Raw genomic sequence first — 72,089 nt, forward strand, 5'->3', positions numbered from 1 at the left:
ATGTATTTTTTGTCTTTTTGAACTAAAAAATTGAGGAAAAAAATATGGATGTTTGAGTTAACTTTTTGACTTTTTATGAAAAAATGTGTATTAAAAAATTATATAAATAAGTGTATAGAGGAAGTTATAGATGGAATAGCATGAGAGGTAGCGCGACAGAGGGTATAGTACAAGAGATTGATTCTCTGCTTTTCGGGCATAAATTAGATGGTGCTGTTCGGCCCATGGGGGCCACCACGGGTCCCGTTTTACTAATCGGAACCGTTCAATGTGTAATACTTGTCGAGTACTACATGCTTGTAAAAAATCACGTTGATTAGATATCAATAGTTATTTGATCGTGTTAGTTTTTCTTGCCAACTGTTAACTATAACACCATCCATTTTTTATACAAAACTGATTTGATCATGTAGTTACCGATTTTCGATCAATGTGATTTTTTACAAGCATATAGTTCTGGACGAGTTCTACATATTAACGGTTTGGATTATCAAAACGGGACCCGTGATGGGCCCTCATGGACCTAATATTTCTGTCAAACTTAGTGATTTTATATATGTAATTCTATTTTTTTTTCCTCTCACGGCAGTACAGGGTCATTTCAGCTGTGTAAATTATGTAAATCTTGTTTGATTAAAATAGTATGTATTTTAATTTTTTAATTTATGAATAGTGATAATTTTTTTACTCTTTTTTTTGTAACTTTTTAATTTTTTTAATAGCAATGGTTGAGGGCCATAATTTTTGTGGCTCAAATAGCTCAAAATTGTCAAAGACGCCACAAAAATTATGACCGTCAAACATTTTTCTTTTTTTAATATACCCCAAATCAGGCCTTAAAGATAAACAAATTTTATAATATATTTTATGATATTTTTTTTCATAATTTTTAATATTATTCATTTTCTAATCCAACGAAGCCATGTAATCATCTCTTTTGAGTAGTGAATTAAAAATTACTTTTTAATCCTTAATTCATTCTATATTATTATTTCTCACATTTTCTATATATATTTTTAAAAAAATTAAAAAATTAATTTTTAATCATCTTCTAAAAAAAATATTAGCACTGTTAATGAGCCGTCGCAGTAGAATCATTTTGGATGTTAGCGGATCGAGCGAGCGACGCAGCCAAGAAGATTCCCAGACGTTTCCTCTGAACTTTCCCGGAAACTCTCTTCCCCCTTTCAATTTTCCCGCTTTCTCTCTTTCCTCTTTCTCTTTTCCCTTTTATTTATTTTTTCACTTTTCCCTTTCTCTTTTCCCATTGGAATCTACGACTAAAAAAAAAAAAAAAAAAAAAACTTTGTTTGAGTAGCTGAACTCTGAAGGTCATTGTTTTTTCCCAGATCAGATCTGATTTGGGACTGTTTGGGAGCTGAGAAAATGCAGAGCAGGTATATGGAGAGATCGAAGAGCATGGGGAGGGAAAAGCGACCTCTGGATCCAGGTTCCAGTGAGGAAGGTCAGCGGGACCAGAAACGACCTGCTCTTGCCAGGTACTACAACATTTTTTTATTTTTATTTTATTTTCTTTATGATTTATGTTAACCAAGGCTGTAGCGCACTTGGCAAAGCCTGAGAGTTAAGACCCCAACTCTCAAGTTCAAAACTAAGTTGTTGCAGTTGGTATGAGTTTGATGTTTCCCGCAGTACGAGTTCTGATTTAAGCAGAATTTATCTCGGGAGTCGGGACAAATTCGCATGTTATAGTCTCTTATTTAGAACAGACAGCTGGACACCTCGTTTATCTTTGCGAGGGGCACTCTTCAAACTAGACGTGCAGGAGAGTGAGAGTTCCTGTAACCAAAAAAATAAAATATGATTTATGTTCTACAAAGTTTGCTTCTTTGTTAGTTGATATTTATTCATGTGTGTTTATGTATGTATATTGGTGATTTGATTAGTGAAGAAGATAAGTTGACTTTGAAAACTGTTTGAAGTTTATTAATATGTGTGTACTTGAAAAAAAAAAAAAAAAACTTGATAGAACTTCAAAATTATTATCAGTTGTGTGCTTCAAAACTGTGTGCAGTTGATGGATGGTGAGAGTGGAGAGAGAGAGAGGTAGAGAGAGTTTGTGTGTAGTGGTGGGCAACCGTTTTTGATTTGTTCATTTGACTTTTTGGTTAGTTAGGCAAAGGTAAATATTGGGGAAAAATCTTGTTTGGTTTTAATTGATATTTTGAAAATTGAGTTTTTTTTTTTGTTTTTGTTTTCATGTTTTTTATTTTGTTTTTTGGTTATTAGTGAATTGTTTAATATTTTAATTATTTTTTTACTTTTTAATACATCTAACTTAACTAAATACACTAAAAAGTAAAATATTTATAAAAAATTATTAAAAAAGAAAATAGATACACAAAAATACGAAAATATATTAAAATTTTATATTTTTTTTTGTATGTAGTAAATTTTTAAAGATTTTTTTTTACAAATATTATAGTTTTTAAGTGTATCTAGATTAGGTTTACCTAAAAATTACGTAAAATATTAAAAAAATTTACTAAAAATAAAAAAAAAAACACGGAAATAAAAAGCTCAATTTTCTGAAAACCACTCTAAACCCAACAATAATTTTTTTGGGAATCAAAATTGTGATATAGCTTCATCGAAGTGAGTTGTGTGCTTTATAACGTAAAATAGATATCTGTTAAACTGATGGAGTTATTTTCTAGAAATATAACCTTTAGTCAACTTTCAAGTATATACAGTGGCGGAGCCAAGATTTCAATTTAGGAGGGGTAACATTGAGTCAAGATCATAGTGATCTACCACAATGCAAATAATTTTGATTTTTAATTGAGGGTAAAACAACTATAAATGTAACATAGTTTCAAATTTAAAATTTTAAAGTTATGCTCAAGTAAGTTAGTTAGTTTTTTGCTTTATGTTTTTGATTTTTGATTGTTTATTTATTATTAATATGATTTGCTATTTTAGTTTTGTGAACAAGATGATCATTATAATTTAAAATGCGATCACATGCTATTATTAAAAATGAGAATGACAAAATTACACTAAAATACACCCAAAGAAAAAAGAGAGTTGAAGAGAAAGACATGAGAGAAAAGAGAGAAATAGTATAGAATTTAAAATAAAATATTTTAGTAAAATTAAATATTTAGAGTGACAAATTACAAGAATTTGTATTTTATTTTTAATTAATGAATCATGTTATAATGAAACTAATGAATTATAATCATAATGAAAATCAATACACCATATAACTAACATAAATAAATATCTTCAAAACTAAGAAAGAGAAATCATAAATAAATAACAAGGAAAATACAATCAATAACTAGATGGAGATATTTGACTAATAGATTAACCTTGTTGGTTTTGCAAAGATTTTGTCAAAAACAAAAATAGAAGATGAGATATGAAAAATTATGACATACTTTTAATTTTAAAAATTAATTATTTTTCAAATAGAGGTAAAAGTGCAATTTCTAAAATGGGGGGGGGGGGGAGGCACGTGACCCTCTTGGTCCCAACGTGCCCCCGTCCCTGAGTATATATATATATATTTCTTTAATTTGTGAATTGTAATATATATATAAAATTGGTTGAGACGGAGCCAGGAATTTGGTTCAGGGCAAGTCATGGTCAATAAGTAGTTTCGCCAAGTACAACATAAATGAAAAAGCATATTGCTTGGGAACCCTTCCCAGATTTATGGTTGGTTTGGGGTGTCCTAAAAAAGTGCACTTTTTGTCTTTTTACGAAAAGATGTGCAGAAAAATAGAGAGGTGATGTGATGGAAAAAAGATAAAAAGATAAAAAGATGGATTATATAGTCTATGTCAAACCAGCCCTTAGTGTGCAACCCTGCCATTGTGCCCTCCTACTACCTATAAAGCATATGCTCACCTCTGAAGTAGATGGTTACAAGTGTGGAAGATTTCTGTGAGAATGGTTTCCAAGATGGCTTGCTCCTCTGGATCTCTTGAAATGTTGAGTACTCAACCCAGCTATTAATGCTGGCATAGGTTGGCAATATATGGCTTGGGAAGCTCTCTAGCATCTCTAGCATGAGTTGTTTTTTTATCATATTTGGTGTGTCAGGTGGGACCATTTTTGTCCTGCTATTCATTATGTGATATTTTTCATTTTGGCTTCATTTACTACTCTTTTGGCTTAGGCATCTTTCTACCTAATGCTGCAATGATACTCTTAAAACCCCACTTCAGTTTTGATTGATATTTTGAAATCGTCAATAATGTTTTGGTCTCTTTCCTGACCTTAATTGAAGAAGGGGCTCTGGAAAAATCGTGGGGCTGTCTCATCCCTTGGAACTTCTTGTTCCTAATCTTAGCTTCGAAAATTCCAGTTCACTATGTTGTGCTATACGACTTACCTCAGTCTTTACCAAAATTAGTACTTGCCAACTGAATTACATGACTTGTTAGAATTTCCCATCTTTACCTTCACCTACTCCACTACACACTCCACTTCACCTAACCCACTATCACCTCCACTACACCTACTACCACATTTTCTTCTATATATAGATTGTATAGGAATTGTAATATATCAATCAGAAACCAATCAATCAATAATACTTGAATTTTAACATGGTATCAGAGCAAGGTTAAAGATCTTGGTGTTCTCGGTGTTCTCCGCCTTCCGGCGGGCGGCAACCTTGCCTTGACCGTCCGCCGGATCTCAACCATTTGAGACCTCCATCAACTCGCAAGACCTCTCTCACACCAATTTGATGTTAGCTTCAACCACCTCCAGTTTTTCGCTATACAACCCCCGTATTCCTTCCTCGTGTGAAATCCTTCTTAACGCAGAAAAAATGCCTTTGTAAGGAACCACACCTGGTCTCATTCCCTGTGTTTGGAGTCTGGTCTTAACAACCCACAGTGGATTTGGTGCCAATATGATAGCTGCTTCAGGCGCTGGGATCTGCTTCACCGCCGCAAGATCGCCCCGCTGCGCCGCCAAATGCAGCTCGGTGTCGTTGTGCAGACCAGTCACTTGCTTCACGTACTTCTTCTTCTTCTTCCCAGCTCGCGCTTCCACTTCCGCTTCCGCTACCGCTTCCACTTCCGGTGCCGCTGCTGCTCTCTCCTCCGCCACTCCGATTCGACGATGAAGCAGAGGAAGAAGACGCCGCAGAAGATGAGGACGAAGCTGAAGAAGATCGGTGTTGTTCTTCCTCTTCGTTGTTATTGGCCTCGTCCCTGACTTGATGTTGTTCTTGTTGATCGTCGTCGTCGTTGTCTTCATCGTCTCCGAACAAGTCTATGTCATGCTCTGAGAAGTCCATTCCAATCTCTCTCTCTTCGATTGATTTCGATCCTTTCTTTTAATATATTACTCACATGGACGTGTTCCCTCTCCTAAAAAAAAAAAAAATAAAATAAAAAAAATTGGGCACTTAAACATATAAAATCTACACACCCAGCTGCGATTTTTTTCTTTAAAAAATTGGGCACTTAATGGACTACACACCTCGTCCTGTTCCCCACTCACCATTCTTTTCCTTTTATTATTATTATTATTATTATTTTTCGGACCACATTCAGAACCCATTTTACTTTTCTTCTTTTATTTCTTTATTTTTTTTTTCTTTTCATCCCTTTTATATATATTACTATTATTGTTATTATTCAAAACACAAAAAAAAACAAAAAAAAAAAAAAACAAAAAAAAAAAAACAAAAAGGAGAAAGAAGACGAACTGCACACCAACTTATTTTATTCATGACGGGGCTCCCCCCATTCACCATTTTACATCAAAAAAAAAAAAAAAAAAAAAAAAAAAACAAACCAAACAAACAGAACAACCACACCCACAGTGGGATTTTTCTTCTCTACTCTGCCGCCAGTCTCTTCTTCTTACCTCCGTCCTGGACGGCCCTTGCCGGTGTTACCTCCGTGTTTCCCACTCCACTGGGCATGATCACTACTCCTTGCTCCTCCACTGCAGCATATGGTGGCCCTCCAAATCGGAACATCACGGTGGCCTTCCGCTTCAGCTCCTTGTTTTCTGCCCTTAGCACGCTTATCTCTGCTCGCGCATCCTTATACATGCGTTGGAGCAGAGCCAACTGGGAGTTTAAATGCTGCACCTCATTTGTCCTACTCTGCAGCCGGTTCGACAAATTTGTGACCGCCGTCATGCTTTCCACACATACCTTCAAAGTATACTGATTGGCCTCCACATCCGACAGCACTGCCATTCTTTGCTCCACAGACCGCATCGGAAAGTTCAACGGAGTATACTCCGGGGCGCTTGGTTGAGTTTCCAGTGCCACCGCACCAGTTCTCTCTCTTGTTGACTCGTTAAGGTCGGGAAAGAGGGTGAGCAGCCCGCGGGAAGACGATGAAGCCATTTTCTAGGTCTCAGAGTGTTACAGACTCTCTCTCTCAGCACAACGAAGAGTTTTTCAGACTCTCTCTCTCAGCACAACGAAGTTTTTTTCAGAGGGTTTTCGCAGCTTTTCTCTGCCTCAGCCTCAGCATCAACCTTGGTTAAATAGCCAAGGCAGCCACGCGCATCGCGCGCCTCTTGCCACCAGCCGACAAACGGGCACGCAAGCCAAGACGCCCACGTGCCTCGCCATCATGTCCGGCACACCTTTTTATGGATTGGGCACGCCTTTTGATGGCACGCCTTTTGAAAAATTAAGCGCACCTTTTGAGGATGCGATTTTTTATGGGTCCGACAAGACTCTGTAAACTGTCCCGACATTGATTCCGATTAGCTCCTTTATGGGTCCGACAAGACTCTGTAAACTGTCCCGACATAGATTCCGGTTAGTTTCTACAAGGGTCCGACAAGACTCTGTAAACTGTCCCGACATTGATTCCGGTTAGTTTCTACAAGGGTCCGACAAGACTCTGTAAACTGTCCCGACATTGATTCCGGTTAGTTTCTACAAGGGTCCAGCAAGACCCCATAAACTGTCTTCTACAACGGTCCGCCATGACCCCATAAACTGTCTTCTACAAGGGTCCGACATGACCTCATAAACTGTCTTCTACAACGGTCCTACATGACCCCATAAACTGTCTTCTACAACGGTCCGACATGACCCCATAAACTGTCTTCTACAACGGTCCGACATGACCCCATAAACTGTCTTCTACATCGGTCTGACACCACCATACAGTGTCCTCTACAACGTTATGACACCCCATACAGTGTCTTCACCAACGGTCTGACACGACCATACAGTGTCTCCTATCCTTTTTTTTTATTTTTATGTATTTTCTTGTTTTGTTACTCTCTCCAAACTCAAGTTGGTTAGTTTCTCTCCTCCTTGAGTTTGCGGGGGGCTGTTAGAATTTCCCATCTTTACCTTCACCTACTCCACTACACACTCCACTTCACCTAACCCACTATCACCTCCACTACACCTACTACCACATTTTCTTCTATATATAGATTGTATAGGAATTGTAATATATCAATCAGAAACCAATCAATCAATAATACTTGAATTTTAACATGACTTTTATAAGAAGTAATGCTGTGGACTAATTTTCTCATACGTTGAAGCTCAGTTCTATAAATATTTTATCTGCCTCAAATCTAGTTTACTGACAAATCCATATTTTGTGCAGTGTTATTGTTGAAGCTCTCAAGGTGGATAGTCTCCAGAAACTCTGCTCATCACTGGAGCCTATTCTTCGGAGAGTGGTAAGATAGTTGTCCGTTATGTTGTTTTTATTACGACTAGGCCTATACATGGCTTTTGTTTTTATTATGAAAGCTATCATTTTGACTTCATTAGCTCAGTATATGGTTGGATTTAAAAAAGGGAAAAAAAGGTTTCTGGGGTTATTAACATACCAATCTGTGACATAGTTGTGCCTCGTGTTGGGAATGATAAGCAATATGTATTTTTATATTTCACATATTTCAAGCATGGAACAACAATTGAAAATCACTGTTGTTTGGGCTTCTGGCTATTTTTGATTTGATGATCTAGGCTGGGTTGGCCTGTTGTGACAACCACTAGAATAATGACATCTGGATGCATAGTCTTAAAGAGTCATTGCAATGGTATTTATGGACTTTTTGATCTAAAACAGAAGATATCCGCTTTCTTGTTCTGTTTTTCTTTTTAGAAGTCCATTTGTAGGCAGTCTCTTTGGCTTTCTTAAAGCCACAACAATTTATCTTAATTCTGGAGAGCTAGATTGTCCCCTTTTCTCTCTTTGTGCAAATTGCTTCAATAGTGCCCTATGTTACACGAACTCAGGTACAGGTTATCGGGTGCAGTTTTATGTCTAAGTTTTGGATTTATCTAACAAAGACATCAAAACATGGGTAGACTTCATTTTTTTTTTCCTTTAAATTTTTATTTTATTTTTAGAGGGTGAAAAATGGTGTTTACAAAATAATATAGAGCCTTGTATGCCCAAAATGGAAGTCTATGAATAGTTGCAAAGTTAGGTACTTAGGCATACTTAGGGCTTGTTTGGCATCTACTGTATAAGTCAAAAAGTCAAAAAGTCAAAAAGTTACTCTAAAATCCAAAAAGATATCACTATTCATCAAAAAAAAAAATTAAAAAATCAATTTTTTTCAACAATAGGACACACGGAATTGATGACCCGTGCAGCTGCTGTGTGGCAGTGGGGAAAACAAGAAATGATTGGGTGTGCTTTTTACACACACCGTTGTTCGTTTCATGGGGGCTATCACGGGTCCCATTTTGACAATCTGAACCGTTCAATGTGTAGAAATCGTCAGGTACTATATATTTGCAGAAAATCACATTGATCAGATATCGATAACTATATGATCAAGTCAGTTATGTACAGCTAATGGATGGTGTTATAATTTATGATTGAAAAATAAATAAATCTGATCAGATAGCTATCGATATCCGATTAACGTAATTTTTTATAGGTACATAGTGTTCGACGCATTACACACATTGAACGGTTCAGATTATTAAAATGGGACCCGTTATGACCCCCACGGGCCAAACAAAACCGTCTAGTACAATGCCAAAAAATTAGCCAATAATTTCCTACTCCAATTCACACACGCAGGTTGTACGGCTGGGCCCACTTCTCTCTAATCTTCTCTTACACACTTTTTTTATACAATTTTTTAATACACATTTTTCCATAAAAAGTCAAAAAGTTAACCCAAACCTCCATATTTTTTTCTCAACTTTTTTAGTCCAAAAAGACAAAAAGTGCACTTTTTTAGGACACCCCAAACCAGCATGTCCAACTAGACATTCTTGACACATATTCCAAACGCTTCCTCAAGTGTCCGACATGGGTACTTTGCAAATTTAGAAGAGTCGTGTGATATAGATAGTGCCAATGTGCAATTTAAATCACATTCTCTACTCATGTTTATATTATTTTTTAGGATTTTAATGATTGCTTTTTTCTTGCCTAATTTTTTGCAGTAGGTGTATTGCATATTTCTTGTTTGAATGCATGCTGTAGGTTAGATTCTTATATAGAGGTTTCTGTAATCACCAAGTCAGGCTGGTTTTTTGAATTATGATACTAGTTAATTGCATTGGGAAGTAGATATAAATTGGAATCTCAAGTCTCTCTCTCTCTCTCTCTCTCTCAAATTCCATATGATCAAGTTTGTCAAATATTAATGATCATGATTGAATCCATTGCCGACCCATGTCAATGTGGGGGTAATCTATTAGCATCATGTTTCATTAGATCAAGTGCTTCTTCTAAATATATAAATGGGCATAGTGTGAAACTAGTTGAAGCATGTTGAGAAGCTATGACTAAAGTCAAGTATACTCTTCATGGAATAAACAGCTGACTCATCTGGATTAATTTAAGAATTTAAGTGGTGCATGCTGAATATGCTTAATTATTGAGGTTAGTTGTGTCCATTGCTGTTTTCTTCTTGAGTATTTTTCAATGAGCACTGTCTTGAATGCTGAACAGGTTAGTGAAGAGGTGGAGCGTGCTTTGGCAAAGTTAGGCCCCACTAAAATTAATGGGAGGTATGATATTTCCTTGCAGTATCAGAGTTTTTTTTTTTACTTTTTTGTTTTTCTACTGGAGTTTTCTGTAGTGAAATTTGTTTTGATTTCTTTTATGTTCTATGTTCAATTAGTAAGCTTGTTGATATTTAACTGAATGAGATTATAAAATATGTCAGTGTCCATGGCATCGTCACTCTGTTTATTGAAGGTAGGGTTACAACATTAGTTCTGGCTTGGGCAGCCTGACCATTTGGGACTTAAATTTCACTACAGCTTCCAGTATTGTGGGGCTGAGGCATGTGGGGTTCGAGTCTACGGGCCTAATTTGGGCCCCGCCCTAACTCAAGCTAGGTTTGACAGAGCTAGTTGGTAACTTTGTCTATTTTTATCAGACATTCTTCATTTATTCGTAGGTTGAATTCTAGTAAAGTGGTGGACATCTTATTATGTGTTAAGAGTGACATAATTTATCATGGCCTGCATTTAAAAGTGGTCGTAGTTTTGAGTATTCGCATTGTATTATTGGCACACTAAATCATGCATGTGCTGCGTATTAACTATAACTTACACAAGTGCCATATGAAGAGGTTATTTTTGCATGTATGGTTCACCGACTTGTATGCTGGAACCTCAAAAACTGTTTTACATCATTTTGTTTTGTGGTCACTGTGCTTTATATATATATGTCCAGATGCTATCACCCATTTTATGGTCACTGTTTTTGCTGTTTGTTTGTTTCAATTGTAGTGATGTGACAGTTGTCTATGTTTAAGTGCTTTTCTATTAGATTTAACCTTGATTGGGGGGCGGAAATGCAGGGTTTCTCCAAAACGAATAGGAGGGCCAGATGGGAGAAACTTGCAGCTTCACTTCAGGTCCAGATTGTCGCTTCCACTCTTTACTGGAGGGAAAATAGAAGGGGAGCAGGGTGTAGCGATCCACATTGTTTTGCTAGATGCAAACACCGGTCGTGTTGTAACATCAGGTCCAGAGTCTTCAGTGAAACTAGATGTTGTTGTGCTTGAAGGTGATTTTAATAATGAGGATGAAGAAAGCTGGAGTCAGGAAGAATTTGAGTCTCATATTGTGAAAGAGCGTGAAGGAAAGAGGCCTCTTCTGAATGGGGAATTGCAAGTGATGTTGAAGGAAGGAATAGGGACCCTAGGGGAGCTTACATTTACTGACAACTCTAGCTGGATTAGGAGCAGAAAGTTTAGATTGGGTCTAAAAGTTGCCTCGGGCTGTTGTGAAGGCATTTGTATTCGTGAAGCAAAAACAGATGCCTTCATTGTCAAGGATCACAGAGGAGAATGTGAGTTTATGCTATGTCCATGGTTAGAATCTTATGATTCACGATTTGATTCATATGATTTGATACAAGTTTCAACCAAAATGATTCGATTCATGCTATTGTACCTTAAATTGGGTGAATCTTACCATTCAATTGCGATTTGCTGTGATTTAGTTTTGTTTGCATAATGCATGAAACAATATTGTTTTCGCAAAATAAAAAAAGAGATCAATTAATTATATTCATATATGTAATTTTATATGAATATACATATATTTTAGTTGTATTGATTTTAATTTCATTTGAAATACCGTGTGTGGTTTTTATATGTATATATTATGTAAAATTATATATTATGTTAAATAAAGCGAATCTTATGATTCACAATTCACATTTTAGAAAAACAATTCATGACTCGATTCGTGATTTGATAACAATAGCTATGTCTACTTTAAATCATATTCTGTGTGTCTGCACATGTTTTCCTATGCACTTTGTATCTGTCAGATTTTCAGTGGTTTGATTGCAACATTTTGTTTTACAGTATACAAGAAGCACTATCCACCTGCATTTAATGATGAGGTCTGGAGACTGGAGAAGATTGGCAAAGATGGATCATTTCACAAGAGACTTTTTAAAGCTGGAATATATACAGTTGAAGACTTCCTACGGCATGCAGTGAGAGACCTGCAGAGATTACGGAATGTAAGAATGTAGCATTTGGTATTAGATTTATTTTTTTCACGTGTTCAATAGGAAATTTAATTTGTTCTGCTTCCTTTGTGTAGATACTGGGAAGTGGCATGTCGAATAAGATGTGGGATGTCCTTGTAGAGCATGCAAAGACTTGTGTTCTGAGCGGGAAACTTTATATTTACTATCCTGATGATGTGAGGAATGTTGGTGTTGTTTTTAACAACATCTATGAATTGTGTGGCTTAATTGCAGGCGGACAATATTACCCATCTGATTCTCTTTCTGATAGTCAGAAGGTAAGCTTCCTGGAGTTCCTCTTTCATTTTTTCCCCCCGCTCCCATTTTTGGAATAATGCTTCATGTATATCTGAAAATCATGACAGTTTTCTTTCTTAACCAAATCCATTATACTTGATCCTAAACAAGGTATCAATGCATAGTTCATGTTTGAGAGTAGCTTTGAAAATTGATTTTCATTTCTGATTTGAGGAGTCTATGAAAGCAATTGTCTCGTTATATTAATGTCAAGAATTACCTGAATTAGCTCTCCTTTGAATGGTATGGTTCGCTAAAATATAATACTGCCTTTGTAGTGAACTCCTTTCAGTTTATGAAACTCAAGAAAGAAATTTTTGTTGTGTTCTCAAATTGCTGCAAAAAGAAGGAACTTGAGATCATTCTGATGATTTTGTTCTTACAGGTCCATGTGGATACCTTGGTGAAGACTGCATATGAAAACTGGATGCATGTTATAGAGTATGATGGCGAGTCTCTTTTAAGCTTCACTCAGAATAAAAACTCAGCTGCTTCTCAAAATGATGGTACTGTAGGCCCACAAGATTATTCTACCGCCTTTGATCCTCAGCTCACACTACCGAGTCTTCCAGTTTCGATTCCTTTGGAGCAGCCCTCAATGAATCCAGCCCTAACTGCAGGAGGTAAGATATCATGGAATACAAAATAATAGGGGAAGACAGAGGATCAACAAGGGAGGCAAATATACCCCTGAAGGGCCATCCAAGTTGGCAAGTGGGTATGATCCTCACATTACCAATGAGGATTCAAATCCCTTCCCGTTTGCCTGGTTCATAGGCTTAGGGGGTAGTTTACCTTCTTAGGTGGGTCCAAAGGTCCCTTCCTAGGATCGGTTTCTCTGTCATAAAATAATAAAAATAAATAAAATCTCAAAACCCAAGTCTCCATGTTTAGAGATGGTGGGTTGTGAGCTTTTCGTACTAGGGAAATTCTGAACCGCTGTCTGACCATTTACTTAGTTGCTGACATGTGAATGCTCTCTTTGATTAGGACACGATGTTAGCATTGGTACTCGATATCCAATACAGTCACAGAATGTGAACCTCAATGCTCCTATTCAGTTCGATAACCCTTCATTTTCTCCACATAACCAAATGATCAATGCTTCACAACTAGTCCAGCCTCCTGGAAGTGAGAGTTTGCTGGCCCTTGGTTTACAACAACCATCCATGTCAGGCTTTGAGATTGGTGGACCATCTAATTTTACGTCTTACAGGGGATTTGAGGACTTTATTCCGGAGGAGGAGATTCGCATGAGAAGTCATGAGATGCTAGAAAATGAAGATATGCAGCATCTACTTCACATTTTCAACACGGGTAGCCATGGTCCCACCTCTACTAATGTCTTGGATAATGGTTACCCTTACTCATCAGCAGCATACATCCATAATCAATCTTCAAACCATGCTTTTGATGACCGGGCACGTCCCTCAGGCAAAGCTGTTGTAGGGTGGCTCAAACTCAAGGCGGCCCTGAGATGGGGCATATTCATCAAGAAGAAAGCTGCTGAGAGACGAGCACAACTTGTCGAGTTGGATGATTCATAAAGATGATCTGCTTGGTTTTGGTGTCTGATCTGTATTTAATGAATTTTTAACTTGAGCGAGGACTATGCTCCTGGATTTTGAATAGTTGGATACGGTCTGGATACTCGAAACATCTGCTGTTCCTCAGACTCAACCTGACATCTGAGCTCCTTTCTGCTTGTATAGTTTTTGCATGTACAGTAAGATTGCTTCATCTATCAACCTCATAATTACAGTTTGTCTTCCATTTGTTACAAGGAAGCTTCTCAGGATACTAGTCTGCATCTTCTGTCTGATCAACAGTGTTGGTTATTCCAACTAAAGATGCTTGCAGATGACTCGGACATAATGTGGCCATAAAAGCTTGGAATTTTAGCATGGGTCTGTCTTTCGCATTGGATATCAAAATTAGCACGGTAGAAGCAGGAGTAGCTTTCTTGTACGAACGGTAATCTGTTGTACCTTATTGTTCTCTTATAGCATTGTGTTGGTGGAAATCAAACACAATAATTAGTGTTGTATGTTGCTTGTATGTTGAAATCTAACACAATAATAAGTAGTAACTCTGAAAATTAGTTGAGTGCATTCTAATGTAAGATAACAGCTTTTGAACTACTGTAATAATCATAAGTCTGATATGTTTACATTACTGGATTAAAAGTATGTTTTGATTATTTGAAGGATCTATAGCATTGGCTTCATGACTCTAATTTGCTAGTCTTTTGTTAGTTTTAGATCATCATTTTATTTTCTCTCTCTTTTGTTTTTCTCTTTACCAGTGCTATCATGAGCCTAATTTCTGTTTCTTTTATAAACTTTAAGTGGTGAGACCAAGTAATCAAGTGTTTTTAATGGCGATTATCGGTTTTTTTTTTTTTTTTTTTTCAATTAGTTGCATGTTGCAGTAGTGCCCTTAAAAATGTTTTGTAAGCAACATCTCGGTTGAGTTAAAAGTTTCCTAGCTTCATTTTCGACTAGTCCTTGACTTATGTAAGCCAACATTGTGATGTTTTATGTATCAACAACATAGGAACCAAACACAGAATCAGACCAAAAATATATTGATGGATGTGATTTTAGAAGATTTGTTGGCGTGATTTTAGAAGATTGTTGGTGGAGTTCACTAATGAATATTTTTGTCTATCTTATTTTTTTTTAAATTTTTTTAGGGGATATCTGGTTCTGTGTTCGTAGTTATGCAACAGAGCTTGAAAACCTAATTTACAAAGTTGCTAGAAAAGATGTAGTGTACAACCCAATAAATACAAGTTTTAGCTTAATTTTCTTCATTTTGAATGTACAATCCAAAACAAACCAAACATCTAAACCAAAGAAGCAAGATTAGCTGCCTTCAACACTAATGGAATACTCCTAAAAGGTGGGACACCACAACTGACTCTCAAAAGAATAGGACAATAGAAACTCATGGGAAATTTTACTTATATCACAATTTTATCTCGTTATACTTATTTTCTCATTTTATTATTAAGAAAAAATTAAAAATCTCATTACAGCTTTTATAATATCAAAACTAACTCTAAATTAAACCTTTTTCCAAATCCTTATAGATTTTTCTCATTACACCTATTCCTTTTGAATTACTCCGGTGTCATGTTACCGAACAAATTATATTTGTCTAGTCATTTGTTGCCGCACGTTTACAGATTCACTTTCCTTATAATATTATTTTTTAAAAAAAATTTATGACGGGCTTGTTTGGTTATACATTGCTAAACAATTTGGATTATTCTGGTGTCATGTTGCTGAATAAACTAGATTTGTCCAGCCATCTATTGCTGCACGTTTACGGATTCACTTATCAAGCATCTATAAAAATATGAAGTGTACAAACATCTATTAAAACATTCATAAAATTTGTCAATACAAATATCTTCAAATGTGTCAATACAAACATCTATAAAAACACTAAGATGTTATCTCAATCCATCAGGGCCGGCCCTGAGATTTAGGGGGCCCAAGGCGACCTTCGGAAATTGAGCCTTTCTTACATTAAAAAAAAAAAGTTGATGGATAAAACGATAAGTTATAACAATTTTTTTATTTGTTTGTAGTCACAAAAAAATTTACTTACAACAACTTCATCAACCAAACATGAACTTGCTATTTGTTTCTAGTTACCAAAAAATTTATCAAGCGCTCCCGATTGAGATTGAATAAAATTTTCTAATTTTTGCTTCTTTTTCCTTTTTTTACATCCAAAAATATACTTCTTAGGAGGCATGACTACTTTATATAATCACAAATCCACAAATTTTCTAATTTTCTAATTTTCAGAAATTTTCTAATGTTTATACTTCCAGAAATTTTCTAATATACTTACAGAAATTTTCTAATTTTCTAATGTTTATTTTCTTTTAGTGACTCACGTTCTTAGCCTCAATGGGTATTATAAATTATAACGTGTTTCTCGTTTTTTGGCCCATGTCAGTTGAGCCTCTAATCTTTCATGATAAATTTTATTTTTTTTTAGGCCCCATATACAATTGGGCTTATAGTATTTGGATTTTTTTTTTTATATCTAAAACATAAAATCATATTTTGGGGCCCTATTTTTAGCCCAAATCTGGGGGCCCAAGGCGCATGCCTCTTCGGCCTACCCTCAGGGCCGGGCCCGCAATCCATCTATGTTGATAGTTTTGGTGATTACTCTATTAGGGCTGACAAGTGTACGAAATTGATCAATACGGATAGTATATGCTTTTTGCATCCATTAGCATACAGGTGATGAAAGCGTATCCAATTATTTGCTATCGGAGGTATGATCAGGAAATAGATAAATCTAACAAACCTCGTCTGTATAGTCAATTAACAATGCATTACTAGCCTTAGTACAATGAGTAGAAGCATCATCCTTCAAAACAAAAAACAAAAATGTCAGAAAAATAAAACTGAAAATATTTGGTGATGAGTTACTAGACATGTATTTTTTGTTCGGCAATAGCTTACTGAAAAAGTATATTTTTGGTCGGTAATAGGTTGCTGGATATGTATTTTTTGTTCGACAATGTGATTCTAGACTATTTGATTTTATTCGGTTTTGGTACTCCGAATAAAAAACAACTCTTTTCAAAAACGAAACGAAAACGTACAAGCAAAGAAAAAAAATTCACCATTTCACTTTTTTGCTAGTCTTTCACAACCATATGATTATTACTTTTTGAAAGTAGATGTATAGTGGAGAAGAAGCAATGAGAAAGGAAGAAAAGAAGGATTGAAGTGTAATGTGTATAAAGAGATAATCAAATCTATTTAATTTTTGTGTTTGGTCTTTAAAGGTAATTTTATATATCGATAAAATTGAAAAAAAAATCTTAAATAGAGGGTGTAAAGAGGTAAATCTATTAAGTAATTAGAATTTTCCGAAACTTATTCAACAAATGACAATAATTAAAATAAACTCTTAACACCCTCCCTTAAACTGAGTATCTTTCAGACATCTGTTTATAGAAAATAAACCCCGACTTACGGATGACAATGGTTTCCTCTTATTTCAAACAACATCCTTCAATGAACAAATTCCCAACATTTGCCTCAACTTCACAAACACAGGTAGCTTGAGAGGCTTGGTGAAAATATCTGTAGCTTGGTCTTTACTTCTATAGAAAATTAAATCAATGAAGCCATCTTTATAGAGATCACGCAAGAAATGGTATCTCACATCTATATACTTGCTCTTCTCGTGTAAAACTGGATTTTTGGAAAGCTTGATTGCAGAAACATTATCACAATAAATCAATGTTGGACTTTGTTATTGGTAGTGAGTGCTTTAATTAACCTTCTTAGCCAAACGACTTGACATGAACATGCTCTGCTATAACAAATTCAGTTTTAGTAGTTAATAGAGTCACAATTTGTTGCTTTTTGGATGGCCATGAAATAGACCTTGTCCCCATCATAAACATGTGACCTGAAGTACTTCTTCTATCATCAGGATCTCCTACATAATCACCATCAATGAAGCCAAATAGACCCCGACTATGCTCCTCTTTTATAGAAAATACCAAAATCCTTTATTCTTTTCGCTACTAAAAGATGAGGCTTTGTTGGATTCTCCATATAGCGATTGATTAGGCTAATACATCAAACCTCCCACAATTTGTTTAGAAAGAGTGTCATTCACCTTATTTCCATCTAACTTCTTTACTAGCTTCAAATCTTGTGATGTTTGGGTTCCAACTGAATTACAATCCTTCATATGAAACTTGCTCAAGACTTCTTGGACATATTTCTTTTGAGAAACAAAAATCCCAGCTGATGACTATATTACTTCAATACCAAGAAAGTAGTGCATCAACCCTAAAACTGTCATATCAAACTCAAGTCATCATAGATTGTTTAGAAGTATCAAACATGGCTTTATCATTACTTGTATAAATTAGGTCATCAACATATAAGCATACAATAAGAATTTTTCCACTTTCTCCAAGTTTTGTAAAATGTGTATGCTCATATGTACATTTTATAAAAGCCTTCTATAGCAAAATAAGCATACGACTGTACCAAGCTCTGGGTGTTTGTTTCAGTCCATATAACGCCTACGTTAACCTATATACTTTTTGCTTATTTCCTTGCTTCACATACCCAGGAGGCTGATTTACATACACTTCTTCTTGTAATTTGCCATGTAGGAAAACCGACTTCACGTCTAACTGAAAGATGGACCTTGAATTTTGTGCAGCAATGGAAGCACCTATTCTTGCAACGAGAGCAAATACCTCATTATAATCCACCCCAAACTCTTGCTTATACCCTTTTTCCACTAAATGAGCTTGTGCTTGTCCAATTCTTCCTTCTCATTTAACTTAGTTTTGTAGACATACTTGACATTTATTGTCTTACACCCTTTTGGAAGATTTGTGAGCTCCCATGTGTCATTCTTTTCTATGGCATCGATTTCCACATCCATGGCTTTCTGCTACTTTGTTTCTTTGACCACATCTTGAAGTATTATAGGATCACAATCTGTAAATAGGATCAATTGATTGATCAAATCAACTTACCACATAATCAATCTTGCATCAATGCTAGCTTCCTTTTAGTGCGTTGAGATCGCGATCCGGTTGGAGCATCAGGGTGTTCCACTGTTGAATTTTATGGCTGCATTTCATAAAATATTACTATTTCTGGACTTTGTGGATTGGTGGGGATGAAGTGTGGTTGTTGCTGCCCATCATCATCTAAAGGCTAGTTACTTTCTTCATTATTTCCATCAAAATTTGTTGGAATCTACTGCTGCTCTGAGTCATCAACAGCCCATGTCCATGACTTCATCCAATACTACATCTCGGTTGACAACAATCTTCTTGGTGATGGGATTATACAACTTATAGGCCTTTGAATGTTCACTAACACCAAGAAAAATACAATTTTCTCGTTTTGTCATCAACTTTTTCCTTTTTTCATCAGGAATGTGAACATACGCTATATATCCGAAAATTATGAATTGATCAACAAATGGTCGTTCTAGTCCATGCTTCTTCGGGTGTCATGTTTCGGACAGCTAGTGTGGGACTTCTATTCAATATGTGAACACCCCAATTGATTGCTTCAGGTCAAAAACTCCTTAGAACGCTTCTCATTGCCAACATACTTTGCAACATATTTAAGATTGTATGATTTTTCCTCTCGGACACACCATTTTTGTGTGGTGTATAGGCTGCAATAAATTGCCTTTTTATTCCATGTTCCTTATAAAAATTTGCAAAGTCTTGTGAGTTGTATTCTCTACCACGATCGGTTCGAAGAGTTTGAATAACTCTCCCAACTAGGGATTGCAATTTGAACCCGGTCCGACGGGAACCTGACCCCCTGACCCCGATGTGAGTGGTTTTTCCCCGAAAAATATCCCCAACAGGGAGGGGATAGTATTCAAAAATCAATCCCCGATCAATTTCGGATCGGGGACGGAGATAAGTGTCCCAGCCCCGTACCCGGCCCTTCCACGTCCCCGTCCCCGTCTCCCCTAATTGAAATTATTATTTTACCGCTGCATATATATATATATATATAAACTCTTGTTCTCACACTCTTTCTTTATTTCTCTCTTCCCTCTACTCTCTCTCACTCTCGCACCTTTCCTCCTCCTCAGCGCCATCGCCACCGCCACCGCCACCGCCACCGCCACTGTTTGCGACGCCGATTGTCTTCCTCCGTCATTGTCGTCACCGATCGTCCATCGCCTCTGTCGTCTTCTCTCTCTTTGTGTGTCATAGATCTATTTGTGTATATATGTATGTGTATGTGTCATAGATCTATTTGTGTATATATGTATGTGTATGTCTCTCTTTGAGATCTGTCCATTTTTGTTTTTGTTTTTGGTAGTGGATCTGTATTACAGATGAAATACAGATCTCACAAATCTATTTTTTTTTTTTTTTGTGTGTAACCTATTGATGATGATGATGATGATGATAATGATAATGATGATGAATGCGGTTTTATGCATTGGTTCCCATGTAGAAAGAAAAGAAAACGCAAGAAAGGTTTGTCAACAGGGAAGACCCAGTTCATTTATGAATGGGCTCTTTGATGGTAATGTATAAATCTGTGCAATTGTCAGAAATATATATATTTGTATCATTGATGATGTTGTTGTTCATAATGCTGTTGATGGTGTTGTTGAAAGATTTGGGCCAAGAAATTTTTGGGGTCGGGGAAACTCGATCCCCGTTAGGGGGCGGGGATGGGGGTAGTGATACGTTCCTCGTCGGGGATCGGGAACGGGGAGGTTTTCACAATCGGGGATCAGGGACGGGGAGTGGGATCTCCGGCTCCGTCCCGCCCCGTTGCCATTCCTACTCCCAACTTCTTTCTCAACTAGGGCTTTTAACTTTTAAATGTTGAAAAAGCTTCAGATTTTTGCTGCGAAAAATATACCCATGTTTTCTGACTATAATCGTCAATGAATGAAATAAAATACCTCTTATTACCATTGGAAGTATAGTAATTTTGACTACTATTAATAATATTGGCATATTAGAAGGGTTTTTTTTTTTTTTTAATTTTTTATTTTAAAGATTTGTCTTAGGGTTCGAAAGTCATAGGCATCCCTTGCCTTGCCTCCCAACCCAAATAGCCACCTTCACCCACTCCAAACATGCCTTTGAATTAACTTTTCAAAACATATGTCCTACAAAACCTCAAGCCCACACTAGTTCTTTCGGTGTTGATGTAAATGAATTTTAATTTTTTTTCCATCTATTTTGTGTTTTCATATAACATATATCATGTATAAATGTATGAGAAATCTACAAATAAACACTATTTGCATAGAATTTCTGTGTGAGTGCTTCTGTGCACAGAAATTATGTACATGTAGTAGTGTTGAAATCAACAATGTGCATACTTCAAAAGAAGCACATGATTATGATTTTTTGTGATGAAAATTATGAATGTTTATGGTGTGTTACAATACTTTAAGGTAAAATTATGAATAGTAAATTTATGGAGTGCAATTTAAAATTATAAACCTTGAAATTATGAAACTTTATGATTTTTTTATGACACTTAATGAGTTTTATTATGATATTTTTGTAGTTTATGTTCCAAAATTTTATAAAAAAAAATTATTAAGGACATAATATATGTACACTTATGGGGGCATGATCAATCTTACACATGAGAGTTATTGTATGAATTTAATTAAGTTGTGGGAGGAAAAAAAAATGTTATGGGTCATAGATCTTTTGTATACAAAATCCTTAGTTCTCAAATACTTAAATGCATTCCTAGTTATATGATAGAAATTTTAAAATATAAAAATCTCAAAAGGCAATTATACAATCTAGTGTACATTGAGTTCAGAGAATGCAAAATTTAGACACAGATCTCGTTGTCCTCTTTCAAAAAAAAAAAAAAAATTGTATTAGGCATATGAAAACTAATTTTAATGTTTTCAAACATTAAAAAACAACCTCAAAATTTTATATGAATTCATATTCTCCGACTAAGAATCCGTATTTGAATGTTTATTGAAATTGTTTTGCGGCAATTTTGTGTCATAAACATTAGGATAATTTATTTATTTATTTATTTTTTTGAACCGAGAAATGCCTGAAGGCTACATAGAAGCAACAACCACTAACAACTCCGAAAGTGCAATAGGGGGATATGCAACCCAATCAAAGGGAAGAGTACCTTGAAGATGAGTTCTTGCTAGCCAGTGAGCTACTCCATTGGCTTCCATAGGTATCCAAGCAAATGAAGCATTTAAAGTGGAATTCAAGGACTGAATGTCGTGGATGATTGCTGAACATTCCCACGGAGGAACCAGTTCAGAAACACACAGATCAATCACTTCTTTGTTGTTGCTTTCCACTTGAACATTCAAAAAACCCAGGGCTTGAAGAAACAGACATGCCAAACGAATAGCAAGAGCTTCTCCTAGCTTGGATGAAGAAGTATAAATAGTGGAGACCATTCCATCAACTAATTTTCTTTGGCCATCCCTCAGAACAACCGCCAAAGCCACTTTGTCTTCAAGCTTAGAGAAGCTGGTGTCATAATTAATCTTCATTAAGCCAGGAAGGGGTTTGACCTATCTGGTATTATTTGTCACACCTCAAACCCGGGTATGACCGGTCGTGGCCCACAGGGCCTTTGCCCAAGGCACACGTAAGTCTAAACACAAATCTAAAGTCACAAAGAATAAATGTGATGATAGCCCAGAAATAAATAAATCATAACCCAATCCAGTGACAAGTCACAAGTATAAATGGTAAAACCACTCATAACCAACTTCCAAAAATATATCCTAAATGGAACACAAATGGCCCACAAAATAAAATAATTCTAAATAAAATCCAACCACAATGTATGCACAAAACCGACATAACAAGCTAAAACAAAATCAATGAATGTCCTAGAGGTCCATGCAATTGAGTCCCCGCTACGCCATGAGTTCGCTCTAAGTCCTTTTAACACCTGAAAATGATAAACAACTAAGTCAGCTAATAGCTCAGTGAGTAGCAACATGGATAGTAAATACAGTTTTGGAAACAGGGTTCAATTCCAAAATAAGATATATATATATATCATAGAAACTAGATTGGCATACAGTTTGATAAAGACAATCTGTTTCAAAAAGAAGGTTCTACATTAAAATATTAATGTTTCTCAAGAACATGATAAATGACATTTTTCACTTAAAACAGATTACAGCATGAACAACAATAATTTTCTGGGTACCAAGAAATAACAAGTAACATGCCACACAGTTCTCAAGGCTATAAGCCTGTTGGATCCATTACCGAACTATGAGTTATCCTCAGGGTGGCAACCCGGGCCTTTTCTCGAAGACGATCCGATCGAAGGTCACCTAGCCTAACTTAGGTCTTTTCTTTATAATTGTTGAGCACTAGAGTCATCACGGCCCAACCCAGATCTGTTTCCTAGTGGCTAGAGTCACCATACACAGTGGAATAATTTCCCTGGACAAAAATACACAGATGGTTCCAATAATCAATACACATTAGTTTCGCAAAATATGGTAGTTCACGATTATAAACATGAGACCAAAATAAATAGTTTACAGTATGCCAAGTTCACACATGTTTCAGAAATAATTTGATTCCATTGATAATAAAATAATTTATCAAAACAGTGTAGTTCTGAAACAACAATTTAATTTTTCAACAGTTTAGAGAAGGGGAATAATTATAAAAATATGTAGCATGAAACTACTCACCTGAAAACAAAATAATATAATCCTCGAATAGAGTATGAAAGTCCAACTAGTACCCTGAACCAAGTATGAAGACTACACGTCACTACTAATTTAAAAATACTAAAGAGAATAATAAATTAAGTATCTCACACTAAAGCGCACTAACACAGTTCAACCCCACTCACCGTTACTCTTAAATAATACCTAAGTTCATGTTCTTCAAGGTCTAAAATTATCCAAGACATGGGTTTCGACCGAAACTTAACTAAAAGTAACTTTAAGATAAAACAGAGTTTCAAACAAGTTTTCTCAATCTATTCGCTAACTTTGAAAATTAAAAACCCATTCCATGCTGTTTGAAAAATTCCAAAACCCTCCACATATCAACTAATATATCATAAGTTTCAAACTCAATTGGTTTTACTTGATTTTCTTGTCAAAATAATTATTTACAATTAATTATATCCAACCAGATTGTTTTCTGCAGCACTTTAAAGAAAATAATGGTTCTCCTAGTATACACGAGCAATCAATACAAGGCCAAAAATGTATGAAACTAGACTCGTAATCGGTTTTAATGACACTAATTTGATAATTTCCAAATTTATACCCAAAGAGAACGACACTCCTGAACTTATTGTTTTAAACCAGTTTTCTGGACAGATTTAAACGCATCAGTTTATATGGATTTTGACTTCCAAAAATTATGAAAAAATTCAGATATGCAATTCAATATGTAATAAATCTACTGTAAAAATTTCAGTTCAAAATTCATTCGTTTGTTATGATTTCTTGATTTTTAAAATTTGTGGCTCTGTACAGAATTTTTAAACTAAGAATTTCTCCCATTCTTTATACATAAATTTAATTCCATAGTGAGAGGGTAATTTATATATAAATTGGGCCGAGCTAGGTAATGGGCCATTTTGTGGGCCATAGTAAGAAGGGCTGAGTAAAAGGGCCTTGTAATTAGTCCGGTCCAGTGGAGCCTTGCAGATAGCCTGGTCCGAAAGAGCTTGGTGGTTAGCTCGGTCACCACAGTCGGCGCGGTAACTGTTAGCCCGATCAAACCATCTTGAGCCGTGGTATTTTTGGCTTCTATTTAGGACCTTGCTGTTGAGTAGCTCGGTCCAAGTACGCTATGGTTAGCACGGTCTATAGGCAAAGCCGAGGTACATGTTACACATAAAGCATCGGGATAAATGTAATCTGAGTATTGTTAGCTCGGTTACATTGTCATTGTATCATGGCAATGCTAGCTCGGTCGTTTGGATATGCCACCGAGCTAGGACCATCTCACTTGGTTTAAATAGTGAGAGGGGGTGTTGAAGGATAGGCATTATCTTTCAGGAGTGTGATTCTTAGGAGGACTCTGCATGGAGGAATAAGAGTCCTACTAGGATTGTGTCACGCGGAACCTATAAAAGCTCATGCCATCACCTATGGAAAGGTAACACAACTTTGATTCTCGAATGCACAGAGCTTTTGTTTATTTGTCTATTTTGCTGACTTAGGCATCGGAGAGGTATCCGACACACACCCACCGGCTAACTCACGTTTGTGTTTTCAGGGAGTAAAGCGACGTCATTTGGAGGAGCGCGGACTTGATCAACAGGATTATACGAGAAGAATTATTTCGTGCTCGTACAATTGGCGCCTTCTGTGGGAATCACAGAAAGAGCAAAACCTTTTGATCAGAGTTTTCCTCGCTAGATTAGACGCAATGGCGCACAATGAGGATTTACCGCAGTCCGCTATTGATGGGCAAACCCCAGAGGGAGGTGAGAGGCGCGAAGGTTTGCCTTCCATCCCTCCCATGGCAGATTTAGAGCCACAGCGACAGAACCCCCGGAGGGATGCAAGGGGGAGGCGGGGTAACAGCCCCCGTCGCTCATCAAGTCCTGATAGACAGAGGCGGAGGATCGACCCTCAAGTTTTAGAGGATCGGGTAAAGGAGCAGGACGAGTTAATCAGGAAGATGACGACAGACATGGAATTGATGAAGCGCCAGATAAAAGGGAAATGGGTCGCGACAGGAGAGGGGCATAAAAACAATACGCCCTCTTGTCACTCTGAAGATCGTGGTAGGCATACCACGCCATCGCAAGCAGAGAGTAAGAGCCTCAGAACAGGCGATACTCAATCAAGGACTTCCAGACCTCGTTACTCCAGGTCTGAGAAAACGAGATCATTGAGGTCTTATACTGAGGGAAGCACCTATCGGCCCTCACATACGCACCAGACATCATACAGGCAAACGGAGTTGCCTAGATCGTCCGACTTATGGACTGTGCTTGAAGAAAGGACACGACGGAAGGAGGATACCAAGACACACGACCCGTACAGAGTTTCTGCCCTTCAACGGTTGGCTCCTTGGACGCATGGAAGCGTCGAGGTAGGAATGCCAATACTGCACCTTGTCTACGAGCCAACAGATAAAGCATTGGCAAGGTTACATAGCTCGCCGTTCATTCCGGCGATTGAGAATGCACCCTTACCTTCAGGCTTCATCCAGCCTAAATTTACGACATACGAAGGGAAGACAGACTCTTACATGCATCTAAGCCACTTTCGCCAGGTCATGACAGTATACTGGCGGAACGAGGCTTTGATGTGCATCCTATTTCCATCCAGCCTTGGAGGCCTAGATTTAACCTGGTTCGAAAGGCTACCAGAAGGCAGCATAGCCTCCTGGGAGCAGTTAACGGAGGCGTTCGTGACAAGGTTCAGAATGAATACCAAGACGCCAGTAGAGATCGATCAGCTACTCTCCATTAACATGGGCGACAAGGAGACGTTGAGATCCTACAACAGTCGTTATTGGGAGACCTTAAACCAGATAGGAGATTGTCCCACAAATCTCGCCATCGCGCAATACAAAAGAGGACTTCCAGTCGGAAACAGGCTGAGGGACTCAATTACCATGACACCTCCCCTCACAATGGAAGCCTTAATGGAGAGGGTACACCAGCACATTCGGGTGAAGGAGGATGGCGGCCGTGCTAAAACAAAGTTTGGTACAGCGGCAGTACCAGATAAAAAGACTTTGGAAAAAGTCAACACGGTAGAACGTCCAAGCAAGAACGGGCGAGGCAGGCGAAGCAACGGAGAAGACAGAGATAAAAGATGGTTGAGAGTCCGCACTGCCATTACCACGGTATTCAAGAAACTAATCTACCGAATTCTCAACGAGATACGTGATGAACCTTTCATCAGCTGGCCAGCTAAGCTGGGAGAAACGCAAAAGGACTACGGCGAGAGATCTCGGTGCATCTTCCATAAGGAAAAGGGGCACCGCACTGAAAATTGTACGCCGTTGAGACAGCATCTGGAGGAGTTAGTGGTAGCTGTTCACCTGGACCGGTATATAGAAAGAGGGACGCAGCCAGCCCTCCAAAACCACGATCATCCAGACGGAACACCGATTGACGCCCCACCTCAAGGTGTGATAAATGTAATACATGGGGTATTCGAGCCTGAGCGAGTATGTGAGCTCAGGGGAATGATAAAGAAGGCTGAGCACTTAAGGGAGGTATTAAGTGCACAGCTCACCATTAAAAAGGGGAGAACAGAGGCCACGAATGTCATGTCTTTTTCAGACAGAGACTTGGCAAGGATATATTGCCCTCACAATGATGCACTGGTCGTCACTCTCCGCATCAAGGATTACGACGTCAATCGACCAAGGGAGCTCATGTGAGATAATGTACTATGAAACTTTCAAATAGTTGAAACTGGAGGACAAAAACTTGGCACCTGCCGTATCTCCCCTGATCAGATTCAACTCAATGCCAGAGTGGCTAGTTGGCAAGATTATCCTTTCAATCAGAGCAGGAAGCATGACGAAACAAGTGGAATTCTGGGTATTGAAAGTCCCTTCCACTTACAACATAATCTTGGAGAGGACATGTCTGCATGCCATGCGATCGGTAGTGTCAACCTACCATCAAGTAATGCGGTTTCCCAACAAAGCCAGAGTAATTGAAGAGGTCTATGGAGACCAAATTATGTCCAAGCAATGCTTTGTCACAGTAAATGGCAGTCGAGCTGCCAAAGGGTTTGTTCTGATGGTGGAAGAACCTGAGAGCAATGAATTGTTTGCGGATGTTGGTAAAGCCGTTGAACAGAAGGCAGTGGAAGACTTGGTACAGGTAAGAATAGATGAAAAGGACCTAGAAAAATTCTTTTTGCTTGGCTCATCTATGTCCAGCACCGAGAGAATAGAGGTCATGGAATTCTTGACCTCTAACATCGAAGTGTTTGCCTGGATGCCGTATGACATGCCAGACATTGACTCAAACTTTATCTATCACCAATTGAATGTCCACTCAACTGCGAGACCAATCATACAACGCACTCGCAGATCAGCACTCCACCACGCCGAGATAGTGGCAGAAGAAGTGGGAAACCTTCTAGAGGCAGGAGCTATCAAAGAGGTGCACTATCCCAAGTGGATATCCAACACAGCAGTGGTGCCAAAGAAGAATAAAATATGGCGTGTCTGTGTGGACTACAAAACAGCCAACAAGACGTGCCCAAAAGACAACTTTCCCCTACCACGGATAGACCAACTGGTAGACTTAATGGCAGGACACAATCAACTTAGCTTTCTTGATGTGTACAGAGGTTAACATCAGATCGCTATGTATGAACCAGACTAGGAGGTCACATCCTTTACAACGCCAAGAGGACTGTATTGCTACAAGGTCATGCCCTTTGGCCTAAAAAACGCAGGGGCAACATTCCAGCGGATGATCACCAAGATGTTCGAACCATTGTTAGGCAGAACAATGGAGGTTTACATCGATGACATGGTGGTCTAGAGCAAGGATGAAAAGGACCATCTCAGGAACCTAGGTGAGAAGTTTCAGATCCTAAAGAAGCACAAGTTGCGCCTTAATGCATCTAAGTGTACATTTGGCATAGGATCAGACAAATTCCTAGGCTTCCTAGTGACCAACCGAGGTATAGAAGCAGACCCTTCTCAGATCAAAGCAATCCAGGATCTAGAGAGGCCCAACTCAGTGAAAGAAGTACAACATCTCACTGGTATGGCAGCCGCGCTAAACCGGTTCATAAGTCAGTCTTCAGACAGATGTCGACCATTTTTTCAAGCATTAAAGGCCAAGTTTGAGTGGGATGAAGAATGCAACCGCGCCCTAGAAAGTTTGAAAGAATACATGTCTTCTCCACCATTGCTAGTGACCCCAATACCTGGAGAAGAGCTCTTTTTGTACTTGACAGTTTCACAACATGCAGTTAGTACGGTATTGGTCAGAGCAGAAGGAATCCAACACCTGCCCATCTTTTATGTCAGCAAGACATTGCTGGGCGCAGAAACCAGGTACTTACCATTGGAAAAACTGGCCTTAGCCTTGATGATGGCCTCAAGGAAGTTGTCGCACTACTTTTACGTCCACACCATAATCGTCCTCATAGCTTTTCCATTAAAAGCTTTGTTCGAGAGGGCGAATTTTGAAGTGGGCAGTAGAGTTGGGACAGTTTGATATCAAGTTTCAACCCAGAACCGCGATAAAAGCCCAAGCTTTGGCAAACTTTGTCGTAGAATTCACACCAAGAAATCATCACATCTGCCCAGTTAACTTAACGGGTACAACCGAAATAGGGATGGAAAGTGGCGCCGGAATAGCGCAACCCCTAATACAGGATACCCAGCCACATCCCAGGACAGACCAGAGTGAACAAAAGGAGAGAGAAACAAACCATGTTGCACCAAGCAAAGACTCATCAACAAATAAAGATTTGGTACAATCAGATAGCAAGGGGCAAACAGTAAGTGTGGACTTTGAAGAAAACACCAGCAACACTCAGGACCCCAAGGCATCATCCGATCCCTCTACCTGCTGGAAGCTATTCGTAGGAGAGATGTGGAAGCTCTTTGTGGATGGAGCATCTAACAGGCACAGAACAGGACTCGGCATAGTCCTCATCTCACTAGATGGCCTAGTAGTGGAACAGGCAGTCAACCTTGGCTTTCCAGCATCAAACAACGAAGTAGAGTATGAAGCGCTTCTGGCAGGACTAAAATCAGTACTCTACATGAAGGCCACCGAGCTAATGGTTTACAATGACTCACAACTGGTGGTAAACCAAATTTCAGGCGACTACGAAGCAAAGGATGAAAGGATGGCTAAGTATTAAGAGTTAGTCAGAAAAGAGATCATAAAGTTCGAAGTAGTGCGGATAGAGCAGATTGGCAGAGAAGAAAATAGCAGAGCAGACGAACTAGCAAGCTTTGCTTTAATGGCAGATACATCCATCCCACATCCACTACTAATCGACTTCCTACCCAGACCAAGCATTGAAGAACCTGAAGTAGAAGAAATATGTTACACCGAACTAGGCTTTTCATGGATGGATCCCATCATAGTGTTCCTAAAAGACGACATCTTACCCGAAGAGAAGAAAGAGGCCAACAAGATAAGAGCAAAGTCACAACAATTTTGGCTCTCTCCATCAATGGCCTTGTACAAGAAATCCTTCACCGAACCTTACCTGAAGTACGTTCATCCCAGCAAGCTCGAAGCATTCCTGTTCGAGATTCACGAAGGCGTATGCGGCAGCTACCAAGGAGGAAGATCATTGGCTTACAGAGCAATTTTGCAGGGATATTGGTGGCCTTAAATGCAAGCAGATTCGGAGAAGTATGTCAAGAAGTGCGAGAAATGTCAGAAGTTCGCACGCCAAATACATCAGCCAGCCAGAGAGCTTCTACCCTTAACTAGCCCATGGCCCTTCGCAATGTGGGGCTTGGATATAGTAGGACCACTTCCAATAGCACCCGGCAACAGAAAGTTCTTCCTAGCAGCAACAGACTACTTCTCAAAGTGGGTGGAAGCAGAAGCACTAGCATCAATAAAGGAGAAAGATGTGAAGAAGTTCGTCTGGCAGAATATTATCACTCGGTTCGGTATGCCCAAGGCACTGATATCAAACAACGGCACCCAGTTCGACGGCAAAATCATTAGGGGCTTTTGTGAGGAGTACAAGATAGAATTTTATAACTTTACACCGGCATACCCCCAAGCAAATGGCCAGGCAAAAACATCAAACAAAGTTATCTTGGATGGATTGAAGAAAAGGTTAGAGAAAGCAAAAGAAAAGTGGGCTGAGGAGCTTCCTCATGTTTTATGGGCTTACCGTACCACACCTCGACGATCAACGGGAGAAACACCATTCTCCCTAGCCTATGGCATGGAAGCAGTGATCCCACTGGAAGTTGGCCTCCCCACCATTCGAAGAGAAAATTTTGATCCAAACTTAAATAGAGAAGCCATCGCATTAGAGCTTGACCTTGCAGAAGAAAGAAGAGAAAGAACACTGGTTCACATCGCCTCATACCAACAGGAGTTATCCAGGAAATATAACAAGACCGTACATCCAAGGCAATTCAAGATCGGAGATTGAGTACTGCGCAAAGTAATGAGAAACACCTTGGTACCCGGAGATGGCAAATTAGGGCTCAATTGGGAAGGACCTTATAAAATGGTTGGATTAGCTGGTAAAGGGGCATACCACTTGGAAGACGAGGAAGGGCAAAACCATTCCCAGGCCATGGAACACTGCCAATCTCAAACTATTTTATTTTTAGCTTTTCTTTCAAGTATTTGTAATTTTTTTTCTCAATAAAACAAGTAGTTTTTTTTCAGTATAGTTGTTTACTTCTGTAAAAGAGTGTTTTAGTGAGTTAGTCGCATTGTAAGCATAGTTGGTTGGAATAACCAATTTTGCACTCTCTTCAGCTAAGACCAGGATCAGTACTGAAGAAGTTGGCTTGAATAACCAACACCCCTCCTAAGCCCAAGATAAGGATCCAGGCTGCAGGACGTTTGATCGGAATAACCAAACACTTTACTCTAGGTTGGCAGGAATAACCAACTCAGAGGTTGGCTGGAAAAACCAACACCCCTCCTAAGCCCAAGATAAGGATCCAGGCTGCAGGACGTTTGATCGGAATAACCAAACACTTTACTTTAGGTTGGCTGAAAAAACCAACACTTATTGTTCTTCAGCCGAGATAAGGATCTAGGCTGAAGAGGTTGGCTGAAAAAACCAACACTTATTGTTCTTCAATCGAGATAAAGTTCTCGGCTAAAAAGGTTGGTTGGAAAAATCAACACTTGTTATTCTTCAACCGAGATAAGGATCTCGGCTGAAGAGGTTGGCTGGAAAAATCAACACTTGTTGTTCTTCAGCCAAGATAAGAATCTAGGCTGAAGAGGTTGGCAGGTATGGATAGCTAGATTGCAAAAATAAGACCAGGATAAAATATCTCGGCTAGAGAATTTACTTCATTCAGATTATATCACAGAAGTAAACCGAACAGACAGTTGAAGAAAACAAAAGATGATTTCATTGATAATAAGCCGAAGTACAAAAGGTGGGGCCATAACCCGGTTACAAAAACTCCTAAAGTTAGCACCTAAAAGAAAAGAAAAGTACATAATCAAGCAAAAAGATCCTCTAGGCCGGCGTCCAAAACAACCCGGTCTTCACCTAGAGGTAGCTCGGTTGTTGCAAGCACCTCTTGGTTCAGCTCGGTTGGAGGCACCGCGTCAAACACAGTAGGCAAAGGTGGGAGGAAGACCACTGGAGTTGGGGAGATAGACTGATGATCGGGCTGGGTGTTGTCCTCTGGAACAGCATCTTCATCCTCTTCTTCCAGAAATTTTTGCTGAATGGCGGCAGCGTACTCCGCCATAGAGCTTGGAATGAAATATGGAGGGTTGAAGACCTCGGTCTCTGGGTTATGACCGAGCTGCGCCACAGCCGCCGTCCACTCACACTTAAAGAAGAGATCTTTTGCAGCTTCACATTGCTGGATATAAGTGGCCTCCCCCTCCTTGTAGCCGCGGTCTTCCACGTCCTTGACTTTCTTCTCTAGCTCGGCTATCTCTGCATTCTTCTTGCCTTCAAGCTTGGCCAGCTCGCGCAAGTATTTATCTTTCACCACGGCCACAACCTTCTTTTTGTTAGCTTCGGCTGAATTGACTAGGCCAGTGAGCCGAGCTACTTAAGCCTGTAGCTCGGCCGTCTTCTGCTGGGATTCTTTTAGCTCGGCCGTTTTAGCATTGGCCTCTGCCATGGCCTCTCTCGTGGTCTTTCGAAGCTCCAACACGCGCTTGTGTGCATCGTGGTTCTTCTGCAAAGCCTGCAAAAGGAGAAAAGCAAATTTTGAGATAAACCGAGCAAAAAGATGTTGAAATTTGAAAGAAGGAAAAGGAGAACTTACCAACACCATTGATTTGGAAGCCGAACGAATGGCCTTCAGCTCGGTAAGATGATCGTGGTGATCCATATTGGCTGGAAGACAGACGCTCTTGGCTAGATTAAAGGCCAGCATATGGTCCTTTTCCGCGACCACTGAGTCGGAGTCAGTGATAGCGCGGTTCTTGTAGGTAACCTTTGGTACCCACTTGGAGGAGCTAGCTCGGTCTGAGTGCTCCGGTTGTGGGCTTGGTGGACTGGATTGTGGGAGAACGGTGTCTTCCTCATCGAGGAGACGCGGCTCGGTTGTGGAAGTCCGGGCGCGCTTGTTTGGCCGAGATGAAGAAGGCTGAGCGGTTGATAAGGCCACCACGGTCACTTGTGGTTGGCTTGCTGGTGATACCTCCGCCTGATTTGTTTCGGTTAGAAGGGCCTTCACTGCTCTTTTCTTGGCCATTTCTTGTTCGGCAGTTAGTGGGATGAGATTGATTTGAGGCAATGATGGATTTGGCTCTGGCGAAGGTTCAAGGAGGAAATCGGTCACTCTGGTCTTCTTGTAGCTACTATATCGGTAGGTCGGTTCAAAATTCAGTAGCTCGGCCCAGCCTCTGTTTGGATATCGGAGTGCGGCACGAAGTACGTTTAAGTTTGGGTAGCTGTACTGAGACTTAAGGAAATTCAAATCTGCATGAAGGAAGGAGACTACAGTTAGTACGGTTCAAGATAAGAAAACCGAAGTATAGAAAAGCATGGAATTGAGAAGAGGTAATCCTACCGGCTTCACCCTTGTTCCAATTTATTCTGTCGCCTGGGATCTGGGCTTGTTAGTCCTCAAAGTTCCCAGATACCCAGAAGAAATCATCATCATTCACGTCTTTGTCCGGGGTATTTTTTATTATCTTTTCACGACGGCATCTTACTCTTAAATAGTAAACCCAGCCATCCTCAGCTGATCCTATGGAGTATTGATGGAAGAGCTCGGCTAGACCGAGATTAAGGCCAGCCCGGTGGTTTAGCTCGGCAATGCCGTTTATTATGCGGTAAGAATTAGTGGAAAGTTGGGTACGGCAAAGGTTCGTTTGTCTGAGGAATTCACATAGAAGGGGCTGTACAGGGAATCTTAGTCCGGTTTCTACAATAGAAAGAAGTGTAAAGGGAACAAAGCCAGGGTTTTCCTAGGGTATGGTAGCTAGTTCAGCTAAAGTGAGATGAACATCATCAGGGATATGGTAGTCCCTTTGGAACTTGGCCATAACACCTGGTGAGTTCACTAAAAACCTATATTTACCCATAAAGATTTAAATTATATATAAATTAGCCTGGAGTATTAACTCGGCGCCAAGCAGATAATGGGTATCTCGGTTGGACGTGCAAAGGAGTGCCTGGGCAACCTAGTCAGAGTCTACAAAGTGAAAAAGAAAAGTGTTAAGCACAGATCATTGGACCGTGCTAAGAGAAATGTAGGCAAGATAAATGAAGTCCTAGCTCGGTTACATGGGATGCTATCCAGTCTTAGCTCGGTTTAGGCGAGGTGCTTTAGCCCGGTCGAGCCATTGGGGCAGCATTCTTAGTTCGGTTTGAACTAAGGGAGCTGGCTTAGACCCAAGATTTAGCTCGGTCGGAGGTTGAGGCTTTTTAGCGTGGTATTGCGCAAACCTAGTACGGTGCGATAGCTTGGTTAAAAGAAACAAAAGGTTCCTAACTTATGGAAACCACGAGTATGGCATAATTTTTAGTGCGGTTGTTGGTTGTGGCAAGGCTTGCATCTAATACAAACAGTATCCTAGTTCGGTTGATGTGTGCTTTTGGATCAAATACATCGTTCTTCAGATCATTTGTGAGTACAAATGGTTATGTTACACATATGTTTTGAAAAAACATACAGCTAAGCATGTTATATAAACAAGAACGAAATCAACAAAAAGGAAACAGATTTGAGTTACATACCAGTTCGAGGTGAAGGAATTGAGGATGGAAGCAATCTCAGCAAGAACACGAGTTTTTTTTTTTTCAGGGCACAGTGTTTTGGAGAAATGAAGGTTCAAGCAAGAGAGAGAGGGAAGATGAACAAGAGTATTGTGATCTGAAGAAATGGGGCTTTTCGTACAAACCTTGGTTTTTGGCGGGACTATTCAAAAGTCGCGAGGTACGAGGGCGGCGTGACAGCTACATTGGGCCAGTAAGGGTCTGCCACGTGTGCGAGGAATGGAAGTTGATTCAGTTATAGAGACTGAAGAGACGGTTTGACCGGACAGATTGGAAGGCTAAAGTTTTTTAGTTCGGTTGGAAGGCTAAAGTTTTTTAGCTCGGTTGGAAGGCTAAAGTATTTTTTAGCTCGGCTGGTAACAGGTAATCCCTATCATGCTGCACAGATAGAATTAAGGGGCAATTGAGAAGGTAATTTATATATAAATTGGGCCGAGCTGGGTAATGGACCATTCTGTGGGCCACAGTAAGAAGGGCTGAGTAGAAGGGCTGAGTAAAAGGGCCTTGTAATTAGTCCGGTCCAGAGGAGCCTTGCAGATAGCCCGGTCTGAAAGAGCTTGGTGGTTAGCTCGGTCACCACGGTCGGCGCGGTAACTGTTAGCCCGGTCAAACCATCTTGAGCCGTGGTATTTTTGGCTTCTATTTATGACCTTGTTGCTGAGTAGCTCGGTCCAAGTACGCTATGGTTAGCACGGTCTACAGGCAAAGCCGAGGTACATGTTACACATAAAGCGCCGGGATAAATGTAATCTGAGTATTGTTAGCTCGGTTACATTGTCATTGTATCATGGCAATGCTAGCTCGGTCGTTTGGATATGCCACCGAGCTAGGACCATCTCACTTGGTTTAAGCAATGAGGGGGGTGTTGAAGGATAGGCATTATCTTTCAGGAGTGTGATTCCTAGGAGGACTTTGCATGGAGGAATAAGAGTCATACTAGGATTGTGCCACGCGAAACCTATAAAAGCTTATGCCATCACCTATGGAAAGGTAACACAACTTTGATTCTCGAATACACAGAGCTTTTGTCTATTTGTCTATTTTGCTGACTTAGGCATCGGAGAGGTATCCGGCACACACCCGCTGGCTAGCTCACATTTGTGTTTTCATGGAGTAAAGCGACGTCGTTTGGAGGAGCGCAGACTTGATCAACAGGATTATATAAGAAGAATTATTTCGTGCTCGTACACTTAGGTTTCTTAACAGGATATCTATATACAAAATACTTAAACCTACAACTTCTCCATCAATGAACTACATAATAATAGAGTAAGGATAAAGAACAAAACCAAAAGGAAGAAGAAAGATAAAGACCTACCACACACCCAAAAATCCTTCCTTGTTTGCAGCCCCTTTTTTTTTCTTCTTCTTTTCTCTCAACCTTTCTCTCTTCCGTGGCTGCCTGCTTATTGCTGCTATATTGCATTAGGCAACCTAGGGTTACATTATGTGTCTAAACAACAAGGCCCTAAAATATTATCTTTTGTTTTAATTTATTTTCTCTCCCCATTAATTTAAATAAGATACAAATATTTTTAGATCAAAATATACTTACTAATTTGACACTTAATTTTATTTTATTTATTTTATTTTTTTAAATAATAAATCTTGCCTTTAATTAAAAGACCCTCAAAATATTTAATTTGCACTTTAAGATTCACCATCAAAATATTTGAGATTGTAATATTATTATTATGTAATTATTTATTTAATTTTTATATTCGGGTTCTCACAATAGTACTTGGGAAAGGGTTTGGCTGAGAATTTGCTAAAGATTTGTGTAGAACACGATTAATTTCCCACCAATACGAAGAGGCTTGTCGAACAACCTGATGGGGATCCACACAACATTGATTAAAAATCCATTCATTCCTAGCTTTCCAAATACACCATCCCACCATGGCAGCCTACCCACCACATCCCTTATGTCAAGATCATTAGAACAAGTCCGCATCATAGATATGGTCCAGTGGAGAGCTGAATCAATTGGATCAAACCCACTCCAAAGTCCCAAGTTGCATCCAAACCAAACGGCTCTCGTCCAGCTGCAATGGAAAAGGAGGTGCTCAATGGACTCATCACTTTCATGGCACACATGGCAATTTTGAGAAGGAGCACATTTCTGACAAAACAGATTTTCTTTTGTTGCTAGTTTGTTATTACAAGCCCGCCACCAGAAATTTCGAATCTTCGGCGGGATCTTTAAAGACCAAATAAACTTCTAAAAGCTCTTATAGGGTTGGACGGAGGAGGATGCCAATGAAGTACTTGCATCTTGGTACCCCTTGATGGCCACTTGATATCCACTTTTGACTTGATAAGTGCCTTTATTAGTGCAGTGCCATATCAAAGTATCATCTTGGCCCTTAGAGGAGATGGGTATGACTGAAGTTTTTTTAATTTCCTCTTGGCTAACAATTCCATAAAGTTTACCTCTGTCCAAAACTGCAAGGTTCTGGTTGATAACATCCCTAACCCAATGCACTTGACAGCTAATAGGTTTCGAGCTTTGTAGCTTAAAATTTATAGATGAAGAAATCCATTGGTCGTCCCAAAACCTTATGGATTTTCCATTTCCAACCTGCCACCTAAGGCCTTTAAGAAGAAGATCTCTTCCTTGAATAATGCTAGAACAAGCCCAAGATGCATGTCTTTCTCATCCAGTTTATAAAATATTCGAAGAAGAATAATAAATCCCCTTCAGAACTTGAGCACAAAAAGAGTTGGGAAATTTTAATTATCTCCAAGCTTGCTTTGCCAAAAGAGCAAGATTGAAAGCTTTAAAGTCTTGGAATCCCATTCCTCCTTGGGATTTAGCTATAGAAAGCTGTTTCTAACTCGACCAATGGACTCCTCAATCCTCCGGATTTCCACCCCACCAAAAATTGCTTGTATAGGAGTTAAGGTGGTCGCTGAATTTTTTTTGGTAAAGTGAAACATGACATTACATAAGTTGGAATTGCTTGGACCATGGCTTTCACAAGAATCTCCCTTCTTACTTGTGACAACAAGCTTTGCTTCCATCTTTGCATTTTCTGTACAACTTTTTCAATCAAAAAACTATAAGCCTCAGACTTGGACTTACCCAAGCTCGAAGGAAGTCCGAGATATTTAGAACTTTGTCAGGCAAGAGGGATGACTAAGAAACCACAAGTATCAAGACGTGCTTGATCAGAAGTATTGGATGAGAAAACAATACCAGATTTATTGAAATTTATGAGCTGACCTGAGACTAGGTTGTACGAGTCCAAGATCTATTTCAAAGCTTGACATTCTGCCACATCAACCTTGGCAAATAAAAATGTATCATCAGTAAAGAATATGTGGGTCAATGTAGGGCCTTTATTCTTGATTTTGAGTCCCATGATGCATTGCTCCTGAAGGCTTTTGGTCAAGGAAATGGAGAGGGCATCAACCACTAGAACAAAAAGATACGAGAATAGAGGATTTCCTTGTTCCAATCCCCGCGTGGGAATGAAGGAGTTGCGCTTCAATCCATTGGCAACAACTAAAAAAGACATTGTCGTCACAATTTCTATAATCCATTGAATCCACTTTGCATCAAACCTCATCCTAAGCAAAAGAACAGACAAAAAATCCCATTGGACCCTGTCAGGTGCCTTGTTAAAGTCCAGTGTCACTGCCACGGCTCCTGTTGCTCCTCTCTTCTTAAGCTTCAAGACATGAAAGACTTTACAGCCTACAATTACATTATCTTGGATCATGCGGCCAAGGACAAAGGCTGACTGTTGAGGAGAGATCACTTGCTGAAGAATAGGTTTGAGCCTACTTGCCAAGATTTTGGTAATAATTTTTAAATTGAAGTTGCATGGGCTTATGGACCGATATTGAGAGAGCCTTACTGAGTTTGGAACTTTGGGTATGAGCACTGACTTAGTGTGATTCCATTCCCGAAGAAGATGCCCATTATTGAAAAAACTCCGGACTGCCAAACTTACTTCCTTTCCGATCACATCCCAATAATGATGGTAAAAAATCCCAGAAAAGCCATCCAAACCCGGAGCTTTCAAAGGGCCCAATTGAAAGGCTGCCTTAATCTCAGAGTTAGACACAAGTCTAGTAAGGTTCAAATTCATTGCAGTCGTAACCAATTGTTAGATCCCTTGCAAAAGAACGTCCATATGTCTAGGAGGCTCACTCTTAAAAAGATCATTAGAGAAATAATCCAATAAATGAGAGTTTATCTCCTCGTCTGTAGTCAACCAATTCCCATCTGTATGAGAGGGTTCAAGAACGTCGTTGGAAAATTCGAAGATCTTCGAAGATCCTTGAAGAAAAATTCGAATTCTCTAGAAAATTATGAGAGGCTTAGATTCTTCAATAGCCTCAACTAAGAACACAAAAGCGAAGAGACGATGGAGATAAGAGATTGGGTGAAGAAGAAGACAAAATAGTTAGAGAGAGAATAATGGCAAGGCTCTTCCATGGATCTCCCACTTTCACTCTCAAGGTTGATAATGGAGAAGGAAAATTAGTTCTTTTCCAAGAGTTATTTCTCCAAAATCCATCCCTTGTAAAGCTATGAGTGGGTGCTATTTATAGGCACCTCATGATGTAGGATGGAGCCCATGTACAAGGCACATGGAGAATATTCTCTCTAACCACCTTGTCCAAGGAGGTTACCTCTCCGAGGATGAGGAAAACCCTTGAAGAGAAGATCAACCTCTCGGCGAACCCTTCTTCTTAGCCACACCTAACCAATGATCCCCAATCATCCCAAAGGGTCAGGGGTAGTCCCAGAGGACGCCCTACTGCAGAAGGGTCAGGGGTAGTTCAAGAGAACGCCCTGCAGCAAATATTGCCGAGTCTTAGGGACCCCCTAGATCGTGTCACCTCGACCCGGATATAGGCTAGTTTAACCGAAGAGTGAATTTATCTCTACTCACCGTCCTCGGGATCAGGTCCTTTGTTTGGACTCCATTACGCCCATGGTTCTGGTACATAGATCCCGGAAAGCTCCGAGTCTGCAAGTGTTCTGGGACTCATTAATAGAGTGGCTTCTAGATTGCGTCTGAATCCATTCGAAACCAAGTGCTTCAGATCTCTAGGTTCGTGGATTCGAACCCTTTCGAGTCTGGGCTCGAGTAAGTCTCTAAGTTCGTGGATCCAAACCTTTTGAGGCTTAGAGCGATTCGGCCCGTTTGATGGCGATAAATCCAGGCCCACCAATCTTGAACTTGCGATAAATTCAGGCCCACCAACCTTGGACTATTGGGCGTAATTAATTTAGTAGGCTCAAATCAGCTCCTCTTACACCATCATCATTCTGGAGAGAAATTAACTGATTTCTTTGTCTTCTTTGAGTAATCGATGCATGAAAAAAGAGGAATTATGATCACCATACTATAACCACCTAACTCTAGATCGTTGGTATAAAAAAGAAATCACTTAATTTCCCGAAGCAAGGTATCAGAAAGTTCAGCTTGAATAGTAAGTTGATCACTTGTATTTTCCTTTGAGGATGTGAAGCTTGCAGCCTAGCCAATTGCTCTCTCAACGAAAGAATTTTAAGCTTATTGTTGCTAAATTCACCTTACTCCAGGCTTTGAGTCCAGCTCAACATGTCTTGAGCTTTTGACAAATCCAAAACATTGGGGAACCCGAATGAGATGTCTGCCAATGGTCTTGAATAACTGCTTTGCAATTCGGTGAGGTAGTCTACATTGATTCAAATTTAAGGAGGCTAGGAACTCTTTTCGGGGGAATACAAGTATTAAGCAAAAGTGGACAGTGATCAGAGTAAAAAATAATATCATGTAACACTTGTGCAAATGGAAACAACTCCCTCCAAGCTACAATAGAGACGGCCGATCAATTCGTTCACGTACAATTCCCAGACTAGGTGGTTGTAAATGCATTGCCCTTGAACTCTAAATCCATGAAAGCACAATCTGGCACTGACCCACCTTTCTTTGATACTGACCCAATCTCATTGAAGTTCCCTATACACAGCCAAGGCAGTTGATTTTCCCGCGCAACCTGACGAATATAAATTAATTGCTACCGCAATCTATTTTTGTATAAAAGTACTTTATTATGTAAATTTTGATAACATTGTTGTGTGGGTAATTTTCTAACCACACTGCCCGCCTAGTAATCAGCTGGAGAGCACCGGCATAATAGATGGCTTCAGCAAACCTGTAACAGAAAGAAAAAGCTTCGGCGATGGCTCTTCCACCCGGGGGCACTCCGATGATCAAGTCAGTATATCTCTCAAAGATAATCAAGTGCTAAACTCACAAGCTTAAGCATAAAACTGCGTACCTTAGACCTACGGGGGTGCCTCTCTTTTATAGTTTACTTAATCCAAGTCCCACTAGAAGCCTGACTTCTATGGATTCCAATTCAACACTGACTTTGGACTCTTCAAGAAATAAATATAAACTCTCTAAGAGTTTTATCCTTATCTTGGCTAAGTCTTCTTTTTACTCTAGGACTCTTGTCCCTTATCCTCTTATCTCGGATTCCGATATCTTCGGAGATTACCTCGGCATAACTACCACGACACGTGGCACCTCGGCTGACACGTCGGCGTCACCATGCCACGTGTTGGTACTCAGAAAATATATCCCCACAACTGCCCCCTAGGTTTTATTACCTCGGCATTCTGAGGTGATGGAACCTATATCGATATCTTTTTCTATACATTGGCTCACAAACTCTTCAGCCGAGATCATTTATTTCAAGCCGACATATTCTCTTCAGAGAACAAGAATTCCAGTGTACTTTTCCACGCGCATGAGCTGTCATGCATCACTTCTCAACCGTTTCTCTTACGCGTCTTTACCTTACTGATCCGTGTTTGTGACGCGCTTATAAACTACATTTTTCCTGCGTACGCCACCTGACGTATGCGCTGCTCCAGGCGCATTGATTATCTTTTTGCCGCCGTTTTTGGTTTTTGACAAAAAGGCTTCCTTCTCCTTTCATTTTTTCACTATTGTTTTTTCTCTCTCTAAACTCGTTCTTTTGATTCCGCCATTGCTGAAGCTTCCAAGCTCTGTATCTGTCTTCCTGGTGGAACTTTCGTCGTTCTGCCACATCTGTAACTACCGACTGATTTCGGCAGTCCTCACTTCGGCTTCATTTTCTCTGGTAAGTAATTTTTCCTTCTGATTTCAATTCTTGACCACTTATGGAATCTCCTGTTATTATGGCTTTGCTTAAATATCTATCTTGCGAATCATTCATCTGAATATGTTTATTCTTTGATTTGGCCCTTGCCTATATCTTGAACACACGCACCGTTGCACCACTTCACTGTATTTTTGCCACTGATCTTGGCTCTGTAGTTCTTGTTTTCTTTATGCTTTTGAGAACCCACTTCTGTTCTTCATACTGAAACTGCGTTCTGGTTTTTTGTTTCCTGTGTTTTTTTCCAGATCTCTGCCTTCAATTTTTTCTTTCAATCTTTACCTTCATAGATTTAGGTTTGGGATTTGTCTATAGAACCTATCAATTCTTAGGAAAAAACTGAAACAATCTTTACCAGCATATATCTAGGGTTTTGCCGAGGTCCCGATAACCCCTTAAGAGCACCTTCTTTCTGAAACCTAGCCCTCTGACTTTAAGCTGACGTTATGGGTATGTGGAGGCACAGGGTAAATACCCCGACTAAACTTGAGTACTTTAGGCAGGAGTTCTCTATTCCTGCCGATGTTCACCTTAGGCTAGCTGGGGATGACAATTCCATCATGCCTACAGATAATACGATGCTCTTTCCCATTGTAGCCTTTACTGAATGTGGACTTCGGCTTCCACTTAATCCCCTTTTTCGCGAAGTTCTTCACTACTATAAGTTGAACCCCTTGCAACTTACCATCAACTCCTATCGAGTGATTAATGGTATCATAGTCCTAGCTAGGCAGGAGAACATGAGGATCACCCTTGCTGATATCCAATATTGTTATACCATGTGCGCCCTATACTTAAAAGAAAAAGGTTTCGTCTATTACCTCAAGCCGAGGTCCACCGAATTCAAAATTGTAACCGACCTCCCAGACTCCAACAAGGGGGCGGGAGATGACTACTTCATTGTCTCTGGAAATTGGGAGTTTGCCCCAGACGAGGATTGCCATCTATACCCTCTTCCTCGAACAGTTAAAGAGGGCAAGGGTAAGAGCCCAGTGTCAATTACTTAGCTGTTTCTTTTTCAAGTCCTCAAAACTTTGTCTGTTTCTAATGTTTTGTTCTTCTTGCAGATGTTCGCAAGCCACCAAAAGACTTTCGCCAATCCTACGTTCCCAGCAAAGACTTAAAGAGGCTCCTAGATCTGCCAATCCAAAAGCGCAAGGCTCCACTGGTACTGAATTTTATTCCGACGTACAAGTCTATACTGCCCGACGTCCCGAAAAGAAAGAAAAAGAGCTTATCTCCTCCCTCTGCTGCCACTGCACAAACCGCATCAACATCTCGGGCTGATCAAGGGTCAACCTCTGATCCAGCCGATCAACCATCAACTTCAGCCCCATAATTAATCCCAATACCAGAAATAAAACGTCGGCGACGACTTGTCAAAACTGTTGAGATGGGTCGCCCGAAGCCTGTTGTTGTAGATCTCTTAGCCGACCTACCTGCCGACGTTGATGCTGTCCCGACTCAATCCATGCCCCCACCAAAGCCAAAAAGAATCAAAAAGGCCCAGCCCAAGGCCAAGGCTACTGAGATTGAAGCTGAGGATGCTCTGCCCATCTCAAAATTGGCTGAGAGTAAAAAAACTACTTCTGCTTCAGCAAAAAGGTCTGCTGAGACACCACCCTCTTAGTCCACACAGTCAAAGAAGCTGAGGTCGGCCTCAACTACTACCTCGGGGTCCAAGAAACCGGATGTCCCTTGGGCTCCCAAAATTACTTTGGAAGACAGGCCAATTATGTCCAGTGAAAGCGCCGACGACATAAATGTCGGCGTTGCCCTCAGCACGGCATTGCTTCTTCCGGGCGACCTCGAGCGAAATGCTGAGTATAGTGAGTATGCGAATTACGCTCTAATGCTCCAGCACTCCGTTCAAGTAAGTGTTCCTGCTTAGAATTTTCTACTTTCTTTCTGTTTCATACTTTAAAATATTTTCTAACACTTCTGTTTTCTTTTCAGGCCATCCAGCATGCCCATTCGTTTTCAATGCAATCTTTCAAGAATCGGGAGAGGATGGCCGAGATGAAGAGGGAGTTTTCTGCTCTTCAGAAGATCAACAAAGGTCTTTAACAAAAGATGAAGAGGCTATAAGATCAGGCCGAGGCTGCCACTAAGGCCCAACGGATGGCCGAAGAAAGAGCGGAGTCTGCTGAGGCTATCAGAAAAGTTGCCGAGGCTGAAAAGAAGGAGTTCGAGTAAAAAACGGCCCAGGCTGAGAAGGAGCTTCAGAAGGCTCTGGCCATCAAAGAAGCCGAAATCAAAGAAGCTGATGAGAAAGCTTACGTCCAGGGCATGGCTGACGTTACTGAGGAATACAAACTTCAAGTCAGGCAGGCATGCAACAGGGGCTTTTCCCTTGGTTGGATGTCCCTCGCCAAAAAGCTTAACATTCCTGATGATTCGCTACTGCGCAAAGCCGACGCTATTCCTCTACCGTTCCCCCTACCTCCTCCATCAAGTCAACCTGAAGGAGAGTCTGAATCTGAGTCTGAAGATGCTGATGAGGAAGAGGATGAGGCTTTGGTCAGAAAATCAAAGGATGCTGATGGGGCTAAGTCCCCTCCTCAGAATGAGCAAGTCCTTGACTTGACTCATGAAGAGGATGAGGACATTATCAAAGAGACCACTCCTGAGCAAACATCATCTGATGTTCCTCCTGTTGATAGAAGTCTTGATCAAACACTTGCCGAAATTGATGCTGAGATTGCTGAAGATCAGGAAGTCGAGGTATCTCTTCAGGAGACTTCTGAGGTTCAGATCCAGCCAGTTGCTGATGCTGAAAAGTCTTAACTTTCATGTCTTTTTCTTTTGCACCCTTGTACTTTGTTTTGTTTTCTGGACAATGTAAGCTTCCTTTCATGGCCGATATGCCTATCTTTGTCATTACCGAGCAATTTGCTTTTGGTTAGGCCGAAGTGCCTTCTTTGTACACAACTGCAACAGTTTTTTTTTTTTTTTTTCTTTAGTCTTTATTTTCTTTTGATTGCTTCTGCATGGTTCTGTACTTAGAATATTTTGTATGCCTTTCATATTTTGCCACCTTTATGCAATCTTCTCAGAGTTACATATCTCGGGTATAATAACTACAAGCTTTACTTCGGCAAGATACTGACCTGCAAACTTTTCATGAATTTCAACAAGTATATACTATTCAATGCTATCTTTGCAAACATTTCTCAAGTTATAACAAGTGCTAAACCATGATCTACTTGTAAATTGCTACAAATTTCAACAAGTGTTTAAACAATATACTTTGCTTTTACCTCAACCTGCAAATTGCTGCAAATTTCAACAGATGATTACATGTCGGCTTAACATTATCTTGTAAATTGCTACAAATTTCAATAAGTGTTAAGCATCTTCTTTGGTTGGACCAACCTGTAGATTGCTATAAGTGTGCAAATTATAACCTCGGCTTCACTTCGACTTGTAAATTGCTACAAATTTCAACAAGTGAAGAGAAACAATCATCTTGGCTTAACTTCAACTTGTAAATTGCTACAAATTTCAACAAGTGAAAATAAGGAACCAGCTTAACTCCAACTTGTAAATTGTTACAAATTTCAACAAGTGAATTAAGGAATAATCTCGGCTTAACTTCGACTTGTAAATTGCTACAAATTTCAACAAGTGAAGATAAGGAATCAGCTTAACTCCAACTTGTAAATTGCTATAAATTTCAACAAGTGATGATAAGGAATCAGCTTAACTCCAACTTGTAAATTGCTACAAATTTCAACAAGTGAATTAAGGAATAATCTCGGCTTAACTTTGACTTGTAAATTGCTACAAATTTCAACAAGTGAAGATAATGAATCAGTTTAACTCCAACTTGTAAATTACTACAAATTTCAACGAGTGAATTAAAGAATAATCTCAGCTTAACTTCGACTTGTAAATTGCTACAAATTTCAACAAGTGAAGATAAGGAATCAGCTTAACTCCAACTTGTAAATTGCTACAAATTTCAACAAGTGAAGATAAGGAATCAGCTTAACTCCAACTTGTAAATTGCTACAAATTTCAACAAGTGAATTAAGTGTCTCTGTCTTCTCTCTGCCCCCAATGTGAACCTGAGTTCTACTTGGGTTCTCATTATTCATGTCACAAAAAACATCAATATGTAACTTTATCAATCACATGTGTTTTAAAGAAAAGGGAAAAGATTTTATTGATGACATCGGCCAAAAATAATGCACATCTAATGATAGAAGAATTTCAAATTACAAGTGTTCCAAGGTCTTGGCAGTGCTTTGCCCTCGTTATCTTCAAGCCGATAAGCTCTATTGCCTAATACCGAAGTAATTCTGTGGGGTCCTTCCCAGTTTGGGCCAAGCTTGCCCTCTTTGAGATCTTTCTTGTTGCCGACGACTTTTCTCAGGACTAGGTCGCCGACTTGAAAATCTCTTGGATTGACCTTTTTGTTGTAAGCTCTAGCAAGCTGTTGCTGGTATACTGCGAGCTGAATTGCAGCTTTCTTTCTTCGTTCTTCCAAAAGATCCAGATCTCGGGCTAAGAGTATGTCATTGGTGCCATTCTCTACTCCCTGGGTTCTGATCCCTGGGATGCCGATCTCCAATGGGATGACTGCTTCTGTGCCATAAGCCATGGCAAAGGGGGATTCCCTTGTTGATCTTCTCGGCGTAGTTCGATATGCCCAAAGCACGTTGGGCAATTCGTCTACCCATTTCCCTTTTGTTGCCTGCAGCCTCTTCTTTATTCCATCCAAAATTACTTTGTTGGATGCTTCTACTTGCCCATTATTTTGGGAAAAACTTGGTGTTGAAAAGCAATTCTTGATCTTGAATTTCGCACAAAAGTTCTTGATGAGTTTGCTGTCAAACTGTGTTCCATTGTCGGCAATTATTGCTCTTGGAATCCCAAATCTGGTGATGATGTTTCTCCATATAAAGTTCTTGACGTCCACATCTCGCATTTTGGCAAGAGGTTCTGCATCTATCCACTTCGTAAAGTAATCTGTTGCTACCAGCAAGTATTTTCTCTGCCCAGTTGCCTGGGGAAGTTGCCCAACAAGATCCATGCCCCATTGGGCAAATGGCCAAGGGCTGGATACTGGGTTCAGGTCAGCAGCTGGTTGATGTATCAAAGGTGCAAACCTTTGGCATTGTTCACACTTCTTCACGTAGGCTTCAGCATCCTTTTGCAAGTAGGGCCACCAATACCCCTGGGTAATGGCCTTGTGAGCTAATGATCTGCCCCCAGCGTGGCTTCCACAAATCCCTTCATGAATCTCGTATAGAAAATCTTCAACCTGCAAAGCGTGTACGCACCTTAAAAGGGTTCCAGTGAAGGACCTTCTGTAGAGATGGCCCTCTGCTGTCAGACTGAATCTGGCCGACTTCAATCTGATTTTATGTGCTTCCTTATGGTCTTCTGGCAATTTTTCCTCTTTTAGGAATGCAACGATTGCATCCATCCAGCTTGGTCTCATGTCCACACATATTGCTTCCTGCTCTGTGCTCTCTGGTTCTATGTTTGGGCCCGACATATAGTCGATCATAATTGTTCTTGTTTTTCCAGTCTGCATTGAACTTGCCAGGTTAGCCAATGCGTCAGCGTGGGTGTTGTCATCTCGGCTAACTTGGAGTAGTCGACAGTTCTGAAATAGGGCTGCCAATCTGATGACCTCTTTTGCATATGCCGACATCCTTTCGTCTCTGGCTACAAATTCTCCTGTTGACTGATTAACAATAAGCTGTGAATCACAAAAAACTATTACCTCATCTGCTTCTGCCGCTGCTGCCAGTTTTAGCCCTACAATTAATGCTTCGTATTCCGCTTCATTGTTTGAGGCCTCGAACCCCAAACGGATGGATTGCTCTATTATTTCGCCATCTGGTGATATCAGTAGTACTCCTGCCCCCGCTCCTTGTCGGTTTGAACTTCTATCGACAAATAGTCTGAATGAGTCGTCGATGTAGATGCTGCAGGGTCTGAGTTTTTCTTTCCTTTGCTCTTTTGCCTTTGGCTGGGATTCTCCTTGCTTGCTGGGACAATGCTCATCCTGGCTCAACGGAGCCCGATGTTCGATGGTTTCAGGCGTGAATTTTGCCATGAAGTCGGCCAAAACTTGGCCCTTTATTGCTGTTTTGGGCCTGAACTCCAGGTCATACTGGCCCAAGGCAACTGCCCATCTTGCTATTCTTCCTGTTAAGTCTCCTTGTTGCAGTAAGGACTTCAGTGGGTGCTCTGTTAGGACCACAATCTTGTGCGCCTGAAAGTAATGGTTCAACTTCTTTGAAGCCATTACTAAGGCTAGCATTAATTTTTCCAGTGGTAGATACCTTGTTTTTGCATTGGCCAAGGTTTTACTTACATAATAAACAGCCTTTTGCTCCCCTTTTTCCTCTCGAATTAGTACTGCACTGACTGCGTGTTCTGAAACTGCCAAGTACAAAAACAGTTTTTTCCCTGGTTCTGGATTGGAAAGAACTGGAGTTGTGGTCAAGTACTTCTTCAGGTCGGTCAAAGCGGCTTCGCATTCTTCTGTCCACAGGAAGTCTGTGACTTTTTTCACCAGGTTGAAGAAGGGTCTGCACTTATCTGAGCTTTGGTTGATGAATCTGTTTAGGGCTGCGGCCCTTCCAGTAAGCATCTGAACCTGTTTTGCCGACGTCGGGCTCTTCAGCTCTAGGATGGCCTTGATTTGGTCTGGGCTGGCCTCTATGCCCCTTCTTGTTACCAGATACCCCAAAAACTTACCTGATCCAACTCCAAACGCGCACTTTGATGCGTTGAGTCGAAGTCGGTATGTTTTGAGTATATCAAAGACCTCTTTTAGGTCGGTAAGATGACCCTTAGATTCCTTGGTCTTCACGACCATGTCATCGATGTAGACTTCTACTGTTTTGCCAATTAGGTGCTTGAACATCTTTGTTACTAACCTTTGGTAAGTTGCTCCTGCGTTTTTCAACCCAAAAGGCATTACCTTGTAACAGTATAGGCCTTTAGGGGTGATGAACACGGTCTTCTCCTCGTCTGGAGGGTACATGGCAATCTGGTGGTACCCCCTGTATGCATCCAGAAAACTCATCCTTTCATGCCCTGAAGTAGCATCTACGAGCTGGTCAATCTTGGGTAGAGGAAAGCTGTCTTTGGGGCAGGCTTTGTTGAGGCTGGTAAAGTCTACACAGACCCTCCATTTGCCGTTCTTCTTCTTCACCACTACTGTGTTGGACAGCCATGTTGGGTAGTGAACTTCTCGGATGGCCCTGGCCTCCAGAAGTCTATCTACTTCTTCTTCTACTACTTCGACGTGCATCAACGTCGGTCTTCTAGCTCATTGAATCACAGGTTTTGTCAACCTGTCGACATTCAGTCTGTGGCAAGTGACCTCGGGGTCAATGCCAGGCATTTCGTAAGGTGTTCAGGCGAACACCTCTATGTTTGTTCTCAAAAAATCTTCCAGTTCTCTTTCCTCTTCTTCGGCTAAGCCTGAGCCGAGAAGAAAGAAGCGCTCTTTGTTACCCTCCTGGACGAGGATTTTCTTTAGTGTCTCTTCGCTCTTCTCGGCTGGTTCTTTGCCGACGTCTTCTAGTACTTCTATGTCCTCATTTTCAATTTCTGCCTCTTTTGGCTCTCGAACGCTGCAAGTAGACTTCATTGCTGCCATGGAGCAAGTTTTTGCCTGCAGTTGATCTCCTCTGACTTCTTCAATCCCATGCTCTGTTGGGAACCGCAGTAGTTGATGCAATGTTGAGGGAACTGCCCCCATTGCATGCAACCATGGCCTTCCCAAGATGATGTTATATGGTGAAGGTGTGTTAATCACCATGAATTCTGTCCTGATCTTCTTAGTGCCAGCTTGTACTTCCAAGCTTGTGGCACCCAGTGGCCACGTCGGCGTTCCATTAAAGCCGACCATCGGGCCATTAGACTGCTCCATGTCATCTGGGTGAAGGCCTAGCTCCCTGTAACATCTTACGTACATGATGTCACAAGAGTTGCCTTGATCTATTAGGATGCGTTTCACTTGGCACTCCCCAACCTGGAGGGATACTACCAAGGCATCATTATGCGGATGCTGGACCATCTCTAGGTCGGCTTCGGTGAAGGTTATCATCGGTCCTCGGCGCTTTTCAGGCCGAGGTCTTTTATGTCTGACTTGGTTCACGTGCTGCAGGTGTTTTACTCTTTGAGTTTCTCCTCGCATGTCGTTTTCGCTTACTTTCGAGTGGATTACATTAACCACCCATGGTCCTCCTGCCGGTGGTTGCTGTGCTGGGGGTGACGGTGCTGCTGGAGCTTGAGGCAATCTTGCCTGTTCTTCCCTTGTCCTGGCTTCATCGACCAGGTCCCTCAGGTGGCCTTGTCTTACCAGGTCTTCTAAGTGTGCTTTTAAGGCTCTGCAACCCTGAGTTAGATGTCCTTCTTCATTGTGGTAAGCACAGCGCCTACCAACGTTTCTTTCCATAAATTCCCCTGGTGCTCTTGCCAGTGCCCTGAAATAGGGTTGGTTTCGTATTTGATTCAGGATTTTATGGATAGGGATTCGGAACACCGTCATTACTGCCTGTTTTCCCTTCAATTCTGTTTCTTGTTTGGTTGGCCCGTTGTTACCTCGGCCTCGCTTCGGCGAGCCGTTTCCCTTCTCCTGCTTCATCTCTTTGTTTCTCGACGTATCTTCCTCGGCTCTGGCGTATTTTTCGATTCTCGCCATGAGTTCTTCCATGCTTTTTGGCAATGTTTTTGCCAAAGACTTCCGTAGTGGGCAGTCATCTTTTAGGCCGTTCTTGAAAGACACGACCGCCACTTCTTGGTTGCATTCGGGTATTCGATTGAACACCTCGTAGTATCTCTTCGCGTAGGCCCTAAGGTCTTCTTCCTTGGCGATTCTTAAAGCCATTAGGGCGTCGACCCTCAAGGGCTGTAGTTTGTTCGTCACAAACCTGGCTACAAACATCTCGGCCAGGCCTTCCCACGTCTTTACGCTTCCCTTCGGTAGTTTTTGGAACCAATCGGATGCAATTTCCTCAAAGGATGAGGGGAATACTTTGCAGAGCAATGGCTCGTTCCCACTATATAATGCCATTGAATTTAGGTATAGTCCAATATGAAAGTTGGGATCAGACTTACCATCATAAATTTGAAACCTTGGCATACTGAATCTCTTCGGCGCTTCAAATTTGTCCAGTTCCACCGAGAATGGTGTTCTCGACTTAACTGGGGAAGTTACCTCGGCTTCAACATTTTGTTGCTTCCTTTTGAGGTAATCCCTCAAGTCTTCTTTGCTCCTACCTGGAGCTCGGCTATCTCTGGACTTCAATCTCTTCGGCACACTACTTTCAGCCTCGTGGTGGGTTCGTTTTGATCTCTCTTCATGTGTTGTGTCAAGGTAAAGCGCTTGCCCTTGAACATGCCGATGTTCTTTGGGCTCTGGATCCTTCACGTGATACGTTCTTTGGGACTCTTCTCGTCTCGGCTCCTCTCGTCCGCCTTCCCTGGAAGGTCGATGTGAGTGCCTTCCGCTCCTGGTGTGCTGAGGGACTTCGGGGATCGTTCTTCCTCCTCCCTTCTGGGTATTAGTTGCTGGCATTGGCGTATCCTGTAGCGGGTATGGTGGCTGCATGACATTACTTTGCATCATGAAGTTGGCCACTGACTGTAGGTCTGCCAACTTGTTTGCCAAGTCTTTTACTTCCTCATCTCTTCGTAGGCACCTATCCCTCCATACCTGAAGGTTATCTTCGTGATAGTACTTGCTTTGGTCTGTTTGCTTCGAAGTACCGCCCTCCTGGCCGACGTCTTTTTCTCCGTGGCCCTGGTCATGAGTTTCTGTATTGTGGTTGTCTCCTTCAACGTCAAGGTCAATTGGTCTGCCACTCCCAGTAGGAGTGTCGCCTCCAATGTTTTCCCTCTGTCCGTTACTGGCCATCTATTCTTCCTTCTTCCCACGGACGGCGTCAAATTGTGTGGGTAATTTTCTGACCACACTGCCGGCCTAGTAATCAGCTGGAGAGCACCGGTAGAATAGATGGCTTCAGTAAACCTGTAACAGAAAGAAAAAGCTTCGGCGGTGGCTCTTCCACCCGGGGGCACTCCGACGATCAAGTCAGTATATCTCTCAAAGATAATCAATTAAGCATAAAACTGCGTACCTTAGATCCACGAGGGTGCCTCTCTTTTATAGTTTACTTAATCCAAGTCCCACTAGAAGCCTGACTTCTATGGACTCCAATTCAACACTGAATTTGGACTCTTCAAGTGATAAAGATAAACTCCCTAAGAGTTTTATCCTTATCTTGGCTAAGTCTTTTTTTTACTCTAGGACTCTTGTCCCTTATCCGCTTATCTCGGATTCCGATATCTTCGGAGATTTCCTCGGCCTCGCCAAGGATAACCTCGGCATAACTACCACGACACGTGGCACCTCGGTTGACACGTCGGCGTCACCATGCCACGTGTTGGTACTCAGAAAATATATCCCCACAATTGTCATTTTCTCTCTCACTATTTTAATTTTTTTTTATAAAATAAAGACAAAATATTAATAATATTTTTTTTTTGGAGTGTCAATAACAACCCCCATTGATAAACTCATTTGATTTTGATGAGAGTACACAATACATTCATGTGGGCTGCCCTTTTACATGTGCCAGAAGAGTGAGCACTTTAACTTGTGCAATTGAACTGCCAATATTGGGATTATGACCAAGTTTGGTAGAGTTTTTTTAAGTTAAACATTGATAATTAAAAGTTAAAAATATTTCTACTCCTGTTTTTAAATAATCATATTTTTTCAATTTCTTTAAGTTATTTCTGCCTAATAAGTTATAAACAAAAACTGTACCAAACAGTCTAGTACAAACTCCCAAATCAAAATAAGATATAATTACTCCATAAATTCTAACAAACAGTCCCTATGAATGGGTAAGTATGTTGAATAGCGAGAGTAGTTGAGTTGATTTTATTTTGCTTATAACAACGACTACGTAAAGATAAATATTTACAAAAATTATAAATTTTACTACGGTTTTTTATGAATCAAATGTGACAAAGTTCAATGAATTGTGTATCTTCTATAATATGAATATATTTGTGTCATTTTTTCCACTTCTTTTCTTTTATTTTAGTCTCTCTCTCACCTGCAACATATGTACAACTAGCACAAATCAATCAAGAAGATTAATGTTAGGTTTGGATTTTAAATTTATATAAAAAAAAGAAAATGAAATAATGAAAAGAAATTAATATTTTTCCTCTTTTTGATTGGATTCATAGAAAATAAGAAAACCTGAAAATGGTTTTTATGCAACTGCCAAAAAACCATTTATTCTCTCTCTCTCTCTATGTATATATATAGTGACGGAGCTAGAAAATTAAATTAGATGGAAGACTTATTAATTACAATATCGAAAAATTTTACAAAAATATTTCACCCAAATTTTTACTATTAATTTCAAGAAACATGAAAAAAATAATGTTATTTGTCACTAGTGTATCATGGACAATACAAAAAAATATATAAATATAAGTCTTATAATAAATTATGTAATAATAAAAAAATTTTATACAAAATTTGATTAAAATTCAATATAATGATAATACCACATCATCATTGATATGTGATATCACAAACTAATAATACATAAACACATAGCGAGTGAACCTCACATATCAAATGTAACTAATAATCAAATAAATTTTATATCTTTATAGTGAGATTATTTATTCTTACATATCAATAATAATGATATCACCATGACATTCAAAAAATTTCATAGATAATAGGGTTTATAGTAGTCTTTTTATTTTCAATTAAAACAACCATTATTGTTCGCATAATTTTTAAAATGTCATTGACATTTCATTCTAATAATATTTTTATAATTTTATTTTATTTAAAATATTTTCTTTATGTTTACAAAAAAAAAAAAAAACCCCAAAATCAAGGGGGCAAGTGACCCCCTTGGCCTTCACTCCCTCCGCCACTATATATATATATATATATATAAAAAGAATATCTATGACTCATTTCATATAAAAAGTGAAAAAAAAAAATTCAAAAGAGAATAATAGAAAATAAAAAAAGGGAAAATGTCAATATATATATATATGATTTGAGTCTTGTAAAAAAATAAATCCTAAATTTCTATTTTTTTTCAATTTAAATATTAATATTTTGATTTATTTTCAATCTAAATTATTTAACTATTTTTATATATATTTTTTTCTTGAGTTTAATGATTAAAATATATATTTTTTCGTAATTTTAAAAAAAATAAAAATATGCAAATAGTTTAGATTGAAAATAAATTAAAATTTTAAGATTTGAATGGATAAAATTAAAAATTTAATATTTATTTTTGGGCAAATTACTGACACCTCCCTTGAAGTTTAACGAAATTATAGATTTTTTTTCTAAGATTTCAAAAATTACATCCGTCCCATCGCAATTAACGCCGTTAACGAATATCATAAATTGACTAAAATGCATTTTTGACAAATAAGGGCAAATTACTTACACCCAATTGAGGTTTAGCTAAATTACAGATTCTCTTTTGAGGTTTAGCTAAATTACAAATTCCCCCTTGAGGTTTAGTTAAATTATCATTTTTAAATAAGTTATGAAATACAAAATTAAAATGGAAAACACTTATCACATTACAAAAAAATAAGGTTTTAAAGATCAAAATTTAGGGACAAAGTTATTTTTAGGGGACCAAATATTTTTGTTGCGAAAAATATCGTTATTATATTTTTAGTAACGAAAATTTAACATTAGTGATTAATTATTATCTTTTTGGTATCAAATTTTTTGTCTTTAAAAATAAACTATTTTGAGACCAAGTTAGAATATATTTGGTTTGATTTTTAGAAATTTATTTTTAATTTTTTTAAAAAAAATTAAAAATTAATTTGGTTAAGAAATAAAAAATAAAAAATAAAAAATAAATATTATTTTTATATAATTTTATCTTTTGAGTGGTTAGAAATAAGTTTTACAAATTAAATACATTTTTTTATATTTATTTTTATTAAATTAGTTTTTTTTTTAAATTCTGATTTTTTTTTCTACATAAAAAATCAAATATAGTTCTAAAAACTTAATTTTTTTCTATCTAACGTAATTCTTTTGTAAATTTTGCTGATTTATCAAAGAGATTTCAGCAGGGGTAATATCGTCTATCAATTTATATTTTGGTGATATCAACTAACCATTCTTAACGTTTAGTTAATAGTAAGGGTTAAATTATTTTGCAAATATAAATTTCGAAAGCGGGATATAATTTCTAAAATCTCAGAAAAAAATTTATAATTTAATTAAATATCAATGGAGACGTAAGTAATTTACCCTCTATTTTTTTGCCAGATACAAATCTTATTTATTTATTTATTTATTTAAAAACAAAAAGATATGTGTCGGCTGGTAAAAGAAGAGGTGAGGAGGAAGGAACAGAGTGTAAGAAAGCGTAGAGAAAAAAGAAAAGAAAAAAAAAAAAAATGAACAAAAAAGGAGAGAAGGGATTTGCACGACTTCGAGATTGTTGTTGAACCGTTATGTCACGCATAGCGAGCCCACCACCACCAGCCCTCTAGTCCTCCACTAGGAAATTTCATCATCTATTTTTATTATTTTATTAGGGATGGTGATAATTTATATAAAATAATATAAGAGATATGTGTAAATTTATTTCAAATTAAAATGGAATTTTTAGTGATAAGTCCAATTTAAAAGTGTTTTAACCCAAGAAATCCATAAAGGAATTTTTTAATCCATTTAGTCCGATGTATGTATAGTTTTATCCATAAAGTCCATTTTCTTGATTTACACTATTTTCTTGGACACTTATGCCCTTATATTTATTTTTGATACCCTTATAAATATTTTTTCAACGATTAGCAATTTAATAATGTGAACATTCATATTTTAAAATTCACATTTGTAGGAATGTAAATTAGCCTGTGGGCGGCCCAAAACCCGCCCGCGAGCCAGGGCGGGCCCGGCCCGTTGACAATGTGAATATTCACATTGACATGTTAAAATTCACATTAATAGGAGTGTAAAATTGGCCCCTGTCCCCTGGCCGCGCGAAACCTGCCCGCGGCCCATTGGCAGCCCGGGGCGGGCCCGGTCCGGCCCGTTGACAATGTGAATATTCATATTGACATGTTAACATTCACATTGATAGGAGTGTAAAATTAGTCCGCGCCTCGTAGCTGCCCGAAACTCGCCCACGGCCCGTAGGCGGCCCGGCCCGGCCTGTTGACAATGTAAATGTTCATATTGACATGTTAACATTCACATTGATGAGAGTATAAAACTAGACAGCAGTCCAGGGCAGACCCGACTCGGCCCGGCCCGGCCCGTTGACAATGTGAATATTCACATTGACATGTTAACATTCACATTAATAGGAGTGTAAAATTGGCTCCTGTCCCGTGGCGGCGCAAAACCCGCCCGCGGCCCATGGGCGGCTCGGGGCGGGCCCGGTCCGACCCGTTGACAATGTGAATATTCACATTGACATGTTAACATTCACATTGATAAGAGTGTAAAATTGGCCCGCAGCCCATGGGCGGCCCGAAGCCCGACCATAGCCCGAGGCGAGCTTGGCCCAACCCGTGACAATGTGAATATTCACATTGACATGTTAACATGCACATTGATAGGAGTGTAAAATTAGCCCGCACCCCGTGGCTGCCCGAAACCCGTCCACGGCCCGTGAGCGGCCCGGAGCGGGCCCGGCCCGGCCTGTTGACAATATGAATATTCACATTGACATGTTAACATTCACATTGATAAGAGTGTACAACTGGCCCGTGACCCGTGGACAGCCCGAAGCTCGACCTCGGGCCAGGGCGGGCCCGGCCTGTTGGCAATGTGAATATTCACATTGACATGTTAACATTCACATTGATAGGAGTGTAAAATTGGCCCGCAGCGCGTGGGCGGCCCGAAGCCCGATCGCAGCCCGAGGCGGGCTTGGCCCGACCCGTGACAATGTGAATATTCACATTGACATGTTAACATTAACATTGATAGGAGTGTAAAACTTGTCCGCTGCCCGAAGCTCGCCCGCTGCCCGGGGTAGGCTCGGACCCAAACCCGGGCCACCTCGGGCCGCCCATGGGACGCGAGTCAATTTTACACTCTTATCAATGTGAATGTTAACATGTCAATGTGAATATTCACATTGTCAACAGGCCGAGCCGGGCCTGCCTCGGGCCGCCCACGGGCCGTGGGCGTATTTCGGGCAGCCACGGGGCACGGGCTAATGTTACACTTTTATCAATGTAAATGTTAACATGTCAATGTGAATATTCACGTTGTCAACGGGTCGGGCCCGCGTCGGCCCGGGGCTGGGCTTCGGGCTGCCCACGGGTCACGGGCTAATTTTACACTCTTATCAATGTTAATGTTAATATGTCAATGTGAATATTCACATTGTCAACGAGCCGAGCCGGGCCCGCCCTGGGCAGCGGGCGGGCTTCGGGCCGCCCACGGGCCATGGGCCAATTTTACACTCCTATCAATGTGAATGTTAATAAGTCAATGTAAATATTCACATTGTTAACGGGTCGGACCGGGCTCGCCCCGGGCCGCCCATGGAACGCGAGTCAATTTTACACTCTTATCAATGTGAATGTTAATATGTCAATGTGAATATTCACATTGTCAACAGGCCGGGTCAGGCCCGCCCCGGGCCGCCCACGGGCCGTAGGCTAGTTTCGGGCAGCCATGGGGCGCGGGCTAATTTTATACTCTTATCAATGTGAATGTTAACATGCCAATGTGAATATTTGCATTATCAACGGGTCGGACCGGGCCCGCCCAGGGCAGCCCACGAGCCGCAGGCGGGTTTTGGGCCGACCACAGGCCGCGGGCTAATTTTACACTCCTATCAATGTGAATGTTAACATGTCAATGTGAATATTCACATTGTCAACGGGCCGGGCCGGGCCGGGTCCGCCCCGACCCGGGCACGGGTTTCGGGCTGCCCACGGGTCATGGGCCAATTTCACACTCTTGTCAATGTTAATGTTAATGTTAATGTTAATGTTAATATGTCAATGTGAATATTCATATTGTGAACGGGCCAGCCCGGGCCCGCCTCGGGCGACGAGCTGGTTTTGGGCCGCCCACGGGCCGCAGGTCAATTTTACACTCCTATCAATGTGAATGTTAACTTGTCAATGTGAATATTCATATTATCAACGGGCCGGGTCGGGCCTATTTTTTAGCTTGTGGGCCGGCCCGGCCCGGCCCGAATCGAATTTTTCCGGGCATCCATGAGGATCGTCATGAGCCGGGCCCCTACACATTGACGATATAAACATTTATATTGACGGTGTGAACATTCACATTAAGGGTATTTTAGTAATTATGTCACCCATCGGACTTATTGAAACATAAGAAAATAATGTGAATTAAATGGAACATAAGTAAATGAAAAATGTATTTTGGTCTTCTTATCTCAAATTAGACCTAATGGAATAGTCAAAAAGAATATGGGTTGGAATGGAATAAAGCTCTTAGAAAATGGATTTATTAAAAAAACTCCCAATTAAAATGTCTATTAATGTGATACTATCATATCATTCTTGCTAGATTTTTTATTTATTTATGAATTTTTGTTTGTAAATTATTTCCCTTTTATTAGTTTATTTGTCAATATTGTATTGAAAATATATGTTCATGGTGAAATTTATTACACAAATTGTGTTAACAAGTAAGATGAAAAGCATAATATAGTACTGGCGGGTGACACATGTGATGCGTGTGCAATTTAAATAAGTAAAAATAAAAATAAATAACAAAAAAAATTAATATCTATGTTGTCTAAGTAGTAAGACGGTTTTTAATAAAATCTAAGGTCCCAAATATTCTTAACCTCTATTTATAATTTTTTATTTTAAGTTAGAAAAAGCTATTGCAACGTGGCATAACGTGAAGGTTTGAAAACCAAATCTAGACTTTACTGAATAATAATAATTTTTTATTTTAGGGTAGAAAAAGCTACTATCGCGTGGCATAACGTGAATGCTTGGACACCAAATCTAGCCTGCAGTTAATAATAGTATATAGTATAATATAGATCGATAGAAAAAGCTGCTGCCACATGGTATGACATGAAGGTTTGAACACAAAGTCTAACCTTTACTTAATAATGAGTCAAGATCCCTTCCTTGCATTCCCTCTTTGCATTTCTTACTTGCAGGGTCATTGGGCTCATTTTTAGGCCCAATTTTGATAATCTGAACCGGTCATATTTTAAGATTTGTTCAGTATATCATACCTGTAGAAAATTAAGTTGATCGGATATCAGAAAGCATGTGTTCGGAAAACTGTTTATTAAATTTTTTTAAAAAAAATAGTTTTTAGTTCAATTTTTCCGAACACATGCTTTCTGATATCCGATCAATTTGATTTTTTACAGGTATGATATACTGAACAAATCTTAAAATATAACGATTCGGATTATCAAAATTGGGCCTAAAAGTGGGCCCAATGGCCCTACAAGTAGGAAATGATGCAAGGAGGGAATCCTTGCTTCTTAATAATAGGGTTAAATTATGTAAATGATCCCCTTAGTTTACACGATGTGTCAATTTAGTCTTTATTGTTTTAATTTGTTCGATTTTACCCCTTAATTTAACAGATTGTGTCATTTTAATCCAATAAAGGGCAAAATCGAGCAAATTGAAACAGTGATAACCAAAATGACACATTGTATAAACTACATGACCTATTAATATAATTTCCCTAATAATAGTATAGCATAGTATAGATAAATAGAAAAAGTTGTTGGCATGACGTAAATGCTTGGATACCAAGTCTACCTTTCACTTGATAATAATATAAATAAAAGATAGATAAAAATAAGACTAATGCTATAATGACTATATATATTATAGAATAAAGATTGAGAACTCTAATTTTGGAGTTCTAAAGAGAGCCCTAGTGATGTGGCAATGAGTGGGGCCTACATGTGACGTGATGTGTGTGTCTATGTTTTTGTTTTGTTTTTTTTTTTTCTTCTCTTGCCACATCACTAAAGCTCTCTTTAGAACTTCAAAATTAGAGCTCTTTATTATTGTTGATATACCATATCTATCACATTGTATTTACTATTATTTATCATAATTATATTGGTTGAGTAGTTACTATCACTTGTATCTATTATTAATATGACGATGACACATCGTATAGTAAATTAAATTTTAGATGTAATTATAGTCATTGTAGCATTAGTCTAGAAATAAAGTGTAGCTTTATTGAATAAGAAAATGATTAATGTTACTTTTTACCTTTTAAAGTATGGTCTCTAAAAACAAATTATCTTATTTGAACTCTAAATTATCACATTATTTTCACATTGGTTTAAATTCTAATGACTGAAAATGCCAAGTGGCTTGGGTTGATCCAAACCCACCTATATTCAGGGATAATTTACCAAAAAAAAAAAAAAATGTAAATTACACTTTCACTTAGGGGTATAATTTTGGCCTGGCCCGGCTCATGTCAGGCCTTGCGGGCTCTCGCCAAAAAATCGGGCCGGGTTGGGTTGACCCACGGGTAAAAAAACTAGGCTCAAGCCCAAGCCTAGGCCTAGGGATATTTGGGCTTTGGGCGAGCCAGTGGGCTGGGCGGACCGGGCCTCGGGCCGGGCTTTTGGGCAAGCCTTGAGCGGGCCAATGGGCCAGCTTCAAAACGATGGCCCAGGCCCAGGCCCAAGGCATCGGGCTGGGCTTGGACTCGGGCCTTAACGGGCCTAAATAGGTCTGGCCCACCTCGGGCCGCGGGCGGGTTTCGGGCTGCCCACGAGCCACGGGCTAAAATTACACCCCTACTTTCACTCCGCCTTTTTTCATTTTGATCTTTAAAAAAAAAAAAAAAAAAAATTCACTTCGGTCCTTAATCCCAAAAGAAAGATATCTAACTCCAAAAAAAAATAAAAAATAAAAAATAAAAACAATGGCTACATAATCTACTAATATGTAGTTTTACAATGTTTAAACTTTCACTTTCTTTTACTTTTTCATTCTTTCTTATTATCTCTCATTTTTTATGCACCTTTTCATCCTACCCTCATAATTGACCACCTATTATGACTCATTCCCTTCCCTTCTAACGTTAATGCTCTCCTTTCATTCGATCTTCCCTTACTCAAATAGTAAGCTCTTTATTTTAAGTAATCATTTTAATTAACATGTATTTCAGTGAGATTTTATATTCTCTATATTTTGTACACCTTTTTTAATTCACAACATTCCAAGAAAAAATAAAAAATGAAAGGAGGGAGAAGGTATGAGATGAAAGAAAAGTTAATATTTTATGTTTAGCTAGTTAATATTCACACATGTTTTTACTAGTAAATATTACAAATTATTTTTACATGCGACATGTAATAATAAATTTTAATTTTTACTAATTAATTCAAAAAAGTATTATGTCGGTAAATAAAAGAAGTTAGTAAGATTTATTAGTTTGTATGATATTATTCGCATAATAATTTGATTCCCACACTCATTATTTAATTAAGAGCGAGCCGTAAACTCAAATGTCTTGAATTCAATTTTTGTTTGTATTTTTGAGTTTAGCCAAAACTTGTAGTTTTCATTAAGATGTTTATCGTCATAAAAAAATATATAACAATAATAAATAAATAAAATAAAATCTCTCTCCTAAAATCCATGTCGAGTAGCATAAATCTGCAAAGAAGAAAATATGGGATTCATTAAATAACAAACATATTATTGTAATGTGTCATCGTCCTTCAATCCTTGTTACAGTGATCTCATTTTTAGAGTGTGTATTGTCATTTTGAGATTGAAGATCAGATACTAACAAGCTTTGGAAGGTAAATGTAGGTTTTTTCGGTGATGGGGCATCTATTTCACTGCTTAGCATGAGAACTACGGTTGACATGGTAGGTCTATCTGTAGTGTGGTCTTGAACACAAAGAAGGCCAACATGTATTGATCTCATTACTTCTGTGAAAGAATATGAATCAGCCACTTCTTGATCCATGAGGTCCAATGCCCTGCCTTCACTCCACAACTCCCATGCCTAAAACAATACTACATTGTCAATATAAGATCAAAATAACCAAGCAACACCAAAAAATAATTTGTTTTAAGTATTTGAAACACAAATTAGGGTGTGATACTGCACTTACATAACCAAGAAGGCTTGTGTATCTTTCATTATAGTGGAAACTGGTGTTCTTTATGCCACAAATGATCTCTAATAGCAAGACCCCAAAGCTGAATACATCAGACTTATCGGAAAATATTCCTCCCAGTGCATACTCAGGTGACATATAGCCGCTATATTTCATTAGAATATGATGATTATTAGAACAAGAATATCACTTCATTTCAGAAATAAAATTTTAAAATAACGTTTCACTGTGAAGTATGATATAGTGACTGCATGTTGTAATCAATAAATTCATTCATCACTATGTACTTTTGATGTGATTAAATCCATTCAGTGAAAAATGAAGAAGTACAAGCATGGAATTCAATTCACTGAAGGAAAGAAAGCATGCTTACTGTGTTCCCACAACCCTGTGAGTATTTGCTGACTCCTGTGTGCAAAGAAATGTTCGTGCCAAGCCAAAATCTGATATCTTGGGGTTCATATCTTTATCCAAAAGAATATTGCTGGTCTTCAAATCTCGATGAATAATCTTTAAACAAGAATCACGATGAAGATACAGAAGTCCTCTAGCAATGCCCTGAATAATGTTGAAGCGTTTAGGCCAATCCAGCAGTCCTCTTTTCTTTGGATCTAAAATACATGTTGATTCAAACATAATCAATGTTAAAGATCAGTGAACTTCATTCAGAAAAAGATGGCTAAGATGAATATCTGACTTTTATTGAACAAGATGGGTAAAAATTTAGAAGACATATATTGAAAAGAAGAAGCTGAACCGAAGAGGAAAGTATCCAAGCTTTTATTGGACATGTAATCGTAAACTATCAACATTTCTTCTCCCTCAATACAGAAACCGAGGAGCCTAACAAGATTCCTGTGCTGGAGTCTTGAGATGAGTACAATCTCATTCTTGAACTCTTCTATGCCTTGTCCTGAGCATCTAGAAAGTCTTTTCACTGCTATCTCTTGCTCATCATGTAGCTTTCCCTATTCATAGTCCAAAAAATTTATCAATAAACTAATACAAAACAAATTACATAAACAAGTACTAACATATAAAATGAATTACCCTAAAAACTGGTCCAAATCCTCCTTCGCCAAGTTTGTTGTCTACACTGAAGTTATTGGTAGCAGCCACTAATTCATCAAAGTCAAACATTGGTTGCTCTAGTGTATCTTGCTGCTTTACTTGGTTCTGCAAGTTTTCTCTTGAACTGTTCCATGTATCAGCCAAGCTAAAGCTCTTGATTTTCTTTCCCTTCTTTTCTGATATTTGAGATTAAACCATGACAATTGATTCAATTAGCTTTTCTGTCTTCATGGATTCAAGGTCATCAAATATGTGTATAATATTTACAAGCTAATTTTAATGTATGCACAATATGCACAAACCGCCATACCCCAGAAATAAAAAAGAAAAAAAGAAAAAGCACTCTTTCACAAAAGAATAAAACAATAAACAGAGAATTCAACCCTGCATCTTATTGTACTCGATTTCTGAAAAAGAGAGTAGTCTTAATAAGTATAAAAATTGTGGTTTTGTTGGTGAAGGAATTTTTCTCATAGTTGGCTTCAAAAGTACAAAAATTGTCGTTTATAAAACATGACGTGATTGGAACATTGTAGCATGGAACCGGAGGAATTTTTGAACTAAAGTCTTTGGCAAACAACAAAAAATATTTACATCGCCGTGAGAAGGAAAATTCTTTACAAACCATCATTTGCACTAGAATTCACACTAATCTTTTGGGACAAAGAGGGTTAGTAATTAAGAACCCTTCTAAATTTACTTCGAAAGCAAAGACAAAGATTGATGGTCACATCTTTAGTGCAACATGTCTATGATAACTTAGTCACAGAATCAAAACGAAATGTTATACCCATCTCAATTACTAAAAAATGATTGAACAAGAAATGATTAATTTGGTCACTGAATGGAATCAATCAAAAGAAACAGCCTTCTTACCTCTTTGGTTAGCTTTCCACCTGTACGAACCATACATGACAGCACCCAAGAGGATTACCCCAGAAACTGTTGTTAAGCTGATGATGAGTGTCTCTTTTTTCTTGTCCTCATCTGAAAAACAAGAAAATCAAGAATCAAACAAGAAAGAATTAATGGAATTACTAATCCCCAATACACCAAGGCACAATTAACTATATACCTAGCTCTGAACCGGCAAGGCGAAGAAAAAGGTCCTCCCCAGAAGATGAAAATTGCTGAACATCAATAAGGTCTCCAGCCCAAACCATACAACCAATTCCACTCACATAGGCATATGCCACACAAGAACAGTTACCCAAGCACCATTGTTGGCAACTATCTGGGGCATTCCGATTTTGCAGATATTGGAAATGATCTGGTAGTTTGACCCTACTTACCTTCAAAAACCCGTCATTCTCATCACTCCCCGAGCTCAAACTACTACTATTCCTCTGGCATAGCAATTGGGTCTGCCTCACACACCCACCTGTCCAATTTCCTTTCCTCCAATCCTCAATTGACTTTGGCACAAACCCTTTCAAGCAATCACAAGCTCGAGATCCATTCTTGTCACAAAACCCAAAAGGTCCACAAAATCCATAGGTATCACAAAGATTACCAGATGGTTGAACCCAAGTATCATACCAACTATTCACTTCTTTGTCCCAATGCATTATATTCCACGACCCAGCTGGTGTCAAGACCAGAATTGTCACAATCGAGGCGTTATAGTTGCTAAATGAGACATAAACTGTTCCCACTTGATTATCAGCAACAAGACTAAACCCATTGGCATATCCTTCAAATTTGTTCTGTATCCCTATAAATCTCCGTCCATCCCACGGACCGCCTCTCCAATACCGCTCTGACTCTCTCCATATCAAAGCTTGTGGTGGCAAATCCGGTGTCAACCCACCAACAAACTTTCCCGGAAACGGGTCATCTTCACTCTTCCATGAAGAAAAGAATCGTTTCTCTCCTGTTTCAGTGTTCATCCCAATCGACATCCCTGGTAAGAAAGTGTCACAAGGGTAGTTAAAGCTCTCCCACAAGGTAAATCCAGAGACCTTGTCTTTGAGAATGAAATTTCCCTTCTTTGTGAGGACTGCAATCGAACGATTGGTCTGCACAGAAACATTGGTCGACCAGACACTATTTCCCAACCCATCAAGCAGTCTCAGATTGCCATCACTGCTTATTGTGAGGCTAGAGGCAGAGTCTGATACTGGGTTTTCTCTGTTTAATACCCAGAGAACTCTGCGAGCAGAAATGTTCTTGTACCATACACCAATGTATTGATTTGTGGAATTGGTGGGTCTGAAGAAGCCGAGCTCGAAGAATTGGCCTGAGGAGATGAGAGTTTGTCCGATTGAGAGTTGTTGGGATTGAGTCAATGTATCATTTGCTGCGAAGCAATACTGTGATGGGATTGTGAAGAGAAACCAGAGAAATGGCGGGAATGAAAGAAAAGTAACGGTATTTGTGGTTTTGGTTCTCATTTTTTGATTTCTGAATACATTTCTTTCTCGATTCGATGATCAGATTGTGAAGGGTCTTTCTATATACCCTCTACTTAGTAGGAGCCAATTGAGAACAACATGGAAAATATTGCAGTGGCCATCGTAGGCTATGGTGGCTGCACTGGACTTTTTTCCATTCAAATCTTTTCTTTCTTGGTTGTAATCTTATGAGAAAAGTTACGGATGATCATCAAAAATTTATAAATTTTGAATTATCTGATTAGTGTAATATTTTATTGTAAATGTAATCTAAGAATTACAAATTTTTTATAATTATTTTTATAAATTTTTTTTTTTTTTTTTTTTAATATGATACATAGTATTACTGTAGCCTTATAGGCAAGGAAAACTTTAGCACCAAGCTTTTACCCACCCACAATTTCGAGGAGTTATTGGTTATGGGGCGCCACGTATTGTGGTTGGTGAAAGGACGTGAGTTATGATTTTTTATTGGACTGATTGAAAAATGTGGGGAAGTATGAGATTTATGATTGGTTGAGGATATGGTTATTAGGATTAATTAGTAATTTTTTAGAATTTTTTTGGGATGATTGTATAGTGGAGATTAAATTTGTATAGTGTGAATCTATATGTAGAATAAATTTGAATCACAAGATAAAAATTTTAAATAATTTCTTAATCGATAAAGGTGGATTTGTAGTATTGCTATGTAGATAAATGGTAACAACTGTTTTAAGATATTATTTAGGAGAAATCTACAAGGTGCACCTTGAGTGCATATCATAAATAAAGTTACAATTTTTTTTTGTGATGAAAGTTATGATTATTTATGATATATATTATGTGACATTTTGTGATGAAATTATGAATATTGAATTTATAGTGTCTATCTTAAAGTTAGAAATGATAATATTAAGATTAATTACACTTTACCCCTTCCTAGTTTAATTCAAAAATACACAAGCCCCTCAAGGTTGTTACTCGATAATATTAGGCCACCTTCTGCTTTATTTTCTTCAAGACAAAATTCATTTTTTCTTCTCTACAAATGCGGTTCTCTCAAAAATCAAATTTCATTTTGTTTTCTCTTTTTCATATTCATTTATTTATTTATTTTTCTTTTTATTTCCATATTTTTTTCCTTTTTCTTATTTCTCTTTGTAAAGGGTCAGAAATTAAATCTCAAACTAAGTATGAGCCTAAGCACTGAGGTCGCCCCAAAGAGGCGATTGGGAATAAAAAAGAAGCATGGGCCAAAGCCCAAGGGAAGTGGGCCAACAGTGGGCCGAAGCAGGTCCGACCCATCAGGGCTCCAAATGGACTCTACGAAGAAAAATGCCCAAGTCAAGTTGCAGAGGTAACGCCTGCAGCGGTGAAGTTGCAGAGAGAACATATACAGCTGGAAAGTTGCTAAGGAACTTTACCTCAGCGCCACCATTCCTAATATCTGCGGTCCTACTGTCATCTGAAGTTGCCGAGGAAAAAAGAAACCCGACGCAACTAAGTTGCAGAGGTAACACTTGCAACGGCCAAGTTACGGAGGTCAAGTTGCGGAGGCACTTTGTCTTAGCACCACCATTCCAAGCATCTTTGGTGTCGCCGCCATTCCAAGTAATGTCGATACCACAACCATCTGGAGTTGCTGAGGAAATGAGAAAATCGAAGCAACTAAGTTGCAAAGGTAATACTTGCAGCGCCCAAGTTGCGGAGGCATTTTGTCGACACCACCATCTCTAATATCTTCGGTCTTGCCGCTTGAACTTGCCGCAAAAAATGACTACCAAAGTAACTATTACCGCATCAACTAAGTTGCAGAGGGGATACCTTGCCAAGGAGATAGCAGCCTTTGAGACAGGCTTCCCTCTGCAACTAGAGGCTAATGCTTGGTGCTGATAGTAGGCCCCAAGGCATTACTAGCCCAGGGCTGATAGCAGGCTTGCCTCTCTTTCTAAAAGTTCATTTAACTTGGCGCTGATAGTAGGCTCCAAGACTTACTGGTTGGAGCTGATAACAGGCCCAGAGATACCAGTTTACCGCGGCAATCCCGCGAAAATGGGAGCAGGGTAGCCCGAACATAGGGTACTCCCTTTCCATTACCCAGGTCATAGACCTGCCTTAGTCACACAGGCAGGACTAAGGAAGCCTCCTTGGGCTTGGTACTAAGGCACAGCATGGCTGATAGCAGACCTAGCTGTGGCCTTCGCCTTGGGCAGCTGGTAAGCTTGTGGTTAAGTGGCTAAGGGTGGAGGCTTCGCTGAGGTGAGCACGAACATAGTTGATAGCAAGCTAATGGAGTCCTGCGAGTGCATGTACTGGCCAACTAGAACTGAGAAGGCAAGTGCAGCGGCAAGGTTCACCGCTGCAAATACACTTACTGAGATTCAAGTTAAGAAGGCAAGTGTAGAGGCAAACACTCCCACTACAACTGCACTTGTTGAGGCTCAAAAGGGAGTTGCAGCGCCAAACACTCCAGTCGTAACTACACTTGCTGAGGCTCAAAAAGATAGTTGCAGAGGCAAACAGATAGTACACAGTACATGTAGAGGGACACGTGGCACCTTCAGCCTGGTGGCTCAAGGCAGAATATTCCATGTGATCCTCTGAGACATATGTCTTCTTTCTATTTGGCCACTTGGTGTCCTCTTGGCACTAAGGAAAAGCCTATAAATATGACCTATTTCCTAAGGTTCAAGAAGAAGAATTTTGGGAATTTGGGAGAAATGCTGCCCATTTTGGCACTGCCATTGTCTTCTTCTTGAGCCATTTGCTTCACCCTCACCCAGTTACACACTCTCCAACTCCCAGATAGTTGTTGCTACTCATTCTTTAGCCACTTCCACTATTGGACCATTAACATAGTTTTGCCTCTCTAATCACCTCTTTAACCTTGAATACCCCTACACTCTTCCATTTCTATTCTCTTTTTTCTTGTTCGTTTCATACTCCAGTAACAACCCAGCTGCAATCACCATGCATCACTTTTCCATGGCCAATCACACCTGCAACCAGTGTTCACCAACTTTACATCTAGCTTTGCAAACCATTTAAAGCAACCATTGTTACATGGAGATCCATGTATAATACACCCAAAATAGCCCATGCCAAATCAAACTAAAATGGCTAGCTCAAAAGAGAACAAACACTAGTTTTGAAGGCATCATCAAAGGCTCGTAAGCACCTTACATTGTTCAATCTATATGCCTTTAACATGGGGCATTTTATGAGTTATACATTACACATAAATATATAAGAAAAATCATAATAAGAGAGAGGGTTTCTAGAATGGGGAGTATTGGTAGTAGAGTAGAGAGAGAAATAAGAGGGTGGGTCATTGTTTTTAGAGAGAGAAACACAGTGGTCTAGGGAAGAAAATTGGATACAAAAGCAAGGGTAATATAGACTTTTGATGTGGAGGTTATGTCTACTTTTTTCAATCACAAGGGTCTTATGTGTTTTTTAACCAAAACATGAGCGAGTAAAGTGTAATTTATGATATTTTGTAATTTTTGTTATGACATTTTATAGTGAAAAAAAGTTATGATTTTTGTAGTGAAAAAATTATGGCATTTTGTGTTTAAATTGTGAAATTTTGTGAAAAATTATGAAAGACATACCATAGATACATTTTTAGGTGCACAGTGTAACATCTCTCAATTTTTTTGGAAGCAGACTTCTCTTTAGTCCAAATCAGATTGGAGGGTGCAGTTGGGCCTCCGTTGGTCTACTACGGATCTCGTATTAATAATTTGAATTGTTCAATGTATAGGGTTTGCAAAAAATTGCGTTGATCGGATATTAATAAATACATGATTGATCAGATCACATTTGTGTTAACGGTAAGTATGATTTTTAAAATAAATTGTTAACACAATTGTGATATGATCAAATGTCTATTGATATTCCTTGCAAAAAATCACGTTGATCAAATAACAATAGGTACTTGAACAGATCACATTTGTGTCAACGGAAAGTACGATTTTTAAAATAAAGTATTAACACAATTGTGATATGATCAAGTGATTATCGATATCCGATCAACGTAATATTTTGCAAGGACGAAGTATTTGACGAGTCTTACATATTGAACGCTTCGAATTATGGATGGGGATTTTGTGATGGATTTATAGAAGCCCAATAATACTCTCCAGTTGGAGAACCCAACTAGAAAGAACCTTCCTCATTTGTTTAATATTAAAATTTGTATGGAAAATGTTATAGAGAGTCTCTCTCTCTATATATATATATATATATATATATATATATGAAAAATGTTATAGAAAAGAAATGATGGGAAAGTTTCAATATTTATTTATTTATTTTTAATGTTTCAATGAAGAAGAATGATTTGAAATTGGTGAAAATGTTTCCTATTTTGTATTTTTAAAATATATTTTTTTTACACTCATAGCAAGACCCATCTGATAATCCATAATGATTATATATATATTTGGGAAGTGTTTATTAGGTAGTCCCGAATATTTTTGAGAAGTAATTATTAGTTAGTCCCAAATATTATGTGTGTTATTTATATAATATTCTTAATCAGTAATGTAATAAAAAAAATTACATGTAAAACAATGTTAACCCACTTTATTATAACCCGTGAGGAATCCACTTAATGTTTGTTGCCTTTTTTTTTTAGGGCAATGGTAGAGGGCCACAATTTTTGTGGCTCAAATGATTCAAAACTGCCAAAACGACGTCGTTTTGACAGTTTTGAGCCATTTGAGCCACACAAATTGTGGCTCTCAAACATTACTCTTTTTTTTATTAGGCAGGTAGCACCACTGAGTTGTTTTGAGAAGTAGGTTAAAAGTTTAGTTTTTAATTTTTTTTTGAAAAATATGTAAAAAAAAAAGAGGTGATATAATCAAAAAAAAAAATCAAAAAAGCCAAAGTTGTCAAAATGGGCCAATATCACATGTATTTTGGACCATTCAATAATATATACTTCCTCGTCTCTCTTTTTTTTTTTTTTGGGTCCAATTTTTCATTTTGGTCTGTCTCAAAATATTTGTCCACTTTCTATGTTATTAAAAATTTTTAGATTTCTAAACCCATTATACACAAGTACAAATATATTTTAAAATTCAAAATCAATGGGTATCATGGTAAATAATTTTAAATTTTGAATTGATGTATAATGATTATATATCTTCTTAATAAGTTGAATTCCCCAAAACAAACAAATAAATTAAGACGAAGGAGTAATTGGTTTAATAGATCCATTGCCTGTGATAATGAGTTTTACCACTTCTGTTACTAATAAATGGTAAGCCTAATTATTATGTAATAAATAAAATACGATAAAAAAAAAAAATAATTGTCATAACATTGTTGTATTAAAATTAGGATTGAAAAACAAGTCAAATCGAGTTGAGTTTTAGTATATTTGGCATTATTTATTAAGATTTTAACGAGTTCAATTTTGAGCCTGAGCTTAGTAAAAATTTAACGAGTTGAGTTTGAGTTGAATTGGTTTAGGCTTAACTCGAATTCGATTATATTTACGAGCCTTAACGAGATAAAAAAATTATAAATTCATACTCACGTATGAGATTAAAGTTATAATTGAAATTTTGACTATACAATTATATATACAATATAAATAAACATATTTAAGAAAAAAAATCTATATCTTATCAAAATAACAATATCTACCACTACTATTATATAAAATGTATTATCTATAAACATATAAATAAATTTAGCTATTATTTATATTTATATTAGTTAAATATATAAATAACATATTTATCTTATTTTTTATACATATTTTTACATTATTTATAAATAATATATTTATTTTATGATTTAAATAAATATTAAATGAGCCAACTAACATGCCGAACTAAAAACCAAACTTTAGTATGTTGGTTTGTTTATTAAGATTTTAACGAACTCGAATTCAAACTTGAACGCACTAAAAATTTAACGAATTAAGCTTGAACGAGTCTTTACTGAGCCGAACTCAAGTCTATTCATGAACGGTTCTGTTCATGAACAGGTCTGTTCATTTACCACCCTAATTAAAATGATTCATTTAAGAAAAAATTTTTTATCACACGGGTGAATGAAGTTTTGTAGCAACTAATTTTTAAATTTTTGATCTCGCATGCATTCCATAACAATGAGGTTCCCTCCAATCCACTAGTCTTTGAATTAGGCCTCATTTAAAAATAGATTATTTTAGTAATTTTTAAAATTTTTACGAAAAAATATACAGAAAAGTAAGGAGAGTAATGTGACAACTTATAGTGATTTTTTGACTTTTTAAACTTTAGTTCAATTTAAGCTATTTTAGTTTCACTTCAAATTCATTTTATTGAGCCAAATAGTTGAATTTTCAGTATCTCTCGAGTAGATTGTTTATGAAAAAAATTAAACTGATTGAATATCAATAGTCATATATTTAAATTATATTTGTGTTTGAAAAAAATAGACAACGAATATAATTTTAAAAATAATCATTAATTTTTTTAATAAATATAACTTAAATATATAACTATAGTTGATCAATTTAACTTTTTTTGATAAATAATTTATCAAAAGATAATAAAAAATAATTGATTGGGATTACAATAGCCTACGGCTCATCCATCCTGATAATTACCTTTACCAGGCAAAAGCTCTGGTGGTGAGAAATGAAACCAGGCTTTCAAAAAGTT

At 38.8% G+C, this 72,089-nt stretch overlaps 2 protein-coding genes across 2 annotated transcripts; one reads left to right on the plus strand and one right to left on the minus strand.

Annotated features, from left to right (window-relative positions):
- Positions 1 to 943: 943 nt before the first annotated feature.
- On the plus strand, positions 944 to 14,454 carry LOC114263515 (calmodulin-binding protein 60 D). Its single transcript, XM_028204071.2, has 8 exons — positions 944 to 1,499; positions 7,584 to 7,659; positions 9,906 to 9,964; positions 10,765 to 11,258; positions 11,782 to 11,942; positions 12,026 to 12,229; positions 12,634 to 12,871; positions 13,239 to 14,454. Exons 1-8 carry the CDS (start codon positions 1,387 to 1,389, stop codon positions 13,793 to 13,795), a joined length of 1,902 nt encoding a protein of 633 aa, XP_028059872.1. The 5' UTR covers positions 944 to 1,386; the 3' UTR covers positions 13,796 to 14,454.
- Positions 14,455 to 61,503: 47,049 nt separating this feature from the next.
- On the minus strand, positions 61,504 to 65,667 carry LOC114263516 (G-type lectin S-receptor-like serine/threonine-protein kinase At1g61550). The gene is made up of 7 exons (XM_028204072.2): positions 64,122 to 65,667; positions 63,923 to 64,033; positions 63,026 to 63,222; positions 62,733 to 62,943; positions 62,349 to 62,586; positions 61,970 to 62,120; positions 61,504 to 61,860 (listed from the first exon to the last, which is right to left on the minus strand). Exons 1-7 carry the CDS (start codon positions 65,437 to 65,439, stop codon positions 61,558 to 61,560), a joined length of 2,529 nt encoding a protein of 842 aa, XP_028059873.2. The 5' UTR covers positions 65,440 to 65,667; the 3' UTR covers positions 61,504 to 61,557.
- Between the last annotated feature and the right edge of the window lie 6,422 nt (positions 65,668 to 72,089).

This window comes from Camellia sinensis, chromosome 9, assembly GCF_055761805.1.
Source record: "Camellia sinensis isolate YWXY chromosome 9, ASM5576180v1, whole genome shotgun sequence".
In the NCBI taxonomy this organism is placed as follows: Eukaryota; Viridiplantae; Streptophyta; class Magnoliopsida; order Ericales; family Theaceae; genus Camellia; species Camellia sinensis.

Bases quoted from the DNA above. Each gene is read 5' to 3' on its own strand.
- LOC114263516 (XM_028204072.2), bottom strand. From the start codon at position 65,439: ATGAGAACCAAAACCACAAATACCGTTACTTTTCTTTCATTCCCGCCA. The intron at 63,223-63,922 runs GTAAGAAGGCTG...CTCAAATATCAG, and splicing joins GTGGAAAGCTAACCAAAGAG to AAAAGAAGGGAAAGAAAATC. The intron at 62,121-62,348 runs GTAAGCATGCTT...AATGAAATATAG, and splicing joins CACAGGGTTGTGGGAACACA to CGGCTATATGTCACCTGAGT.
- LOC114263515 (XM_028204071.2), top strand. From the start codon at position 1,387: ATGCAGAGCAGGTATATGGAGAGATCGAAGAGCATGGGGAGGGAAAAG. The intron at 9,965-10,764 runs GTATGATATTTC...GCGGAAATGCAG, and splicing joins CCCACTAAAATTAATGGGAG to GGTTTCTCCAAAACGAATAG. The intron at 12,872-13,238 runs GTAAGATATCAT...CTCTTTGATTAG, and splicing joins TCCAGCCCTAACTGCAGGAG to GACACGATGTTAGCATTGGT.